This window comes from Colossoma macropomum, unplaced genomic scaffold, assembly GCF_904425465.1.
Source record: "Colossoma macropomum unplaced genomic scaffold, Colossoma_macropomum, whole genome shotgun sequence".
NCBI lineage: Eukaryota > Metazoa > Chordata > Actinopteri > Characiformes > Serrasalmidae > Colossoma > Colossoma macropomum.
Window position 1 is genome coordinate 39,993,693 of NW_023494795.1, and position 72,089 is coordinate 40,065,781.

Below are 72,089 nucleotides of genomic sequence, written 5' to 3' on the forward strand. Positions count from 1 at the left end.
TATTCAGAGGGCGCTGTGTCAATAAAATATCTGTGAGACGGGTCGTGTGCAACATAGTGCGGAAGCCCTGTTTCTCAACGACTGAGAATTGGCGTGCAGACTGCAGGTCACCTAGCAACGAGGTTTCGCCTGGCTAGTAGCGAATGAAAAAGGAAAAGAGAAAGACAGACGAACATTTGGAGACAAACAGACTTATTCACATTCACAAGCAACGTAGTTGGTTTCCTGATACGTTAAATCTGCAATGAGAGACTGTCAAACACTAAAAAGTTGCGAAGATGAAGTCGCTTCTCTTTCTAATTTTCCCGTTCCACCTTAAATGGTGCTGCATTTACCTTCGGCGCCTCAGTCAGAATTTAAGGTGGAATGGGAAAGTTCAGCAAGAAGCTGGCGAATGAGAAGCGACCTCAGCCTCGTAAAACAGCCGAAAGCTGAAAGACATTTTACAAGAAACTGATCAACTTTTGAGGAAAGGTTTTCTGGCGGAGATGGAGGAAAAGTGGTTATAGCTAAAGCTTAAAGCAGAGCAAAGTAAATCTGCGTTTTCATTTATATTCTTTAGTCTATACTAGGACATTATCACACACTGAGACATACTGGACATTAAATGTTGCAGCTCCCAAGGTGGTTTGATTTTTGTTGAAAGGTCAAAATGGCTCTTCTTAACATTTGGGTTGTGACTCCTGACCTGACCTGGCTTTAATGCAGAGGGAGCCAGTCGGATTTCTCACTCATCCAGCAGTGTTTTTTTTTTTATGTGCCGCCACAGACTGTCCGGGCGCTGCACTTCCCCACTTCCAAGTTCCCACTACAACATTACGTTATAAATTAAATATTTAGAAAATCGATTTCTGACGTTGAACGAATCAATTCATAATCGTGCACGTCCGCATCGCGATGCATCTAAGAATCGATTTTTTCCCGCATCCCCTATTGTGATCGTGTTTTGGCTCATTGGTGTGTATGTATATGCTTGTCTGTGTGTGCATGTAAGTGAATAGCTTGTACTTTACCTTTATTACAGCTTCCATTTTTTTCAGGAGACAGCCTGCAGGGATATGAATACATTTTTGAAAAGAAATATAACTTTTGCAGTCAGAGACAAGGCGTCTTTTCAAGGTGGTTTAATAGAACAACAACATATTAATACAAAATAAATATTTTACAGTCCGAGTGAAGCACAACTCTGCAGGACAAACTAGCAGGCAGTTGCTCTATTGTACATTAGGCCTTTAAAATAAGACACATTTACTTGTTCACTAGCTAGATCTACTGTATATTCACCGTTCAGCATAACGTTTTATTAAGAGTAGACCACAGAGGAGTTCATTTTAGTTTGCTCATGTATGAAGGCATCGGGGAGAACCTTTTGAAACTGCTTCTTTAGAGGAATCTGAGCTTTCATGACCTCACACTTATAACCTTTCCAGCAGAAACCACACTGTTCAAGTTTATCAGTCCAACTAATCGCAAAATTTGGTTCAAATTGATGGATGTTTTGTATATGGTTCTATATAGCACCAAAAAGGGTTCTTGTATTGTTATAGGCTTGACATCATGACAACAGAAGAACACTTTTCAGTGCTATATGGAACCACTTTCAAAAAGGTATAGAACCATCTGCAACACATTCTCCATTAATCTAAAGAATTTAAGCATGCAAATGTTTTTTTTGCTGTTTATGGTCTTGTATAGAACCATTGTCTTTACTAAAGTACCCTTGAAAAACCATGTTTTGTAGAAACATGTTTGTGTATACACTGACTGGCCACTTTATTAAAGCCACCTCCTTGGTTCTACACTCATGGTCAGGACCCCCACAGGAGCCCCACAGAGCAGGTATTATTTAGGTGGTGGGTCATTCTCAGCACTGCAGTAACACTGATGTGGTGGTGGTGGTGTGTTAGTGTGTGTTGCTCTGGTGCAAGAGGATCAGACACAGCAGAGCTGCTGGAGTTTTTAAACACCTCAGTGTCACTACTGGACTGAGAATAGTCCACCAACCAAAAATATCCACCCAACAGCGTCCTGTGACCACTGATGAAGAACTAGAGGATGACCGACACAAACTGTGCAGCAGCAGATGAGCTATCGTCTCTGACTTTACATCTACAAGGTGGACTGACAAGGTAGGAGTGTCTAATAGAGTGGACAGTGAGTGGACACAGTTTTTAAAAAACTCCAGCAGCACTGCTGTGTCTGATCCACTCACACCAGTGCAACACATACTAACACACCACCACCACCAGAATACTGCAACCACTTACATAAAACATCTTAAATACTTCAGTTAAATACTAAAGAGCTGTTCTTAGTTAACCCTCTATGGCACAATGTTACCTCAGGGCAACAAACTCATCATACATATTTAAAGACATTGATAGGGTTAACCATAAAGGGAAGAGTTTGATCTCTTGGGCACATTTAAACCTCTTTTTAACATTCAGCATCAATTTTTTTGTCATGAGAATTTGCAGAAATATGTTGGTTGCCTAGAAGCAACATTGCGTGACAGCGGAATGGATTTAGCCAGTCACAAGCCAAGTCTCACCAGTTTAGGGAACACGGCTCTATATCATTTCTTCCCATTGTCGCACAATGTTGCCTTAAGAGAACATACTACAATGCACACATTGCGTTTTTTAAATGGTTTTGAATTTAATAATCGGGTCTGGAAAAATAAATCAAGGACCATTTTGTGCAAGAAGTGAATTTTTTTTTTTAAATCGCTCGCATAATGCAGTACATGATTATACTTACACTACTGTTCAAAAGCTTGGAATCACTTCTTTTGATAACATACCCAAGTTTGTTGTAGGTAAAGTGATTATAACATGATGCTAGTACTCCACAGGTTTCAGATAACTAGTATTACTTAAAAAATGGTGATCAAATCTCAGGCAGGCAGTGTACCGGCTCTTCATCTCAAATTAATAAAGATAATATTAGATGTATGTGGTGTCAGTGATAAATTAGATCCACATAGTTACAATTCACCCCAAAGGTGTTCAGTGGGGTTGAGGTCAGGGCTCTGTGCAGGCCACTGGAGTTCCTCCACACCAAACTCATCAAAGCATGTCTTTACGGAGCTCACTTTGTGCACAGGGGCTCAGACATGCTGGGACAGGAAAGAGTCTTCCCCAAACTGCTGACACAAAGCTGAAAGCATATAATTGTGTAAAATGTCTTTGGATGCTGTAGCATTAACATCACCCTTCACTGGAACTGAGGGGCCAAAACCCTGAAAAACAGCCCCAGCCCATTATCCCTCCTCCACCAAACTTTACTGTTAGCACTGTGAATTCCGGTAGGTAAATTCTCCTGGCTTCCACCAAATTCAGATTCGTCCATCAGACTGACAGATAGACAAGCTTGATTTATCACTCTAAAGAACACATTTCCGCTGCTCCAGAGTCCAGTGACGGCATGCATAGTGATCTTAGGCTTGTGTGTAGCTGCTAAGCCATGGAGACCCATTTCATGAAGCTCCTGATGCAAAGTTCTTGTGCTGATGTTGCTTCCAGAGGCAGTTTGGGGCTCTGTAGTGAGTGATGTAACACGCAATTTTTATGTGCTATGAGCTTTAGCACTTGGTGGCCTCTCTCTGTGAGTTACTGCTTCATGGCTGAACTCTTGTGTTTTGCTCCATTTCACAATAATAGCATTTACAGGTGACTGGCACAGATCTAGCAGGGCAGAGATTGCACAAACTGACTTGAGGCAAAGGTTGCATCATGTTTAAAGTCACTGAGCTTTTGGTACAACCCATTCTACTGCCAGTGTTTGTGTATGGAGATCGTATGGCCTAAATCTCTGCTTTGATGAGGTTAAAGAAAATATACAATGATCTTTTCTTACCTGTTTGGAGGAGAGTGAGATGTTGTTTCTGCAACATTTCATAAAAATATAATTCCTGCATAAACTCCTTATCTAATTATATCAAAACTTGTTTGGATTGTCAGCTTTACAAGACAGCTTTCCAGTCGCAGATAGGTCAGCCGAGATATAAAGGTCATAGAAATTGCTGCTGTGTCAAGTTGTTGTGTGTAGTTCTGTGTTTTCCTCTATCTCAAGTTCAAACCTAAAGAGCTGTATTGTGGTTTTAGGGTCTACTGTCACCCCAAAAATCATTCATTATTCATCGGATTTAAAAGAGACTTGAGAATCTGAAGAACTGGTGCTGGCAATTTCAATATGCTAGTGAGTGTTCGGAATCTGCTATGGCAACAATCTCCACTGTTGTCCACCAGTGACATCACATGGCATATTTCTTGAATTTCCCAGAGAGATATCAAGCTTTTGCGTCAAATGTAAGTAATTTGTCAGTTTTAAAACCAAACAAGTGTAATTTTTTAAATTCATGTTTATATCCCATAAGTAGCAAAAAACAAGATCTGAAATCTTCAGGGAGGACCATGTGCTGTTGCTTTGACTTTGAGCTTTTGGAGTTCCCAAAAAAACCTTGAAATATTGAATAAAACCTAAATCCCTCCTGGTATGTAGTTTATGCAAAGGAAGCAAACAAATGTATCCATGTCTAAAAGAAGCCTGAGCTCTCACTCACAAGCCGAGATGACTAAACCTAATTTTGGACACATTCTGAGCAGAACCGATTCACTGGTGAAGTCCATTATGCTGGGAACAGTTGAAGGTAAAAAAGGATGAGCAGCTACAAGATGGATGGATCTCGATTATAGTATTTCAGTCTACACTGTATAAGTTATTACTGAACAAAAATATTCAGACTTTATAATGATAAGTGATTCCCAACTTTTGTACAGTAGCACAAGTGTTTTCCAGCACTGTCATAAAAAAAAAAAATCCTTTTGGTTACCATAGCAACAGACCTAAACATACGATGTCAACATAGCTTTGTGCAGGCTTCTGCTAATTAAAAGTCATTTTGTTAATATCACTGAATTTCTGCAGCTCATTTGAGAGATGTGCAAAAATTCACTTAAGATGTTTTTACACAAGCAGCCACTGACGCATCATTACTGAACATGTGGATTTCTAACTGCTGATTGCCACAAATGTGTGAACTCTTCTAAATTCTGCAAAGACACAGAAATATAATGTGTTCTTGCACTCTATAAATCAGTGCAGTATTTAAAACTGGAGTCTTTTCGCTGAATTCTGTGGCTCACTAGTCTCGGAACAGGAGATGGATGATCAGCTCAGTCTGCTAACAGTGCTGCTCCTGCATGCTGCTGTAAATAATGTCCAGGGAGAGCAGCAGCGTCGGAGTGGGTGTTTCACTGTCACGGGCCCAGCACATGCTGGCCAAAATATCAGAAACTACGACATCCCTGATGTAAAGCAGAGTATTAAGCTGCTGTGCAAAGGGCTGTAACTACAACAACAGTGAAACCAAGAAAAACAGCATCATAGTTCTGTTGATTTCCTGCCAAATGTTACTGCGGTTTTAACACTCTTTCAAACAGAGCACAGAGAAACCCAGAACTCTTGCCAAAACACTGCCTGACCCACACTACATGATTTATACAATCCTGACTGATGTTAAAAATGCGAGAGATCCACAAATAATGACTAAACATATAACTGTTTTATGCATTTTTTTGTTTGTCATCAGATTTGCAGCAAAAATAAAAACATTAAACAAATAAATGCTACATGTTCACGGGGCGCTCTGATAATCCTGAGCAACTAAGCATGGGCCCACAAATCATGAGAAACAATCATGTATAGCCTGAAATGGCTCTGAGTAGGACATCTGGCTGACAGTCTAGAGGCCAAATCAGCCTCAAAATTGGCCACGTCATCCTGTAGAGTCAGATGTTAGTGAGACAGCTCAGTTTGGACCGACATGGCAGTTACAGTATTTTTGTCTTTGTACAGCAGCATAATATACCGTGAGAGAGAGAGAGAGAGAGAGAGAGAGAGAGAGAGAGATTGACATGGTCCATTAACCTCTGAGCTCTGGAGATTTTTCTCTTTCATGATCATCTTAAAGAGCCTCAGTACACCAGCAGCACCGAAGAGGCTGAGGACACTCATGGACGGTCAGAGATATGACATAGAAATGTCAGAGAGAAAACATGGTCATAAAATGGTTGAGCGAGTATCAATGTGAACACTCTCTCTAAAAGCCAAGCTGACAGTAACACCACACTGGGTGCAAATTCGTCCACATAGCTGGGTCACAGTTCAGATCTCGGACAGTAAGACGAGAAGCAAATTCACTGCCATTCAAAAGCCCTGTATTTCCAAAATGATGATAATACAACAATACTTTTTTCAGATTTTTACCCAATTTTCCCCTATTTAGCCAGTTCTCCCTATTAGCTAGGTCTCCCTTTAAAACGCGATGCTACCAAGCAAGTATCTTAAACATGTGTGAAGCTCCACTGCATCTTTTCAAACTACTGCAAACACAATGACATTGGAGCTCAACACGCTTGGAGGAGAATGCTAACTGCTAATTCCGTTATGTCATTTAACACACATCCCTGTTTGCTAGCATTGTGCTAAGTGATTAGGGAGGGGGGAGTCCATCTTACCCACCCAGGTTGAAAGAGGACAATGATGATCTCCTGGACTCCTGGACAATGATGGGTAAAAAATACTTTTGATGTATATTAATGTAACAAGATTTATTTTTATTATGTAATGGTCTAAATGGCATTTTGAAATGGTGTACAAAAAAAAACAAGAGTTGATATTTGACAAAGACAATATTAGCATTACATTTAGCATATTTTTCTGACTTTTCTGAAATGATAAAGGGAAGTCTAAATGTTTGGACATAACTAATCATATTATTTTTTCAAAATAAAGTATTTGGAATCAAAAAAAGGTTAAATGAATCAAACTGTTTTATTTTAGATTCTTCAAAGAAGCTCCCCTTTGCCTTGATGCAGCTTTGCACACTCTTTAAGACATTATGAGCTGCAGGTTTTTGTGTTAATGTTCAAAATTAGTTTCTGAGACAAACATAAACATTGAAGTTTCACGCTTATTTATGAATATTTATATAGTTCCACAAAAAACAACGTAAACAAAAACAAATTCTTGGCCAGCATGGTGTGATCAAGTGTCCTTCAGTTCTGCTGAGAAAGTATCTCTTTTCATGGCTCTTCATGAAAGTGCTTGAGAGATCGATCAAGAGTGTGTAAATGTAAGCCTTCAAATTATGAATATTTAAGATTTTGACAATGTAGTGGGAAATGAGAGTCTAATGATTTCTAGAAACTACAACAAAATCTCCTTGTAAATTCTTATTTCATTGTTAAGTTTTGATTGGAAACAAAAGAGATAGCATTAATGGAAAATTATCCATTCAGGATTGATTTCTCTGTGGTATCTAGGTACATACAGCCAATCAAGTTCACCCATTGGTTAGGACTTCAGGAGCTGAACTGAAGGCTTCACATATTAGATTAACTACCATCATAATTAGGAAGTGACAGAGGAATCAACCAATCACGCTTTGGTTTGGGACCAATTTTGTGAGTAAAAAGGTAGCTCTAGTACTTCTGGTTGTGGACGTATCTAAGTTCTAGATACATCATTCACTGTGAATGTGAGCCATAGTTAATAGCGTTTGCAAGCTTCAAATGTCTGAACAACCAGAAACTGTTCATGTTAGCCACCGTCAGCATAGTGCTAACATGCCATCAGAAATGCAATAGGGGTGCTAGAATTTAGCATTATTGTAGAGATGTTTTTACTCATTTATGGCCCAAACTGAAGTCCTTACTGTAAGACTAATAGATCACCACTGTGACCATTCGGTCTCAGGTGAGCCCAAACCTTTGACTGGTCCTGCAGTTGCTTTTGAAGCGTAAGTTCTTAGAGGTCTTTGCAAAGGTCGAGTGTGTGAGTGCTTGTCACCGGAATGAGAGCCACTGCCACTACTTCACATGAGACAGAGGAGTTGCCATGGCAACCCACGCCTCCTCTCCAGAACTCATTAAAAGCAAAGCTTATTGTGTCCCTGGCAAACGGCGCAAACACTGGTGGGAACAAAGCGACACCCTGCAGATCAGGACACGGGAGTGTGAATAAAAAACAAGCCTAAAGCACTGGAATTAAGCATGAAGCAGTTGAGGTGAAACAGCGATGTCTTGTGCATGCTGAGTGTGGACGGATTGTCTGTTGTGGCCCGAGGAACATGATTGTATAGCATGTTTAAAAGGAATAAACAGAGGGTGGGCTAGATAGGTGTAGATAACAGGAAGGGCCAGGTTGAAATAAAGATTAGGAATGCTCAGTTGGGCTGAACTTTTAAGGTCTATCAAGTATCAACATTGGCAGATTGTCCACTTAACAGTGCAGGAAAGGAAACTGTCTTTACCAAACCAGAAGGTGCACGTCAATTTAATGTTTCTGATAACAGCGTTGGAATTTTTGCTACCTCAAACAGAGACGATGCCTACAGGAATCTCAAACATTTTTGAGTCCTCTATACGTTTAAAGCTTCAAACTGCATACATTGATACTAAAGGCAAAGATTTATACAAAATATTCATCGATACCAAACGTCCATTTTCCGCTATGCCACACTGTCCATCATTCATCAGCTTATAGAAAGCAAACAGATGGACTGATGCATCAAAAATACTCTGGAAACATTGTTTTATGTAGAAAACGGAAGGAAAAAATTAAGCACGTCTACGTATGCTACATGAAAGACGACCCTGTTGTAGGATTTTGGGCTCACTTCTAGCCCATCTGATCTCTCAGCTCCTGTCCAGAGTTCGTCCGGTTCAGAACGTGAAGGCATAGACCACGCCAACCACCACAATGTTGCCGATGGTGGCGGTGATAGCAATCCACAGCCAGATGGCGTCACGGGACATGGCCTGCTGCTCCTCCTGCTGGTGGTGGGCCGCCATTGCAGCGGTGTGGACGCTGGCGGAGGAGTTAAAGAGTGAGTGGTCGGTGCTGTAGTCATCGTTAGGGGAGGAGTCCATGAAGGCCCCTGTCATGACCGGGATCTAAGAAAGCAAAAACAGGAAAGGAAGAAGTTCTATCAGAAACGTGGAGCAATGGAGAGCCAGTGGGACTGGCGTTATTATTTTTTGGACAGTCACCCATAAGATTCTAGTAATAAAACTGAGATGTATCATGGAGCCTTTAGCACAGACTGCATGTCTTTGGACTGTGGGAGGAAACCAGAGCACCCGGAGAAGGAAACCCACCCAGACACGGGGAGAACTTGCAAACTCCACACAGAAAGGCACTTCTTGCTGTGAGGCTCCAGCACGACTAAATGCACCACCGTGCTGCCTTTATCTATACTAGCAATAATAAAAATAATAAAAATAGAAAAAAAAAACATTAATTCTAATAATTTGTGCCTGCATGGCAATCCAGCACAAAAGCGAATGTTCTTATCTTTCATGCACATTGACGTAAACAAATATTCCATGTTCCATTGAAATACATACTACACTGTGGTCAGGTGTTTTGTTTATTTTACATTTTAATCTTTCCAGGAGTCGTAATTCTAACACTAACTTTAACACAACATTTGGTCAACGCATTTTCTGATGAACCACTGAATGCTACCATTTTATTTGCTCCCTACTGAAACATCTGCATGAATTAGGGCATGCTTTGTGTATATGATATATAAATGAGGTACTCTTTGGCCACTGCTTGATTTCATGCACTGAGGCTGATTCATCACTTGCACTCAAATCTCTGCTTCTTTCCACATTTTAGAAAAGTTTCGTAAATGGGACGCAGAACAGTTCGTACGTCATTAAACGTCATCAAATCTGTGCTCTTTTTTGATGATCAAGGGCTATTGCATGTCATCATGAGATTGCTGTAAGAATTTTATAACTTTACATGAATATGGGTATTGAAATGTAGTCATTTTGATGGAGCTGCAGTGAGTCAGACTGGACAGTAGTGAGTCTGATGGGGCAGTAGTGAGTAATGGGGAAGTAATAAGTAATGGGGAAGTAATGAGTCTGACAAAGCTGCAGTGAGTCTAACTGGACAGTAGTGAGTCTGATGGAGTTGTAGTGAGTCTGACTGGACCGAAGTGAGTCTGGTGGGGCAGTAGTGAGACTGACTGGACCTTAATGAGTCTGGTGGGGCAGTAGTAAGTCTGATGGGGCAGTTGTGAGTCTGATTGGACAATAGTGAGTTTGATAGGGCAGTAGTGAGTCTGATGGGGCAGTAGTGAGTCTCACAAGACAGCAGTGAGTCTAATGGGGCAGAGTTGAGTCTAGCTGTGCAGTAGTGAGTCTGATGGGGGCTGTAGTGAGTCTGATGGAGCTGCAATGAGTCTGACTGGACAATAGTGAGTCTGATGGGACAGTAGTGAGTAACGAGGCAGTAGTGAGTCTGATGGAGCTGTAGTGAGTCTGACTGGACAGTAGTGAGTCTGATGAAGCAGTGGTAAGTAATAGGACAGCAGTGAGTAATGAGGCAGTAATGAGTCTGATGGATCTATAGTGAGTTTGACTGGACTGTAGTGAGTCTGGTGGGGCAGTAGTGAGACTGACTGGACCTTAATGAGTCTGGTGGGGCAGTAGTAAGTCTGATGGGGCAGTTGTGAGTCTGATTGGACAATAGTGAGTTTGATAGGGCAGTAGTGAGTCTGATGGGGCAGTAGTGAGTCTCACAGGACAGCAGTGAGTCTAATGGGGCAGAGTTGAGTCTAGCTGTGCAGTAGTGAGTCTGATGGGGGCTGTAGTGAGTCTGATGGAGCTGCAATGAGTCTGACTGGACAATAGTGAGTCTGATGGGACAGTAGTGAGTAACGAGGCAGTAGTGAGTCTGATGGAGCTGTAGTGAGTCTGACTGGACAGTAGTGAGTCTGATGAAGCAGTGGTAAGTAATAGGACAGCAGTGAGTAATGAGGCAGTAATGAGTCTGATGGATCTATAGTGAGTTTGACTGGACTGTAGTGAGTCTGGTGGGGCAGTAGTGAGTCTGATGGGGCAGTAGTGAGTCTGGCTGGACAATAGTGATTCTGACTGGACAATAGTGAGTCTGATGGAGCTGTAGTGAGTCTAACTGGACAATAGTGAGTTTGACGGGGAGTAGTTAGTCTGATGGGGCTGTAGTGAGTCTGACTGGACAATAGTGACTGATGGGGCAGTAGTCAGTCTGACTGCACAATAGTAAGTCTAACGGTGCAGCAGTGAGTCTGATGGGGCAAAGTTGAGTCTGGCTACACAGTAGTGAATCTGATGGGGCTGTTCTGAGTCTGGCTGCATAGTAGTGAGTCTAATGGAGCTGTAGTGAGTCTGATTGGGCAGTAGTGAGTTTGGCTGCACAGTAGTGAGTCTGGCTGTGCAGTAGTGAGTCTGATGGGGCTGTAGTGAGTCTGGCTACACAGTAATGAATCTGATGGACCTTTAGTAAGTCTGATGGGGCAGTAGTGAGTCTGATGGAGCTGTAGTCAGTCTGATTGGGCAGTAGTGAGTCTGATGAGGCTGTGGTAAGTCTGACTGTGCAGTAGTAAGTCATATTTAATAAAAATCTGCCACACTTCTGTTCTTTTGTCTGTATTTATTTTGCTACACATCCTCTCACACACTCACAGCGCTTGTGGCTCAAATCTCTTGCTTCTTACATGCACACACATGCATGCAATTGCTATGGCAACCAGTGGCAGAGCTCAGCGAAAATCGAGGTGGTGGGATAGGGGACAGTTTTAATGAGAGCAGGCAGCTATCTGTGAACTGACCAGTTAAATATCACACATAGACAGATAAAGCAAGAGGATAAAGAGGATTCATGTTTATATATTGGGTTTCCTTACAAACAAGAAAAGCCCTGCATGTCTCCAACTCATAACCTTCTCATAACCTTGTTTTTTTACTTTAAAAATAGAAATATTGTTGAAATACTGCAATTCATTTAATTGACATTAAATAATCACTTATACGTAGTAGCAAAACAAAATAATTAATTACATATAGTACTGTGCAAAAGTCGGAGACCACCTTTCTTTTCATTTCCTGTCATCATAAAGTCATTTATTTTCCAAGACAATCCACTTGCATAATGACGGGGAAAGTAAAAAGAAAATATGTGAAAAAACAACAGGGCAGCCTGGATTATGAAGTTTCCACTTTGACTTTTTATGCTTTGTTATGCAGAAAAGGACCATTATAAATTGAAATGAAATGAAATGAAGGTAATACAATGGTTATTGTAATTTTGATGAATAAAATATTCACAATTTTATTTGTATGTTTATTTGGTCTCTTGCACAGCCATCTTGCTGATTTTTCTTTTTTCTCATAACCCTCTGTTCAGAGTGTGCCTCTGAAAAACCTCAGTTTAGAGGGTCATGTAGCCCTAACACTTCACCCTACCCCTCTATCTCAACAAGAATCGGGACACCCCTTAGACATGAACATGCAAAACGGAGGGTTAGGGCTGAGTGGTAGGGGCGAGGCGTGAAATGGTATTGGACCTTATGCAAAATCATACAATGAAGTAGAAGACAAATAAAGATTTATCTGTAATAACATCTGTAATAACGGTAAAGAGTGGACACACTAAACCTACACTCAGATTCCATCACACCTGCTAATGAGTAAATTCAGCTGTGTTAAGTTCACCCCATTGACATGCAAAGGGTTCTTTGAAAATTAAAAAGGAACTCTTCTAAAACCAGCATTTATATAAGCCACCATTTTATATATATATATATATATATATATATATTATATATATATATATATATATATATAATGTATATAAACAAAATTTATGGGAAAAGAGAGGGGCTTCCAAAGACCATAATGGTCTATGGCAAAATCATGACGGGTTACTGATAGCTCCTATTTCATTACTTTCTTTGCTTGTTTTAGAGGCCCATGGGCCAGCCTATGCGGAAAGGGGAGAGGTAATAAGAATCATAACACGTGAATGGAAGTTTTGGGCTCCAAATTTGCAAAATCATGTAGACTAAGTACTAAATAGATGTGAAATATGCCTCCAGAGTACGTTAAGAAAGGGAGTAAGAACACCTGTGGGACAAATAACTGTGCTTGAGGGACCATTCCAACATTTAACAACGGATTTTTGTGGATATGATTAAGCCTGTAAACTCGGTACTACATTGTCACTGGGGTGGGACCCTCAAGGGTACATCTCAGTACCTTTAGCCAGGGAACATAACTGTACCATAATCCACTAAAATTATATTTTTTCTAAGTTGTATTACTTCCACACACCCCATCTCATTTCCAGGCTTTTTATTTTATTGTTCTGTTTTAAAAGATTAGGTTATAAAAAGGTACAAATATGTACTTTTCACCTGGACAAAACGTATTTTAGGTTCACAGTTGGAACCTTAAAAACACTGCTGTACCTTTGAGGGAACATGTACATTGTTTGTACCTTGATCAACGAAAAATGGACCTTTATTTGTAACAGTGCAGAGAGGGGAAAAGATACATGTTGGTGATTGAAGGTAGATGTCTAGATTTGGTACCCCCTCTAGAATTAGTTCATCCTCTGCAGACAATATTCTTCATCTGTTTATGAAAATAAAGGAATTAAAGCAGTAAAAGAAACTTCTCTGTTTTATTTGACTTAAGTTAAAGTGCTTTGCCACCACAAAAACACTGACCAACAGAATGGAATGCTCTGGAGCAGCCGCGCGTGACCCTAGAGTGGGCTGGAGGGCTATAAGACCTCCCAGCATTGAGCTGTGAAGCAATGGAACTGCGCTGTCTGGAGTGGTGGAGCTCCATCCAATACCTTTGGGATGAGCTTTAAAGTCTGACTATTTTCTGGCCTAAAGACTCCAGACTGCACTCACAAAAAAGGAAATCAAAGTATTAAAGCTGGTGTTTTTATCATCCTGATAAAAATGAGAGTGTCTGTGAATAGAGGCTGATCCCACTGAGCTGATCACACTCCTTCAGCGCTACGCTTCATCACTTCTCCTCCCTTCACACGGACGCTTTGTGTTGATTCATCACGGCTGAGTTTGAAAGTCAGAGTAAAGGTGTAAGAGATAAACGCTTCAGGCTGCATTAGAACTCACTGATCCACTTAACCCCTTTTCACAGCAGCCATGAATGCAATTTTCTGCCTGTTTTGGAGATTCCTCAGAGAAACTATGCATTTTTCTTCTTCAGTAACATTGATGGAATATATACTGAAATGTGTTTGATTTATAAAAGTGTAACTGAACTGGATTTTGTCTTCATAGGCCAGTGAGCCTACTTTTGTAAAAGTGTATATAAACTGAGAAAATGTCCCTACAAGACGAGGTGTTCAAAAAGTTTGGCATGCAGAGTTTGTCTAAATGAAGACAGTGCAGTTTAGAGAGTGTTGTTTGAGTGGGAGCTGCTGTAAATCCCAGCTGTCTGATCACATCAGCACAAACACTTTCAGCTTTGCTGTTTTTCTTTCTTAGAGACTTCAGAGCTACAGAGTGTTACAGCTCAGTTTATAGAGAACCCTGAACTGAAGCTTCTCTCTATCCGCTTACAATGTTCTCTTCACAAAAAATCAAATTGTTTTGGTAACACTTTCTTCTACGAACCAGGTGAGTGTGAGGTACAAACTCCAAAGTACTAGATAATCATTTTGGTTAACATAATGGTGGGTTGCCAGACAGTCTAAGTGAATTACTTAGTCTAAGAAGGCATCCCGAGAGACAGCCCCGGTGTTTTGGTGTCTCGTATGTTTGTTTATTTTACTCGTTACTCACAGATTGTGTACTGTCTTTATTAGGAACACCTGTATAGCTACTGATTCATACAATTTTCTAATCAGTCAATCATGCGGCAGCAGTGCAGCACATCAAATCAGGCAGATTCAGACAGCAGCTTCAGGTAATTTTCACATCAACCAGCAGCATAAAGAAAAATGTGATCTCAGTGATTCTGAGCGTGGCATAATTGTTGGTGCCAGATACGCTGGTTTGAGTATTTCTATAACTACTCATCTGCTGGGATTTTCACATACAGCGTCTCTAGAGTTACTCAGAACAGAGTGCTAAAAAAAAAACATCCAGTTAGCAGCAGTTCTGCGGACGGAAAGGCTTTGCTGATGAGACAGGTCAGTGGAGAATGGCCACACTGGTTTGAGCTGACAGAAAGGCTACAGTAACTCAGATAACCACTCTGTACAAATGTGCTGAGCAGAAAAGCATCTGAGAATGCACAACAAGCGGATGGGCTACAACAGCACACTTTGCACTCGTTAATACCCATTAACCATTGCTTGAGTCGCCACAGTCTGTTTGAGTGTCATTGCTGTCCATGTGCATCTCTTCACAGCCACAGTTGACCGTCTATTAAAGGCTACTTTCAGCATGACGATGCACCATGTCAAAGCAAAAAGTCTCCAACTGGTTTCATGAACATGACAGTGAGTTCAGTGTTCTATTCTATTTATTGAATTTTATGTTAACACCTGCACCAAAAGAAACTGTCTGTACATCTGTTAGTTGATTACTGATTCTGATTAAATTACAGTGATGCCTACAGGTTTTAGATATCAACTGGGTAAGTGTGAATTATAAACTCTAAAGTGCTGTGTAATTATTTGGGGGTAAAATGATAGTAATGAGACATTGAAATGTCACAAATTTAAGCAGGAACTTTCCTATCAGAAATATGTACATATACCATCAGTTCTTAGGGGTGAAAAAACAATACAAAGGCATTTGAAGACATGAAAGTCTTATATAGTATGAATCTGTCTGATACCTAGAACATTAAACGGGCTGTACAAGAAAGCATTGATTCTTACTGTAGTTTTACTGTGTTTTTACCACTAACTTAGAGATTCTTCTCATTTATTTTCTTAAATTACAATATCTGAGTTGTTTTCCATTCTGCCACTATTGTGAGATTGTTTTGCACTTCCTAACATGTAACTACATGATCTCTTTTCTTGCGGAGGAGAATTCAGCGCATGGTTGTTTTTCTGGCCTACAGTCACCCAGAGCATCCGCTCAGCTTTTAATGATCAGCTCAGCTGGAGCTGGAGATGGAGCTCCAGTCAGATCACCATTAATCCAGGATGGCCTGTGGCTACACTCGCTCACACGCACACGGACGAGAAACATGACAACCACACATACAAAACATAAATAACCACCTCACTTACAGAAAACTGTAAACATGCACAAACAGCAGCCTGCTCTCAGGAGCCTACAGCATCCATAAGCCTTCACATTTACCAGGTTTAAACAGTTATATGGCAATCACTGATCATTGATTTCATTTTTCAGCTCTGCATTCCAGACTATGGCACAACATTTCCAAGGATGAGAGCAGGCATATGTCACTTCCCTGTCGTCCAAATGACCATGCCAGACAAACTAGTCAGAGTGCTTAGCGTGTTGTTGAGTTAATGCCAAACACCAGCGGGCATCCACGAGTGAGTCCTCAATGAATGGAAGCAAATGGAGCTAAACAGCTAATAATGATAAGTTAAAATAGTTTCCAATCACTTGCCCAAAACTTCCCTTTAATTTGAGAAAGTAGAAGGACGTATTTTACTAAAAGAGCAAAGAAAACTCACCTGTACGTTTCCTTTTTTCTACACCAAACGGGTTTTGGGCAGAGGAATGCTAACATTACTGCTACTAAGAGCTGATTAGTTAGCATTACTGCTACTAAGTGCTGATTGATTGGCGAGCTTAGCAACTCATTGACTGATTGCGCCCATTGATGTCATAAATGTGTATGAGGCACTGTTTTAAACTCCTGTAACTCAAGTTCAAGGTGTCCAGGAAATGAATGCATTCTTTTATATCAAAAATATTTAAGAACCTATTAACTATGATTTCCCTCAACACTTTAATTTTGGACTTGCTTGGGAGTGCCCTCTAGCATCTGAGAAATCCAGAAGATAGTACAGAGTGGTACTTCTCTTCTCTACAAGTTCTCTGGTGCCAGCGGAAAATGTGAGATACTTATGGCACCATGCCTAAAAGCTGCTGCATTGCATTTTGCGTGTCTAACAATGTAAAAAAAAAAACAGTTTATGATTTTCTTTACTGCCCCAAAGAGCGAAGAAGAGATCTGTGTCTTCAGGCCGTCTGAGGATAGGATGAAAATAGTAAACTGTGGGACTCAGCCAGTCAATATGTGCACTTTTGTGGCAAACACTTCATCACAGGTAAGTTAGTTATGTTAAAGTCAACCCTTATAATGTGAAAAGTCAAAGTAGTGAATGTTGATGCCGTAATAAAAGGGCAGCACATACACAGAACGCAGTGAAAAGCCAAGAAAATCCTGTTTCAATGTTAGGCTGTAACAGAACAGATTCTGATTCTGATTCTGAACTAACAGCTAGCTTGCTAGCACTGGCTGCAGCTGGCTTTTCCCCTGGTTTGTTGAAACAGCATCACCTGCCTTTATGTCATGATTATCATCATAATCCAAATTCAAAATGTTTTCTAAATGCTAAATTAACGCCGTGACAATAAAACTACAGGAAATTGAATCATACATATGACGCCTCCAGACAATGGGCAGGGTCGTTCATCTACTTTCATGGACACAGACTCGAAGGACACTAATCAGCCCGTTTCTTTCATTTTTTCTATATAACAACATGGATCGTTGATTGACAGTGACATGACGTAATTGTTTGTCCGACTGGCTGCAGGATTTGGGCGCTAATAGCTATAAATCAGTAGCGTATTCTTATTTTATGCTATTAAATTGTCAAAGATCTCAGAGGAGCTGCTTTCACCCAAAAAGGGTTCTATATAGAACTTATGGTTCTAAATAGAACCATTGAATTTACTAAAGAACCCTTGAAGAACCATTTTTTAAAGAGTGTAGTTTAACAGCAATACAGAAAAAATAAAGTTGAGTGATCTTCTTTTGTTATACTGTATGATAAGTATAAGAAATATATTAAAAAAGTTATGAATATAACTTAAATCACACATGCTTTAACATATCACATTAAAAAGGTTAAATACAAACAGAGTGGAAGAATTTTAATTAAATGTCATACACTTTAAAATGCTTCTTAAAAGTGTATACCTGGAAGCTTATCCCCCACCAATTAGCATAATAGCATACTGGCATAATAAGCATAATTAGCATAACATATTGTTATCTACAAAGATATAGTCTTTCAGGTGGTTGATATTGTTGAGTGATGTATTTTAGTCTATGTTTATAGACATCAGTGAGTCATACAGTGTCAGAAACCACATAATCAAGACTATTTGAGATACTGAACAGCTCCACACAGTGAGGGGAGTAAATTAAAAACAATGCTAATTGGTGGGATATGCGCTTTAATTACTTGTTATGTACAATGTGTAGCTCCGGTGCTAAAGCTAAAGAAGAAAACTTCAGACACCAAATGTCTAGGCTTGGGGTAAGAAGGGGAAACTGGAGAAATTTGATTTTACTTTTAATTCTTCCTTGAAGTCTCTCTTTGTTTTTGCAGTGGTAAGCTTGTTTATCAGTGTAGCTGCATTGACCCTCTGTTCATCAGATTTGTCCCTGCGTCTCGTCAGCCTGCGCTGGGCTGACGGATGGTCGCTGATGCAGACAGAGCTTCGTTCCTCTGCTGCATTCAGACCCAGTCTTATCTCTATGCTGAAGACAAAGCACCATCACGCTGCTATGTCTGCTCTCCTTCCACTAAATCCTTCATTCACTGACACAAAGCCTCATTTTCCTCCCACTCCACATACATTTACTCTTCTCAGGTCTCTCTGAATGGCCTGGAAATTTGCAGCTGATCTATAAATGTGTCTGTATCTTTGTGATAATCCAGCACAGAAATATAGTTCAAACATTTCCTGAATCTGATGAGTCGGCCTTTCCTTTCCATCTTATCACGAGGTCATACGTGACTCACATCCGGAGTTATGAGCCTATGAAGAGGGGCTGAGATACACGTCATCTGCCTCTCATCGTGTGGAACTGGTGGATTCCTGTGTTTGTCTACATTATGTGTGAAACTGAGACTCTGAGAAAATGAGACCCTTCATTCTTCAATCAGTCCACATCGGAGACACGTGTGAAATGGTGTGCAGAGAGTTTACAGCTGCTGAAGTTGCTGCAGCGGTTTTGGAAAGCAGTGATGAAGATAACAGAATATTTTGATATGAAACATGAGTATCATTTTATATGAAGAGCCCTTAAAGGAGAATTATTGGTCACACTTTATTTTGGATGGTCCCCTATAGATGCTCTACAGCTACTTAAATCATTAACAAACTTTCTGGCAATCCTCAGTTGATCATCAACAACATTATGGTTAGGGTTAGGAGTAGATGTAGGTTTTGCCTTGAGGTTAAGGTGAGGGTTAGGGATAGATTTAATAAACTCTTTCACAATGAACTTCAAGTTCAGTTGAATTTAATGGATATTTAGTTTAATGTTATTGAAAGACAGACTGAGCATTTACACAGCATCTATAGTGAACCATCTAAGTAACATTCAACTTCAAGTTCAGTGGCATTTAATGACTATTCAGTAGAATGTTACTTTAATATATACTGAACATTTACAAAGAATCTACAGTGGACCATCTGTAGGGTAGGCAAACGGGCAAACACCAGGGCAGAAAAGCATATACAGAGTACTGAACATGCGGGGAAGGTCACCGCCAGCCACAGGCTTCATCCTGACAATGAACAACCCTACAGCACAAAACACTAACAGCCCACATCCACCAACACAGAACACAATAAACACACACCACATGCTTTTAAGTAATGATCAACAACATAAACAATATCTAAGTTTGGAGGGCGTGCACCTTCCATCTTTTCAGAGGGCATGCACCTCCATCATCCTTCTGGTCTCACGAGCATCTAGAGGCCAGCACCAGCCAGTAGTGGGTCACTACAATATCAATAACTATGGCTGATATCACTGATGTTATATATAAGGGGATACTTGGCTATAGCCTTACATGAGACGTCTATTTATCCATCTCTACAGGGCTTTTCTCTGATAACAATGCTTCTTCTTCTCTACTCTGCACCACCTCCACCACCCTCAGCCCTCAGCACATAAATCATAATGAAAATAGAGGCTCTAATTCATCTTCACTATGGCAAAGGGCCATAAGCTAAATGCTGTTTAGCATGGGAGTGGACAAGCTGTTTACAAGGCAGGCGCGGTCAGCACCGAGCCAAGCCAAAGCCTGGGGAGAGCAGCACCACCAACCTCAGCCTTTCTTCTCTCAGAATAATAATTACGGCTCTGGAAAAGAGCAATAACCAGATTCATCTGTCGGGGGAGCTCTCTGACATTAGCACACATGCTAAGCAGCTCAGGGTGACAGGTTTAACATTTACTAATGCATTCTGTCTGAGACAGAGCAAAAGGAAGCCATTCAGATCATGCAAATGATTCAAATGTTCCGGATGAAAAGAGACAGTCTGGCCGCCGGACTTGGGATCAGGCCAGCAGGGAAAGGAGCAAAGATGGAGATCAGGGCTGCAACGATGAGACAACAAAGCTGATGACGACAATTATGAAAAAAATGGTTTGCTTTTTTAAAAAGCACTCTATATGGCGCAACCGTCTAAGCGTTGGCCCTGTCATCAGGAGATCGCGAGTTCGATCCCTGGTGATGCTACAGCCATCCGTAGCCGGGAGTCCGAGAGAGCACAATTGGCCTCGCTCTCTCTGGGTGGGTAGGATGGCCCCTCCTTCTCCCCCCATCACTCAGCGCGATGCTAGTCAGCGCAGGCGTCTGTTAGCTGACGTAACAGATCTGGCGGTTGGCGCTTTCCTCCGAGCGCGTTCGGCTGTCCAGTGACGTTGCGTGAGCGGCAGCTCGAAAAGAAGCGGTGGCTGCTTCACAGGTCTCGGAGGAAGCCTGTGCTGCCTTCGCCCTCCTAGCGTTGATAGCATCGTGTAACTGGGGGAGTCCTAACTAGCGGGTGGAACTGGAGACGACTAAATTGGGGAGAAAATCGGGTAAAAATTAAAACATCTATAACGTTCATATGATCCACACAGTCATACTGACAGACTGTAATACACTACAGGAAGTGTAGGGGGCGATATGGCTTCTATTGTTTCATTTAAAAAGTGCTCTATAATGTTCATATGATCCACACCGTCACTCTGACAGACTGTAATAAATATGGCAATATGGCTTCTATTGTTTCATTTAAAAAGAGCTCTATAATGCTCTATAATGTTCATATGACCCACTGATATGATCCATGAAATAATAATTAATAGATTAACTGATTAAAGAAATTAAGAAATCACAAGACACCACCACTGTGAAAGAGGTAATACCCTTGCTCATTGGTGATTAAGTAATTAGAGAGTTTGTCTGGAGGACATACAGCACTGCTTGCACTGACAGGCCTGTGTTCCCGTTGTGTGGGAGTGAAGTGTTTTCAGTGCAGCGTTTGTGCAGGTGTCTGATCACTTATCACTGCGCAGCTAACCTGCGCAGTGATAAGAGCTTTGGCTGGGGCTGTATATTACAACAGGAGCAATAAAAGGATGACATCTAAAGGGGACGGCACTGTGATTTATACCTAATACCTCTCTGACTGCAGAGTGGAGAGGGGCTACACACCCGAGCTAATGCTAAACAAAAGGAAAGACAACAAAACACCCTTTCTACGCGCTACACTTTAAAACACAGCCGCTTAACACCTAACCCTTTCAGATCTACATTAAAGCATTTGTGCATTGCATGACAATGCTGTCATATTTCAACCTAACATCAAATATTATCAACTTCACCCACAATAAATGCTACACATGAAATGGAGATACCGGTCAACCTCAATAAACAACCATATACACAACAATAGCAGATATTAGTCCATAAACCACCTCAATAAATAGTCACATACACTAGAACAGAATATATTAGTCCATAAACTACCTCAATAAACAGCCCTATACACTAGAACAGGAGATATTAGTTCATAAACAACGTCAATAAACAGCCCTATACACTAGAACAGGAGATATTAGTTCATAAACAACGTCAATAAACAGCCCTATACACTAGGACAGGAGATATTAGTTCATAAACAACGTCAATAAACAGCCCTATACACTAGGACAGGAGATATTAGTTCATAAACAACGTCAATAAACAGCCCTATACACTAGAACAGGAGATATTAGTTCATAAACAACGTCAATAAACAGCCCTATACACTAGAACAGGAGATATTAGTTCATAAACAACGTCAATAAACAGCCCTATACACTAGGACAGGAGATATTAGTTCATAAACAATGTCAATTAACAGCCCAATACACTAGAACAGGAGATATTAGTTCATAAACAACCTCATTAAACAGCCCTTTACACTAGAACAGGAGATATTAGTTCATAAACAACGTCAATAAACAGCCCTATACACTAGGACAGGAGATATTAGTTCATAAACAATGTCAATTAACAGCCCAATACACTAGAACAGGAGATATTAGTTCATAAACAACCTCATTAAACAGCCCTTTACACTAGAACAGGAGATATTAGTTCATAAACAACCTCAATAAATGGTCCTTTACACTAGAACAGGAGATATTACTTAATAAATAACCTCAATAAACAGTCCTATACAGTAGAACAGGAGATATTAGTTCATAAACAGCCTAAATAAATACTCCAGTATGCTACAACAGGAGATACTAGACCATAAACAACCTCCATCAGCTGGTATGATTGGTTTAAAATCGTGTTGGTCAAAATGATCTTTAAAAACAAGCAGACTTGTTTTGGTCTGAGACTGGAGGCGCTGGAGAGATTTAAAGAGTGCACAGTACAGAAAGAGCCACAGGCCAGTAACAGCATGCTTTTGGAAAGGTCAGTGAAGTGCTTAATTTTGGTAATTGTGGCTCTGAATAATAATGTGATATCTGATGTCGACCCACTCATGTTAACAAAGCAGAGTTATGCAACGCATGCACACAAACTCCTCCAGACGCAGACGCTCACATGCCTTGGCACTTAGCATGATGTGACATAATCAAGGACACAGCAGCATCGTTTTATGCTGACATTGCTTGGCATGAAGTGCCCAGTGTGACCTGAGCACACAACTTTAGAGCCAGTTATTCATCCAACCTAATGAGACACTGTAGAACAGACATATGCAGAACAGATATAATATCACTTTTGTGATATAAACTGAGTCTGTTCTACAGTTTCTCATTAGGTTGAATGAATAACTGACTCTAAATGTAGGTATTGTGATATAAACTGAGTCTGTTCTACAGTTTCTCATCAGGTTGAATGAATAACTGACTCTAAATGTAGGTATTGTGATATAAACTGAGTCTGTTCTACAGTTTCTCATAAGGTTGAATGAATAACCGACTCTAAATGTAGGTATTGTGATATAAACTGAGTCTGTTCTACAGTTTCTCATAAGGTTGAATGAATAACTGCCTCTAAATGTAGGTATTGTGATATAAACTGAGTCTGTTCTACAGTTTCTCATAAGGTTGAATGAATAACTGACTCTAAATGTAGGTATTGTGATATAAACTGAGTCTGTTCTACAGTTTCTCATTAGGTTGAATGAATAACTGACTCTAAATGTAGGTATTGTGACATAAACTCAGTCTGTTCTACAGTTTCTCATTGAGTTTAATGGGATTTTTACCAGTGACTGACATGCTTGTGCTAAAAGCTTTAATGAGAAGAACTTGTGACCAAACTTGTGGCCAAGATGTGCCATTAGCTACTCCATGTTCACTATGGCTACAAATATGAGGCAATATATACTTTACATTCTCCTTAAATTAATACATTTTTCAATAGATTCAATACATAATTTAAAATATACATTAAAAACTCTAATTTAAATAATGCAAGCACAGAGTCATTCATTACCACATTCCCAGTTAATTTGAGTTTGATTGCGAAAAGCATTTGCACTTTCTTTCATCATAAGAAAACACTTAAACAAGCAAATTTTAATTTACATTCTAATGAGGGGAGAGTGAACATGATTTGCATATTAAATTAAATCAGCTTTGGAATATATAAACAGCCTTAATCAGAGCGCAAATCAAACAGGCAAGATAAGCCGAAGAGAATAAGCACCTTTAATTCCTACATTGCACTCTTTACCTCAGTGGCTGATTGTTGTAAACTCTTAAAAAACATGGTTCTTCAAGAGTTCTTTGGTAAAAACAGTGGTTCTATATATATATATATATATATATATATATATATAACCATGAACACCCAAAGAACCATTAGCATGCTTAAATGGTTCTATACAGCACCAAATATCAATATCAAGGTTATAACTATAGACGAACACTTTTAGGTGCTATATAGAACCATATACATCACATTCTCCATCAATCTTAAGAACAAATGGTTCTTTGAGTGTTCATGTTTCTACATGGAACCACTGTCTTTTCTAAAGAACACTTTAAGAACCATTTTTAAGAGTGTAGTTACTTGCCATTTTTCAGCAGCTACTCCTTGTTCAAAGATGTGAATGTGACATATTTAGCAGGTGCTACTAGTTACAGAAAGAAAGGACACGAAAAAATGAACCAAACATCAAAGCTCGGGTCTTAGGGGGAGAACATTAGCCATTAGCTTTTTCCACTTGACTCAGCGTGCAGTGAACTTCATGCCCCTTACGACAACGAGCCGTCATTTCCACTCAGAGTGAGCCTGCGCTATCAGCTAATGTGCTTGTGTCCACCTCCTCACAGCTGCTTAGTCATTACGACATAAAATAAACATGAAAAGTCCTCAACTCTTTCTCTTCTGCACTTTTACGGAAAAAGATTCCAAAAAAGTTATTGGACTGGGTGTATGGTTCTAAAAAATTCTTTAAATGATGAAGAAGTTTTACATCATGTGGAGGTTCTTAAAATGTTAAAAGCGTTCTTCACACATAAGCAGTTTAATAGGTTATTGCTATAACAAACCCTTATTGTTCTGTTTTTGTTATTATTACATACTAAATACAATCACAATGCTGTGCAAAATCTAAATAAAAACAAAATGCAATGATGTGTAAATCATTTAAACCCTATATTTAATTGAAAAGAGTATAATGACAACATATCAAATGTTGAAACTGAGAAATTTGATTATGTTATGAAAAATATATGGCAAGTTCCAAAAAAGTTGGGATGGGGCAACGAAACGCTGGTAAAAACACCTGGTGGTTGATTGGCAACAGGTCAGTAACATGGTTAGGTATAAAAACAGCATCTAAGAGAGGCTGAGTCTTTCAGAAGTAAAGATGGTAAAAGACCACATGGGCAAATAGTGCAACAATTCAATAATAACTCTCAACATTAAAATAGCAAAGAACTTTTGCTTTTCATCATCTGTGGTACAAAATAACACTAAAAGATTCAGAGAATCTGGAGAAATCTCTGTATGGAAGGGACAAGGCCAAAAACCAGCATTTGCTGGCCGTGATCTTTGGGCTCTCAGGTGGCACAGCATTAAAAACAGATATGATTCTGCAGTGGAAATCACTCCATTGGCTCAGGAACACTTCTGAAAACCACTGTCTGTGAAAACGGTTTGTCGCTGCATCCACAAATGCAAGTTAAAACTCTAAAATGCAAAGAAGAAACCATATATAAGCAGGATCCAGAAACGCTGCCACCTTCTCTGGGCCTGAGCTCATTTAAAATGGACTGAGGGGAAGTGGAAAAGTGTACTGTGGTCCAACAAGTTAACATTTGAAAGTCTTTTTGGAAATCATGAACACTGCAGACTGGGGTTCAATCCCTGCCTGGGTAAGCAATCTACACTATACCAATAAAGTCCTTTGGCAAGACTATTAACACTACCTTTGCCTACCCATGTAAAATGATCAAATTGTAAATCACTCTGGATAAGAGTGTCTGCCAAATACCGTAAAAGTAAATGTTAATGAAGTGCACATGGCATGGTTGACATGCACATCTGTGAAGGCACCATTAATGCTGAACGGTATATACATGTTTCGTCAACAAATGCTGCCATCCAGGTGATGCCTTTTTCAGGGACGGCCTTGATTATTTCAGCAAGACGATGCCAAACTACATTCTGCATGTATTACAGCAGCATTGCTCCGTATTAAAAGAGTCTGGGTGCTAAACTGGCCTGCTTGCAGTCCAGACGTGTCACCCACTGAAAACATTTGGCACATTATGAATTCAAAAATACAACAAAAGAGATCCAGAACTGTTGAGCAGCTGAAATCCTGTATCAAACAAGAATGAGAAAACATTTCACTTTCAAAACTACAGCAGTTCCCAAACGCTTACAGAGTGTTGTTAAAAGAAGAGGTGATGAAACACAGTGGTAAACAGGCCCCCGTCCCAACTTTTTTGGAATGTGTTGTCGGCATCAAATTCAAAATGGGCATATATTTTTCAAACAACAATAAAATTTCTCAGTTTCAACATTTAATATATTGTCTTTGTATTATTTCCTCTAAAAATATGGTTTACATGATTTGCATATCATTGCAATCTATTTTTATTTACATTCTGCACAGCGTCCCAGCTTTTTTTGGAAATGGGGTTGTATTATCATTTTATTGGTTGCTCTCATTCAAAAGTGCAGTCTGGGCTGTAACACTCCTTATAACTTCAGCATGAAGTGGGTGGGGCTAAACTGTTGTAGGCTGAATGGGTGGGGCTAAACTGCTGTAGGCTGAAAGGGTGGAGCTAAACTGCTGTAGGCTGAATGGGCAGGGCTAAACTGCTATAGGCTGAATGGATGGAGCTAAACTGCTGTAGGCTGAATAGGTGGGGCTAAAAGGCTGTAGGCTGAATGGGTGGGGCTAAACTGCTGTAGGCTGAATGGGTGGGGCTAAACTGTTGTAGGCTGTATGGGCGGGGCTAAACTGTTGTAGGCTGAATAGGTGGGGCTAAACTGTTGTAGCTGTATGGCCGGGGCTAAACTGTTGTAGGATAAGTGGGCGGGGCTAAACTGCTGTAGGTCGAATGTTTTGTTGTTTTAACATCACAAAAACAATGATGTATAAACAGGCTGCTTTTGCAGTTTTCCATATATGTATGGAGTGAGTGGTATGTTTTGAAATTTTAAATTTACAAACTCTTTTACTCATTCTTTACACATTTCTTTTATTTAAAAATATGAGTAAAATGTGCTTTTCCATGATTTGGGAGCTTTATTAAGATTTCTGGATTTTGGTTCACCACAACATTGGTATTCTTTTCAAACTATGGCAGATGTTGTCAGGTGACTTCTACAATGAATGTCTGCATTCAGTGCAGTTTGTGAAATTGAGTAGAATCAAGCTGATCTGTGCATTTACTTCCAGGACAGAAGAAATAAGGCAGCACACTGTTATTTACTAGAGGGTGATTTATTCGCTTTGAGAAATAAATGGTTCTTTTTGCAAACACGCTGCCCTTTCTCAAACAGGAGGGCTGATTTTATAACTCTCCCTGTTGCTCTAAGCAGTATTTTTTCTTGGAAATAGGTGCTGAGAGACTTTTTGGCCACAGAGGCCAATTACACATCCCATAATGCTCTCTAATATTAAGTTCTATCCTTTAACCCAGCAGACAGGGAACACTGCTACCAGGAAAGGGGCTGAGTTTTACCAACCACAGAAAGTTTTACTTCACAGTAGCTTCTGGAAGACACTGAGGGGCTTTAACTCTCTCAGGTTGGTGATGTCATACGCAATATCAAAGGATGTCATACATACTCTGATTGGTTGACAAGTCAGGAAAACAGGCTCTGACTGGTCAACAAGTGAGAAACACAACCTCTGATTGGTCAACACTCAACCCCAGGTGTCAGTAGATGGCTAACAGCCATGTTAACAACAACAACAATTCTTTTCAAGACAGAAAAACAGAATATTAATCATAGACTACATTCAGTGTTGGATTTGTCATTATGGATTTATTTTACAAAGTCAACAAAAAAACAGGGCAGCTCAAGGCTGGATTACAAAACTTCTGAAAGAGATAAGACCACACTGGAGCCCCTTACTGGAATGACACAATGCTACCCCTCTGGGAAGAAGAAAAGTAAATCTCTAGTATGCAGCATTCCCAAAATGTATTCATTTATGTACGATGCCATTTAATTAATGTACAGCAGCAGACAGATGTTTGAATATAACTGACTGTATGCATGGTTTTCATAATTTTAAAGATATGCCTAAATGACTACCAACTCATAGCATTTTGAGCAGTTGGTAATGAAACACATTCACTCTGGATCCATTTTAGCTTGCTTTTGGCCCTAACCGGTACACAGGGGACATCATATCCTCTGCCATTCACCTCTCACTGACCCACCTGGACAGAAGAGACAATTATGTGAGAATGCTGTTCATAGACATTAGTTCAGCATTGAACACAATCATATTACAGCAACTGAGCTCGCTGGACCTGAACACCTCCCTCTGCAACTGGATCCTGGACTTCCTGAATCAGAGACCTCAGTGTATCAGGATGAGCTAGTCCACCTCCAGCACCACTACACTGAAAAATGATGCTCTCTAGGGTTGTCAGTCCCCTGCTATTCACACCACTAGCTCAAGACTGTCCTGCAAAGCAGAGTGCAAATCACATCCTCTAGTTTGCTGATGGGTCTTATGACAAGTCAGCACACAGGGAGGAGGTGGAGTGGCTTGCAAGTTGGTGCAGAGACAACAATCTTTCTCTTAATGTTGATAAGACAAAAAAAGATTCTTAATTTCAGGAGGACTTTATCACTTTCCACTACACATCAATGGTTCAACTATGGAATGAGTCAAAAGCTCTAAGTTCTTTGGTGTGCATATCACCGACAACCTCACCTGGACCCTTAACGCCAACTTCCCAGCTAAGAAAGCCCAGTTGCAACTTTGGAGGATGAAGATAGCAAACCTTCCCCCATCCATCCTCACTACATTCTTCAGGGGGCAGCAGAGAGCATTCTGACCAGCTGTCTCCCTGTTGGGTAATTGAAATGCACTGTTTTGAACTGCAGGACCCTACAGCAAGGGGTAGGGACAGCTGATAAAGTCATCAGGGTGTCTTTACCCACCATGGACACCTCTCCAACATCCACTTGGACTAATCTAGACCCTCTCAAACATCCACTTGAACTAACTGGACTAATCTAGACCCTTTCCAACATCCACCTAGACTAATCTAGACTCTCTCCAACATCCACCTGGACTAATCTAGACCCTCTCCAACATCCACTTCGACTACTTGGACTAATCTAGACCCTCTCCAACATCCACCTGGACTAATCTAGACTCTCTCCAACATCCACCTGGACTAATCTAGACCCTCTCCAACATCCACTTAGACTAACTGGATTAATCTAGACCCTCTCCAACATCCATGTGGACTAATCTAGACCCTCTTCAACATCCACCTGGACTAATCTAGGCCCTCTCCAACATCCACATGAACTAATCTAGACCCTCTCCAACACCCACATGGACTAATCTAGACCCTCTCAAACATCCACTTTGACTAACTGGACTAATCTAGACCCTCTCCAACACCCACATGGACTAATCTAGACCCTCTACAACATCCACTTGGACTAATCTAGACTCTCTCCGACATCCACTTTGACTAATTGGACTAATCTAGACCCTCGCCAACACCCACATGGACTAATCTAGACCCTCTCTAACATCTACCTGTACTAATCTAGACCCTCTCTAACATCTACCTGTACTAATCTAGACCCTCTCTAACATCCACCTGGACTTATCTAGACCCTCTCCAACATCCACCTGGACTTATCTAGACCCTCTCCAACATCCACCTGGACTAATCACACCCCTCTTTACCATCAGTGCACACCTGCTTTTTAAATTTCTTTAACTATTTAAATCTGTACAGTTTACGGTTGACAATGTTTCACAAGTTCTTCTTCTTCACTAACGTGCTGCTTTATCCATGCATGCATATCGTGGTGCCAGTTAGAAGAAGAGTCAGGTGAGGCCATATAATTCCATTAAAAATGTTCTTTACTAAAGGAACAAGGCAGAAAAGCTACTTGAAAATCAACTGAAAATAGAGGCAGGTCACACCTTCCATTACGGTTATCAAACTAAAACACACCATTCCCTAAACCTTGCACAGAATAACCAATAAACACACAAACACACTTTAACTGAAGAACAGCAGCACAGAACACTAAACAGCAGCGTAAACAGCCTCTTTTCAAAGAGAGTGCACATCTCCTGTGAGCCTCATCTTATGGCCCTTTTTTGCATGCCATGCTTGCATGCTCCAGTGCAGGGCAGCCAGTGGAGGAACACCACAATATGTTTGTGTGTATAAAATGACCATTTATATGGACTGTTTTGTTGACCTCTTTAGTATTCATTTTATATTCTGCTCTCATTTCACTCAATACATCTGTTTCCATGGTTACACTACACCCATTTCTGTAGATACACTACACCAGTTTCTATGGATACAATACATCTGTTTCCATGGCAATGCTACACCCAATCCCATGGATATGTTACACCTGTTTCTGTGGATACACTACATGCTGTTGGTACTAATTTTTAACAGGTACCAAAAACCATAAAACTGGAACCTTCGGTACTGGACTGATGGCCAAAGGAAAAAGCACAGGTACAGTGTTCTGTGCTGGTATTTTCTGTGTAGAACTTTGTTGCTCCAATGGTAAGTTAACTGCTGTGTCTAAAGTTACGGACCTAAAGTTCGCTCTAAATTCACACTGTCCCCACCACGTCACCTCTGCAGGCTCAGAGTGGACGTGACAGGTGGTGTGACCAGCATGTCTGTGGAGACGGCGCACAAAATGAGATCACACAAGCTTAACAAAACCCTTCAGGGCATTAGGAGATGAGGAGAGAAACTCTCTCTCTCTCTCTCTCTTTCTCTCTCACTCTCTCTCTCACTCTCTCTCGCTCTCTCCTCAGCTCCAATGTTTTCAGGCTCTCTTATGCTCAGCTGTGTCCCCGAGAGCCAAAACACTACACACTCCTTTTGTTTTAAAGCTCTTGTATCCCCCCCACACCCTCTTCCTCCCACCCACCACCACACAGCCAGCAGGCTCACAGCCAAGCAGCATAAACAGACCAGCAGCTGTAAACAAAGTGATAAAGTGAAGATGAAACCTCCAGCGGCGTTTAGTAAACCTCAGGATGAGTGTGAAATAGATGAGGAGGCCTGAGGCAGGGTCAGAGGCTTTTACGGCCTATTATTCAGTAAATACTACAAATTATTCAGCAACTGCTACAAATTTTCAGAAAGAATACTATGAAGTATTCATAACTACAATGAATTATTCAGTATCTACTACGATTTATTCAGTACCTACTATGAATGATTCGGTATGTACTATGAATTAATCAGTATCTACTATGAAATATTCAGTATTTACTATGGTTAATTCAGTATCTATTACAAATTATTCAGTATCCACTATGAAATATTAACTACTATGTGTCATTCAGTAACTTCTATGAACCTAATTTGCTTCTGCAGTCTTTAGTTTTGAAAGTGAGGAATTGTGGGAAGAGTTTAAGGGGTTAAACAAATCTATTCTCCAATTCAAATCCATTGTATTGATCTTTTCTAATAGACCAGCTTTCTAGAAATCCAGGTCTTTAATGAACGTCACTGAGAAAGCCAGTTTCTGGGAGTTTCTCCTTTTGAGTCTTGGTTCCTCTCAGTGGTTCGTCCTCATGCTCTTACAGGGTTTCTCCTTACACTCTCTCCATGGTGACACTTATTACTGGGACCAGCTGTATTTCTGGGAAGCTGCTTTGGGCCAGTGTCTGTTGGAGAAAGAACCACACAAAAAAACTGAACTAAAACTCGCTGAATGGCACATGAATGTGGCTCCAAAGTACTCACATTTTTATTTTGTGAGCACGTGTTTATGTCCACGTGAAAACTCCATTTTCTCTGACCTTTCCGACCCCAAGCTATGGCAGCCATAAGGAAGCAGGAGAAACTCTGTTTGCATTTTCCTCTGCTTGGTTGGGTGGGCATGGTCTGGACTTGGTTTTTAGTTTTTAGCCTGAAGGTAAGTACTGTGTGGCCACTCTAAAGACTCAACGAAAGCAGCTAAGAAAATATGGCTAAACAAACCCACTCAGAGGAAAGACTTCTGATTTCACTGAACAAGAAACATAAACTGAGCAGAGCAACCACCACCAATGCTGCTTCATTTTATTATTACACCAGTAAAAAGAGTCGAGAGTAGGTTTTTTTTGCCTAAATTATTAAAGCATTTGACCATTAACTGACATGCCAACCTGCCCCTATAAACAATTAAAAATACTGTTGTCAGTGTGTGTAAAATATTTTGCATTATAAACAAATAGTTACAGTCCTATGATCTGATTAGTTGAGCTGCGTTCGAAGCTGTTGTAAAAACCAGAATATGCACACACCTATGACTGCCTCACAACAACTGAACTGTGCATCACTGCACCATGGCACGAAAAAAAAACCCTTGTGCTGTTAAAGGAATAATCTTTGACTCTCATGCTGCTTGCATGGACCACCGAGTATACTAATTAAGTAAGTTGTTTAAATTAAATTGCTGGCAACTTATGTTCTTAACTAGAACTAGGCTAGTCAGCTAACTAACAGGCTACAAGATAGCAAACATGCTAAACAGCTCCATCATTAATATCACAAGCTTGAATTAAATTACTTATGATATGATTCACTGTAAAACTGCAATATAAAAGAATGTCACTTGAATGTCTTACACGCTTTTAATGTCTGTGTTTCAGTCAGAAGTCACGTAAAACCCAGGCTGAGTCTCAAACGGCTCCGTACTCCCTAAATAGTGTGCTAGAGAAGTTTTGAAATTCTAACCTCTACAGCCAGATCATGCATGAGATTCAGCCCCAGTATGAGAAGAGGGGCACCGCTGGTTTTGTGCTAAATAAGACTCACGGTGGTAATTTGGTGACCCAAAATAATTTAAAAGCCAAAGTGTTTGCATTAAACAGTGCTGTGTTATTATATGTTCATTATTATATGACAAAAAGTTAAAACCGTCATGAAATGACTGCAATATTCAGCGATGGGCAACCGAAAGTTCTCCTCATTTAGTGTCCATAGTTGCTTGGCAACTATACCATACTCTAAAGGAACTACATTTCTAGGTGGATTACTTATGTCAATTACTATTAATAATAAGGTAAATTATTTTCTGAAAAATTGCATATTTTATCAAATTTTATGTTGGCCACCGTTTTCTAAAAGCTATATAAAAAGATTCTCCGCTTCGTGTCATGTCTAAGAACACCCTTCCCTGTGATAAAATCACAGTAATGCACAGCCTCTCATGGCTTATTGCTTTAATAATTTTTCCACATTTGACTTTTTTTGCGCTCCTGGAATCTCTTCATGCAGTTCTACAGGAACAGTGGATTAAGCCTAATCTTGGACTTAATTTTAGTGTCAATGGAGAATTACAATTGGAAGTTCCTTTTAGTCTAGAGTTAGGCTTAATCAAGGATGGGAAACTAGCCCATAACTGGTTTCTGTTCATTGGTTCAAGGCTGCTTCACAAAACAACAAACAAAAGATCTTATAATGAAGCTTTATTTATAAAGAGATGAAATAAATGAGCTCAGAGAATCTGCACAGATTACAGCTCATATGAGATGACAAAAGTGCTGAATTTTGGTTTGGGTTTAAACAGGGGTGTAATTGTACACATATTTTCAGGTTTGATCATTTGTTTTGATTGATGTTTGATATTTTATCTCTTGCTTGCATCAATTCTTATTAAATAATTATATTCAACACAGATTGGTAAATAATAAATAAAACGTTCTCGTTGTTTTCTATACATGCTCGTTTTTAAAATTTGGTAACATGCTCCAAAGTGCTAGGTAATTTTTTTGCTATCAAGATGTATCAATACTTTTAATTACCTAAATTACACTGATAAGTACCAAGATGACTAAATTACACTGAAGGTTCTAGATACTCTCAACACAGAGTCATAACATTTCAGAGAGTCCTAGTTCACCTGATAACAGAGTTACGGGGATTTTATTTAACTATATTAATTAAAAATATTGGCTTTAATTAGGGCCTACAGAAAGAGGATGGTAAAGGACACAAGTAAAATATCTTATAATTGGATAATTATCTAGACTCACAGGGTGGTAAATACAAACAAACACACTCAATTTCATTGAAATGTCATATTTATGTACGGAAGTAAATCAGAACAATCTAAAAGTCTCTGAAAGTCAGTCTAAAATTTAAAATTAAAACCACAGGAAGGAGCAGCGCTTTCAATTACAGCCCAGATTCAGTTTTGGTCCTAGATAATATATGAGTAGAAACTGAATAAGTGTGTTTGTAGAGCCTTCTTACCCAAAATAACTACCTGCTACTTTGAGATTGTTGTATTTACTTTGCTGCTTAAATGTGAATATCACAGTGACATTTAGTGCAAGTTTATTTGTATTTACTGCCCTATTACTCCCAGTAATTCTTCACTTATCATATATTTTACCTAGAACTTAGGGGACTAAAAGAACATTTGGGAGCCAGGAACTCTGCTAGACATGCTGCCACACCAGGCAAAGCTTTGAAAAATTTAAGCACAGGTTTATTTTGAATAAATACCATGTTTAATTATAATTTAGACTTTAGCAATTCTTATTGTGTTTGGAATGATTATATTCTGTTCTGCAGTCCATGATGGTTTCAATATAATCTGTAATCACAGAGGAACTTTAAATGCCATAATATCAGCATTTACATTTTTGAAAGGAGAAAAAATGCAATTATGTAAATATATTAGTTTTGAAAAGCTGCTCTAAATCCAGCCAGACTCCAGTCACATGAAGATGGCAACTGGCCTTCAGTTAATTCAATTCAGATTAATTCAGTTCATGCCAAAGGTCCAAAGCATTAGCAATTTTAATGCAATTTGATCCTTGTTGCTATCCATGGATCAAAGCAGAATTAAGAGGAAATATAAGCGGTGCATTGATTGGCTTCATGAATTGTTACACTCTCTAATAAACAGGTCCTGTGATTGTCACATTCTTATGCAAAGGACTGCTCCAGTGATGGAGGGTGACATGAACTGTCCCGTTGTTCTGTTTTTGCTGCGGCTGTTATTACCATCACATTTTTCAACATACAAAATCTGACAGATTGTAATGGTATGTCCAAATGGGATCATTTGCAGAGATGAGATTTTGTAAGAATAGAAGTAAAACAGATTTAGCTCACTTCAAGGCCGTCAGTCTGAACAGAGCTGTATGGAACGCAGTCCTGTCTGTATGTAGGGCAGGATGATGCATGGTGTCAGATCATGATGGACATGAGAGCGAATGGACTGAATCACTTTCTCTGCGGGCTATGGTCATGGTGACTGTGAAAAACATTTTTTTATACTTAAAAAGTTTGTAACATGGCTTACTTACAATTGTGAGCTCAGTAACGCTCTAATAGTAAGTTACCAGGACAATAATCTGTATCTGACATTCTGTTAATTTGTTATTTGAGGTTTAATGAACTTATTTCTTTAGGTTGGAACAACAGATTATTATTCGCAGTGTAAACACAGTGATGAACAGTGCTGTGCTAAAGTCTTAGGCCACCTAAAAAAGTGAAAACACTATGTAACATCACAATCAGTGGTGGATAGAGTGCAAAAGTACTTGCTTTTAAATACTAAAGTATCAAAAGCAAAATCAACTCAAGACATTTTTTTACTAAAAAAATAAATAAAACGTAAAGTTTTCACCATAACTCTGTTAGCAGATGAACTTCGACATTATGTAAAATGTTGTGACTCTCTGTTGAGCTGCTGTTGAGCAATGAGGGGTGAGAGGGGAGGGGTGAGAATCCCCTGCTGTGAAAAACAACTCACACCCCTCCACAAAGACAGCCATGCCAAGATAAAACAGACAACTGCAGCTTTATACACATAAACCAATCCCAGCCAAGAAATTGCATTTCATGGCTACTGTAAAAAAAAGGAGACCTGTGCAACTACAGTAATAAACAGCTAACTCAGTAGTGCTGTAATATAATATCTTGGTAATATTAAATATAGTCAACATATTTAATATTTCTCATCATGAGACTGTGGTAACAATATTATAAAGTCATTTAACTTATATACATAGTTTTACTGGTTTTATGTAATTGTAGCTATTAAAATAAACATTATATCATAATAATGTAGTTTGCTTTAAGGCATTATTTCTTGAAACAAGTAAAATTATCAAATTATCTGCCAATGGATTATTATAATTTCACTTGAAAAATGTACTTTAAACAAGTAAAAAAAAATGTTTAGAAATAAGTTAAATAATCTTCTAATATTCGTACCACAATTTCATAATGAGATATCTTGGATATATTGACTACATCATTTGCCAGTATATGATTTTTGCAGTGCTGTGAAAAGTACAGAATACTTAAGTATACTTACTTATACTTGATGTTTGTGAGCAAACTTTAAGTTGGCTTAACAAAGTCATTGCTATGGAATCCCAGGTGGTTATTAAGGCGTTGCTATGGAATCCCAGGTGGTTGCTAAAGTGTTGCTATGGAATCCCAGTTGGTTGCTAAAGTGTTGCTATGGAATCCCAGGTGATTGCTAAAGTGTTGCTACGGAATCCCAGGTGGTTGCTAAAATGTTGCAATGGGATCCCAAATGGTTGCCATGATGTTGCAAAGGGATCCCAAGTGGTTGCTAGGGTGTTGCTAGGCCATTGCTGTGTTATCTCTGGTGGTTGCTAAGGTCCCAATAGGAAAAAAAAAATATGTTTGAACAGTGTGTGATCAGTTCCAAAAGCACAAATGCACTAGTCCTGTATGGACTGTACAATCGTGCAGAGTTTTGTGGTTCATATATAATAATAACGAAGAACAGTCCTGACCAATCACAGCTCCAGATCATTTTTGAAGAGTGATTTGATGACCTGAGATATTCATGTAATCCAACAAATAATCAAATTGATACAGGAGCATCTTTATCCCTGTTAGATCGAGGTGTTTAAATATATTGCAAGTCATATCGCAACTGCAATATACAGCAATATAATCACAATATCATATTCTGTCCATATCGTTCAGCGCTGATATGCACTTATTCCGAGATGTAGCCACTTTGTTGTGTCTCCATTCATAAAAGTTATGAAAAACTTCTCCGTTCTGCACCAGTTGAGCGAAACGGAGAAATTCAATTAAAGATAGAGAGGACGCTACGCTATGTGCGGTGGGAGATAAACGGGGCAGCTCAGGCCAGACGTAATGGAAATCTCTCCAACAATCAAGGCCATTATGAGAAAGCATAACCACGGCCATCCTTCAGCATCTGTCAGATCGAGCCAAACCAAAGCTTCATTCACTTCAGGAGCGAAGGAATGAGGGATGAGTTCAGGGTGAGGAAAAATCATTTAAAATCATTTAATGATGAAGAGGAGCTCATTATGATCCAACTCAGCCATAACGCTCGCAGGCCAAGGATGTCAAACTGCAAACTAATCACGGTTCAACCGAGCATTCAGCTGAAGGTCCTGACCAATGGAAGGCCTGAGGGAGGAACATTACGCCAAAGCACAAACAGCTAATATACTCAGAGCAAAGAGGAATAAAGACCTGTTAGAGGGCATGGCATGCTTAAATAATGGACTTAATGAATACAGCAGCAGTCAAAAGTAGATTAAATGTATCTTTTTCATAATCATTAAGACATGCTCACCTAAAGAATTATGCTTAAATGGGACTGTTTAAAAAATTCTGCATAATTAAATGATTAAGATGTCATTCAGACAAGAGTCATTCAGAGTGGTTTGGTGTGAAACGCTTCATTCTAGAAAAACTGTTCACAATGGTGGTGATAGGAACCAGACGTCCACCTCTAAAAGCTCCCTCACAGAAAGTTATTACATGAAAGTGTTATGGATGCACTGCCTGATGACTGAGACACTGTTTTACTATGGTTTTGAGAACTTGAAATCCATTCATGGTGGAGGGATACATAATATGCAGGGTGCTGTGAGGCAAAATAGTCCCCAAAGAAAACATGTTATTTCAGATTTTCCACTATTTTTCCATCATCAACATTCCGTATAAAACTCAGAAGACACGTGTAGGTTCACTGGTGGTTTTGGATAATAAATAAAATGTTTATATTTGTGTTGTAGTCATGGCGACCCCTGGTTCCTATCACTACCACTGTAAAGAAATCTGAACCATTTCACACCAAACCACTCTGAATCACTCTGGTTATATCTCACACAATCAATTATGGAGGAATTTTGGAAAATGGGTGGATTTCCCCTTTACTTGTCCAGAAGCCATTAGGGGGTCCAGACTCTCACTCCTTTAACTTAAGAATTACTCAGTGAGTTTACTTTGTTTTCCATGTAATTACTGAACAATAAGCCACAGGATGTAAAAAAAACCTGGGAATTTCAGGGGTTATGTACATAAAAACTATGAAGGCTGTCCAAATATTTTTAGACATACAGGGTAGCTCTACAATCATCCTATATGCAATATGCAAGTTGTCGCCTCTCTGCAAAGTGAATTTTGAATCATTATGCCATTTTGGCAGTTCACAATCTTTTATTCAGTCATTTCATAAAAATATTTTCATGAGTCAATTTGAACTAAAATCTTCAACTAGATCAACTTTTAAATGATTGAAATTTGTTTACAATAATTTAATAATGGTTTAACACTTTTGGTTTGGTCAGTGCATAAATGACCTATCCATGCTTTGACCACAAACGTAGCTACTGTAGAACACATTTTATATCATATTATATGTTATATATCTACAAGAGTAATGTTCTACAGTTTCTCATTAGGCTGAATGAATAACTGACTCTAAATGTAGGTATTGTGATATAAACTGAGTCTGTTCTACAGTTTCTCATTAGGCTGAATGAATAACTGACTCTAAATGTAGGTATTGTGATATAAACTGAGTCTGTTCTACAGTTTCTCATTAGGCTGAATGAATAACTGACTCTAAATGTAGGTATTGTGATATAAACTGAGTCTGTTCTACAGTTTCTCATAGGCTGAACGAATAACAGACTCTAAATGTAGGTATTGTGATATAAACTGAGTCTGTTCTACAGTTTCTCATCAGGTTAAATGAATAACTGGCTCTAAATGTAAGTATTGTGATATAAACGCATCGGTGTCACGCATTCGGTCAACTATCTGGAAAACACGGACTTCATCTCCCAGAATCCTCTGGGAGATCACATGACTGAACATCCGCATTCGGAATCCAGCTCCGGAGAGAACTCCATTGCCCAGAATTCAATGGGGTCTCATGTGACTTCGGACTCTCACCGGCGAACCTATCAGCGCTCTCAATCCCCTGAGTACTAACTATGTTCACCTGTGCATATCATCATATGACAGATAGTTAGCAGTATTTAAGCCCGGGCTGTAGTCGGAACCTTTGCGAGGTATTGTTTCCTAGAAACCTACTGAGCGTTATTTGCCTGTTTGCTTGTGCTCCGTGTTTGGACCTTTGCTTCATTTGTTCTGTTTTTGACTTTTTGCCTCTTCCCTTGGTGCTTTCGCTGTTCTGACGGATCTGTGCTTTGACTTTTGGCCTGTGTTTTTGACTTCGATTTGAGCTGTGCCCTTTTTGCTTACGGTTGGTTTGTTGTTAATAAACCACCTTCGTTTTTACATCCGCGAGCGTGTGATTTTCTGTCACAACGTCACACTGAGTCTGTACTACAGTTTCTCATCAGGCTGAATGAATAACTGACTATAAATGTAGGTGTTGTGATATAAACTGAGTCTGTACTACAGTTTCTCATCAGGCTGAATGAATAACTGACTCTAAATGTAGGTGTTGTGATATAAACTCAGTCTGTACTACAGTTTCTCATCAGGCTGAACGAATAACTGACTCTAAATCCAGGTATTGTGATATAAACCGAGTCTGTTCTACAGATTCTCATCAGGCTGAACGAATAACTGACTCTAAATCCAGGTATTGTGATATAAACCGAGTCTGTACTACAGTTTCTCATCAGGCTGAACGAATAACTGGCTCTGAATGTAGGTATTGTGATATAAACCGAGTCTGTTCTACAGTTTCTCATCAGGCTGAACGAATAACTGACTCTAAATGTAGGTATTGTGATATAAACCGAGTCTGTACTACAGTTTCTCATCAGGCTGAACGAATAACTGACTCTAAATCCAGGTATTGTGATATAAACTCAGTCTGTACTACAGTTTCTCATCAGGCTGAACGAATAACTGACTCTAAATCCAGGTATTGTGATATAAACTGAGTCTGTTCTACAGATTCTCATCAGGCTGAACGAATAACTGGCTCTAAATCCAGGTATTGTGATATAAACTGAGTCTGTTCTACAGTTTCTCATCAGGTTGAACGAATAACTGACTCTAAATGTAGGTATTGTGATATAAACCGAGTCTGTTCTACAGTTTCTCATCAGGTTGAACGAATAAACTGACTCTAAATGTAGGTATTGTGATATAAACCGAGTCTGTTTTACAGTTTCTCATCAGGTTGAACGAATAACTGACTCTAAATGTAGGTATTGTGATATAAACCGAGTCTGTTTTACAGTTTCTCATCAGGTTGAACGAATAACTGACTCTAAATGTAGGTATTGTGATATAAATGGAGTCTGTTTTACAGTTTCTGAGTAGGATTTTACCTAGTGTTTATTAAAACTTCACAATGATAGCTATTAAAGAACACGGTGAGTTCAACTCCATAAGAGTTTTCTTTTGGTTTTGTCTTAACTTTTGGTCTAAAATGAGGAAATTATTAAAATGCTATGAGTAGATGTGTCTGGTACTGTATATGGGTCTTTTGTAAGTAGCTTAGCTGAACTGCATGGCTGGTTCACATCTTTAGAGCTGAAGTGACTTTGTGAGAGCAGCACCTATTCCACGTGCCATTATTCTGTTATGGAGTTAATATTAAAGAGGTTGCTGCCTGTCTCTGCCTGGAGACACGACACAAAAGGAAGATGGTATTCCAGAGTCTAACGGAGGTATGAGACACATACATGTGCATTCTGCTGCCTGTACCAGGAAAGAACATCTACACTAACACTCAGAGGTATGGAAATACTTACCATATTAACATTTCATGTTAAACAAAGGAGAATTTTAAAATTCATCTGAACCATCAGGACACTGAAGCTGCACAGAAAATTTCCTCAGACACTGTCACACTGGGAAATGCCCAGCAGAGACAAAGGGAAAATTGCTCTACCATAATGGCTTATTAATGCCCTGTAACAGACCTCTGAAGCCATGCGTCATTCTGTAGCTGATGTCCTGCCTATGTTAGGTTGTCCAGGTCTAAGCAGATTTTCTCAGATGTGAAAAATGAACAAACAAATTCTTACCCTGCAGTAATTCAAATGTTCCAAACCCAATACATTTTGTCTTACCTACATTACTCCCACCGAACGTCACTGCTGGATCCTCTGAATGATCATTTATTACTATAATTATTGCTACATCCATGTTACAAGCAAGCTGACAATCCTTATAATAATTATTAAGTTTACTCTTAACCTTACTGTTAGATCACAGTTTCTCAGGAACTTTGTAGTAAACACAGACAGCTCATGGACTGATGAAAACATGGTTTATTTGCAAATATTTTGCCCAGCCGAGGAACCGAACCAGGCCCACATGTACATATATACATACGTATAATAAATATGTCTCGACAGAGACAGAGAGGCTATATTGACAATGTTGAAGCAGGAGAATTTGAAAAAGGGAGCGAGAAATATTATGCCTTCATAGAAAAATCAGTTTTTGTCAGTTGATTTTGAACTATCCATTAGGGCTGCGCAATATGACCATATATAAATTGTTATCGTGATAAAACACAATACAAACACAATACAATATGCTTTTCTGATCATATCATATTTATTGTATAGACACTGACCAACTGCATGTTTCATTATAGAGAGAACAAATTGTCTATTTAACTGGATTTAGTGCCAAATACTGAAAAAAAATTGTGTTCACAGTTTTTGATAGTATGAGAGTACTTTTTCTCTGTTCCAACTGATCAGATGTCTGAAAAAATAAATATTGTGACGTATCGTGTATCATGAAAACTTCTAGACGTTTTGCAATATTATGTTTTTGCCGTATCGCCCACCTCTGCCATCCACACAGGAGGTGTTTGGCACAGTTTGTACTCTGCCCCAACAAAGCAGACAAAATCAGAGCACTGCCATTTATAGAAACCAGTCAGTAAATTATTCTGAAAGATTTCTCTGTTTATTCATTAGTAGCTTTAAATAATAATACAGAAACCTTTGTCTACTCGGGGAAGGTTAGGGAACAATTTAATGTTTAACCCTGAGTCCTCTTTAGTTCAGTTCTCTTCTCCAACACAGCAGCTAATGCAATGAAGCATCATCATCAGCTTATTTGTGAACCATCACTGATCTCTGATTACATCACTCAGGCCTTAACAGCACAAATATACACACTCTAAATACATCACCCTCAGTACAGCAGGTAATATAGGCTTAATGCACGTTTTTCTCCAGCTATGTAGTTGAAGACCTTCCCCGGCAATATACTCTCAGGAAATTCCCACATTTCCCATGTGAAATTGTTTAAATTTGCATATAAATTTGTTGTATGAATGTTTATGTGGAGCAATAAAGTGCAAGACCAAAGCTGCCACAGCAAACAGCATGTTCTTCACACATGAAGAAAAACTACACATGCACAACATCCCTGAACACCATAGAACAATCACAAGCTCATAAATGTCTCTGTATGGAGCAGAACTCATTACTGTGGCCGTTATTCGCTATTATGATCTAATTGTCCAATCGTGCACATATATTATGTTACTCTCAAGGTTCTTAGCTTAATGACTATCGATCATCTCAGCCCGTTCAATATGCTTATAGATCTTTACCCAGCAACAACTTCATCTCCTTTAACTGCTGTAATAACGATACTTAATAAAAAAAAAGACCTCACAGTTTCAGAGAGAAGACAGTCACTGCTGCAGTGAGACTACAAGCTGAATCAAGACGTAATAATCTCATTATAGCTGAGAAAAACTTGTCTAAGGCTGCAGATTCAGAGTAAAAGGATTTCTGACAGTTGGAGATTTCAGCATGAACCGTTATACAGTAGGGAATGATTATATATATATATATATATATATATATATATATATATATGTGTGTGTGTGTGTGTGTGTGTGTGTGTGTGTATGTGTGTGTATATATATACATATATATATATATATATATACGTATATGATAGCCATTCAGGATGCTCAAGGATTCAACAAACACACCGTTATCTTTGCTCTTCTTTGTCCAGAGATTACCTAACAGGCTCACAGAAAATGAAATAATCATAATAAAAATAAATTAATGTTGCTGTAGTGACTCGTGTCTCACACATCTCAGTCACTTTCCACTGTGACTTTACAGCCCAGCTTCAATGATTCCTCAGATTGATCATGAGCACAGTTTGCACCAGGGACGGAGAAATACGTCCTTTTTAAAACCCACATTTTGTTTGAAACTGATTGAGAGTCTGGGTGCGAAATGTGTAAACAGTGCATAAGATGATAGAAACTGGATTATAACCTGGGCTAATAAATAAAAATCCAGCTGAAGTGCAATTACACCACTGATTTATGGATCAGTGGTAAACAGCTGTTTCCGTGGTTACATTACTTCTGTTTCCATGGCTACACTACATGCGTCTCAATGGTTTGCTACACCCTTTTCCAAAGTTATGGTACATCAGTTTCCATGGTCACACTGCACTAATTTACATGGTCATACCACACTCACTACTATGGTTATACTACACCTATTTGCAAGGTTATGCATGCCTATTTAAATGGTGACACTACACTCATTTCCATGGTTACACCACACCAGAATTAATAACCCAAATGTTAAGAAGAGCCATTGGGAGCCACAACATTTTCTGTCCCTTTACCATCTTGGCTGTAAATATGTTTCAGTATGTGCTTATGTACTAGTATAGACTAAAAAATATAATTTAAATTAAAGCGCAGACTTACCTTGCTCTGCTTTAAGCTTTAGCTCAGCTATAGCCACTTTTCTTACATCTCTAGCAGGAAACTTTTCCTCAAAAGTACAATAGTTTCTTGTGAAATATCTCTCAGTGACTTTTTACGAGGCTGAAGTCAGCTTCTCATTCTCCAGCTTCTGCGTTGAATTTTCCCGTTCCACCTTAAATGGTGCCTGAAGTGTCAAAATGTAACTGCTACACCATTTAAGGTGGAACAGGACAATTCAAACAAGACGTTTCAGCTTTGCGGCTTTTTAGTGTTTGACAGTTTCTTGTTGAAGATTAAACATATCAGGAAACCAGCTGGAGTGATTATAAATGCAAACATGTCCATTCGTCTCCAAATTATCAATGTTCGTCTTAATTTTTCTCTTTGCTGTTTTGTTAGCTACTAGCTAGGCTGTTGTCTGCGTGGCAATGGTGACCAGCAATCTGCACACCAATCTTCAGGGTTAAAGGGTGAATTAGTAGTTATACATTAACTCCAGCGTTTAAGACCATTTAGTGTTAAAACTGTGTTTGAACGATCAGCAGAGCTTTATTTTACTGCAAAGGAGGTTTATTTTATTTTTACCTAAAGATTCTGCTGTGGAGCCGCAAAAGGGCACAAAAAGAGAGTTATATGGCTCCAGAGCCGCATGTTACTGACTCCTGCACTACACCCACGTTCATTCATACCTGACACCAATTTCTATGGTTACATTTCTTCCATTTCCATTGCCATACCCAGGGATGCAAGATATATAATAATAATTATGGAACGTTCTGGACTTTATAATAATTTGAGTGATGTTAAGACCTATATGTGCTGTTTTAGAGAGTTTCTATTTTTATATTTACAAAATCTGCAGTAGCTGCACTGTTTAAGTGAACACCGTATTCATTACAGTGAGCCGAAAACTGCTGGCCATTTTGGAGCTGTGTCACACACCCTGGTTGAGATGCAAAAAGAGAAAGTCTGATTGGTCACCACTCAGCTCATCTGCATGAAGTTCGTCAAGAATGAGAGAGCAGAGAGAGGATGTGAGTCAGTGGTCTGATGTGTCAGTTATATGTGTATATTGTCTCATTATAGCATTGCAGGACACGTTCTGTTTGATGTAAATTAGAAAAAAATCAACTAAAAAAGGAAAATAATTTTTTCATGACGTCATTGGTCACACAAAATGCTTACATTTTTAGCACCCCCAATTTAAAAGATGTTCCCACGTCCCTGGTTATGCCACATTAATTTCCAAATTCCATGGTTACGCTACACCCATTTCCATGGTTACGCTACACCCATTTCCATGTTTACGCTACACCCATTTCCATTGCTATACCACATTGGTTTCCATAGTCACGCTACATTAATTTCCATTGTTACACGACATCAGTTTCCATGGTTATGCTACACTCGTTTCCATAGTTACACTACACCTATTTCCATGGTTAGTCAAGATTCTGCAGTATTCATATTAAGCAATTTGTGAAACTGACCATGTTATGGTCTTTGTATAAAAAGGTCAGATTTGTTTCCAGTTTTATTCCTTCCATTGAGGCATGTGTTCAGACTCTCAGATGGATTTGCTCTGCTCATCAGAAGCTTTTGTGCAGACTTGTGGGGTCCATTCAGCCATCATTAAAGCAAAACAGGCACATACTGCCAGTGTGTGAAATCCCCCCTAGTATTCAGGGGGTCTATGTTCCTCTGTTCTATTTTGGTAATGCGCTCTTCCTCACATTAACTGAGATCTGACACATCCATAATTTCCACGAACCTCTAGAGAAAATTGGGCAAGTTTTCATATTTACAGGTATGCTTCAGTATATTTCCTTGAATTTAGTCATCTATGTTTCCATAACAGACAACATAACATCATAGCAAGCTTACTCTCACTCTTACTCTTACTCTTAGATTTTGAGACATTCAGGGGTCCAAGTGGTAAATTAGGAGACCCCCCTGGACCCCTATATTTCGCACTTGCTTACCATCAAACACTAAGATATTCTGAAATTCAGGTCAGTATTACAAAATTTTTTATGCTGCTAAAGAATCTGAAATGAAATGAGTTGTACTAAATTAGAAAATAATGCAAAATTTCATACTAGGATTAGTACTGTTCACCTACATAAGAATCCCTGAGAAAATTCATTTGTTTTCATTTGTTTTGTCAACAAAACTAATCAGAGATATTTTCCTCTGACTGTTGTATATCAGTAATAATGAGATTAATGGGTAACATGTCATTTGAAGGCTGCCTTCATAGGGATTTCATAACACATGCACACAAACACTGAATAACATTTTTAAACAGCAATATTTGTGTATTTATGAACAGCTTATGTCTGTAACACATAATTTAATTGAATTAATTTTAATTGATATTGTAAACAAAAGCATTTTACCTCATTTTATTTTGTTCATTTTATTTTTTTCTCCTCCTACTTTTGCTTTTGTTGTGTCATTATCATTTCATTTTACTTATCAATTGTAAAGCACTTTGACCTGCTTTGTGTTTGAGTGGTGCTCTATAAATCAAATGTATTATTATATTATAAGGAGATCGGCATGTGTTTCAGTCATAGCACTGTCATGAAGCATCTTTCCCAAGTAACCAATTATCAATACAATGTTAATGACATCTTACAGATACTGACAGAGACTACCCATAAACACATTCTCCAAGCTTAAGCATGTTATGAAATCACTATGTAGGTAGCAAGGCTGAAAATATATATTGTAATTTTTCTGACTAATATTGCTACTGTGATTATGTATTTTATTTTCTTGTGGATGTGATGTCACAACACATGGGGGTTTGTAGGCAGTTCCCAAGCTCTGTGTTATTAGGTTAAAACTTTTTGAAAATGTGGGCTATAATTAAAAAATGCAGCTCTTGCGATTTGGAAATTGTAATGTGTTTAATTTCAATTTCAATATAAAATCAATTAATCTTTCAGCCTTAGTTAGTAGCCTTCAAATGCAGTGTTATATCTTTATTTCGATTATAGTTTTGTTTCTCTCAAACTGGAGGGTCGTTCTTTGTGGAGTTCCATTATTATAGCAATTAAATGACGTAGTTGGACGGGTGAAGACCTGTCAGCAGTTAAAATAGCCTAAGATGTCTATCACTCATCATCAAGTTGAAAACTTTAATGTATAAATGTAATGTAATGTATACGCATGAGTCAGAGTAAATCTGATTGGACAGCTAGCTCAACGACAAAGTACACACAAACTGCTCTGCAGTGGACATTATTGAATGATGTTCCCCACTGAAGGATAGTAGTTAGAATGGTCTCCAGGTTACTGCTACCACGCCCACTTCGCCAAACCTCCCACCAAACAACGGACGTTTCGTCCTCTCCGGCTGTCTATTCGATTGCTCCGTTCCACCTTAAATGGTGCAGCAGCTGCATTCTGGCGCCTCAGACGCCTATAACTGCTGCACCATTTAAGGTGGAACTGGAAATTCGAATAAGACTCATAAAAAAGACACCAACTTCAGCCTCGTGAGACGGAAAGCAGCAGTTATGGACCATCTGGTCAAAAGCAGCATAACTATTGCTAATCACACACCTTTATAAGCCATTAAAGTCCTAAAGCCCAGCAGACGATGTCGTAGATGAGTCAGTATGAAGTTTAGTGTCCTATTTGTGGCCACCTTAAACCGGTTTGCTACGAAGCTTCGTTTAGGGTCAAAAAGCCAGAACAACAAAGCAAAACGAACTTATAGAATCCATAAGGTAAGGCAATGTTGTTTATCCTGCAGCCTACAGGTGGGTTTAGGTCTATTTCTAACCAAATCCACCTCGGAGGAGCGATTAGGGTCCAGACTCTAAAGTTCAGAAAACAGACACGCGAACGAAACTCGAGCTGAAATGAAAGTTTCGAGATGAAAACGAATCGAGTGAACGCGAAGCAAAGAACACGAGCGCGAAGTGTGCGCGTGAAGCGGGGAAGCGGTCCTACCTGCGCGGCCATGAACGACAGATCCATGACGATGTTCTTTATCAGGACAAACAGGAGAGGAGAAGAAGAAGCAGAAGAGCCCGCTGAGGAAAGATGGAGAACCAGTTCAGGTCAGATTAACCGGAGGAACCTGCGGAGAACATCCAGAGCGCATAGCTGACAGAGTCCCGGTCAGTGTGCTGGACATTACAGAGCCATCACCAAACAAGCGGAGTGGAATGGGAGAGAGAGAGAGACAGAGAAAGAGAGGGGGGGTAGAGAGGGAGGCTGAGGGAGAGAGACAGAGAGAGAGAGGGGGGATAGAGAGGGGAGAAAGGAAAAGAGAGAGAAGAGGGAATGAAGGAGGGACCCAGGCTGAGAGGGGGGGGGGCGTTCTCCTAGTGCTATTGAGATTGCTGTAATAATAATAATAATAATAATAATAATAAAAATGTTTATTATTAACTGTGCAGAATGTAAATAAAAATAGAATGCAATGATATGCAAATCATGTGAATCATATTTTTAAAGGAAAATATTACAAAGACAACATATATATATATATATATATATATATATGCCCATTTTGAATTTGATACCAACAACACATTCCAAAAAAAGTTGGGATGGGGGCATATTTAGGCATATTTACCACTGTGTTTCATCACCTTTTCTTCTAACAACACTCTGTAAGCCTTTGGGAACTAAGGAGACACTGCTGTAGTTTTAAAAGTGAAATGTTTTCCCATTCTTGTTGATATAGGATTTCAGCTGATCAACAGTTTGGGGGCTTATTTGTCGTATTTCTCATTTCATAAATGTTTTCATTGGGTGACAGATCTGGACTGCAGGCAGGTCAGTTTAGTACCCAGACTCTTTTAATATGGAGCAATGCTGTTGTAATACATGCAGAATGTGGTTTGACATTATCTTGCTGAAATAATCAAGGCCTTCCCTGAAAACGACGCCATCTGGATGGCAGCATATGTTGCCAAAACCTGTATTTATCATTCAGCATTAATGGTGCCTGCACATCACCCATGCCATGTGTACTAATGGCCCCCCATACCATCATGAATACTGGCTTTAGAACTGTGCACGATAACAAGCTGAGGGGTCTTTAGCCCAGAGGACACAGTGTCCATGATTTCCAAAAAGAATTTTTAAATTTTGATTTGTCGGATCATTGAGAAATGTTATTTTTTAATTGTTTTACTATTTGAAACAATTGGTGAACCCCTCCTCATTTTTACTTCTGAAAGACTCGCGATGCTTGGGATGCTTTTTTTTATACCCAATCACATTACTCACCTGTTGCCAACACCAGGTGTTTTTTTTTTAGCATTACACAACTTTACCAGCCTTTTGTTGCCCTGTCCCAACTTTTTTGGAACATGTTGTTGGCATCAAATTCAAAATGGGCAAATATTTCTCAAAAAACAATAAAATTTCTCAGTTTCAACATTTGATATTCTGTATTTGTACTATTTTCAATGAAATATAGGGTTTAAATAATGATTTGCACATCATTGCATTTTGTTTTTATTTACATTTTGCACAGCGTCCCAACTTTTTTGCAAATGGAGTTTTTTATATATATATATATATATATATATATATATATATATATATATATATATATACAATAGGAAGAAAATACAATAGGAACAAAAACATTAAGAGGTTAATTAATTAACACTAGGAATAGACAACAAGATATCGTACAAAATATAATAACTTTAAGACTGTAAGATTATTCAACCTAGTTCTAGACATTTACTTATATATGTGATCATATCAGGTAAAATGATCTTAACACACTGACAGATCTTAGTAAAATGTATAAGAATAGGTTAACTATAACTTCACATGGTTACATTCTGCAACATCACTGTTTTGCACCCTACCTGTTGTATTTGAGGAAGCAGTTCATTCTCTGCCTCAATGAGACTCATGTTATCCTCTCATCATAAGAGTGTTAAGTTCAAAATCATGTTGGTTTGCAATATTTAATGCCTTCTTTTAACGTGGATGGATTATGAGGCCAATAGGCTGACTGTGTTAACTGCGGAAGTCTTTAAGATTAATGCTATCTAATAGAAGTGGTCCATATTTAATGTAAGTGCGTGTTCTTCAGGGCCAAAGTGGCACTGCCACACTCTTGAGTGCACTCTAGACCTAATTATAAAGGGCAGAAGCTGCACTACAGGTCCACAACTTTGAAGGCATCTGCTGTTTCATTGTTTCTTCTAAATTGTGAAAAGAAAATTCCATCAATTTTCAAAATTCTTGCATAATTGATTGTGTGAGATGTAAACACAGTGATTAATAGTGGTTTGGTGTGAAATGGTTCAGATTTCTTTACAGTGGTGGTGATAGGAACCAGGGGTCACCATGACTACAACACAAATATAGACATTTTATTTACTATCCAAAACCACCAGTGAACCTACACATGTCTTCTGAGTTTTATATGGAATGTTGATGATGGGAAAATAGTGGAAAATCTGAAATAATATGTTTTCTTTGGGGACTATTTTGCCCCACAACACCCTGAATATTATGTATCCCTCCACCATGAATGGATTTTAAGTTCTCAAAACTATCATAAAACAGTGTCTCAGTCATCAGGCAGTGAATTCGTAACCATTCAATGTAGTAACTTTCTGTGAGGGAGATTTTAGAGGTGGACATCTGGTTCCCATCACCACCACTGTGAACAATCCAGACTCAGTAGGTTTCTCTAGAACGGAGCATTTCACACCAAACCACTCTGAATTGCATTAATGAGGTGAGGTACTGATGTTGGATGGTCAGTTCTGGATCACTCCAACTCATCCCTGTGACGATGCTCCGCCGAACCCCGTGAGGAGATACGAAGTCACCGGGTAGATTGTGACTGAATGGGTAAGTGGGATACAGTTGCAGGCTGAAGATGTGATGACTCTGAATAATTCTTTGTAATTGGTGTGATTTATTTACAAGATGAAAACACTCAAAAGAAAAACTGTACAAATACAAAGTAAATGGAGGTTAAAATGTTGACCCGACTCAATCAGTACAGGTAAGTATAAGGAGTCTTAGGCCGCAGGGCCATAGGACTATACTCTGTAGCTTGGCTCTTACTCCCTTCTCAGACTCCTCGCAATCTGCGGTGAGTATCCTTGAGCTAGCCTCCTACTAAACCCTTTCCCCTGCCTCTTATAGGGTTAGCCCCACCCCTGCATCACCTGAGCTGAACCATTCCACTCTGCAGGGGTGTTGCTGTCCTATAAGAGTGGATTAAAAACAAGGGTAAATAAAATCACAATTGCATATCACAAGGCCTTAATATGTAGCATTACTGGTAGGATATTTCATACAGTGCGCACATTTACTAGCCTGTCTCACTCTGCTTTCTGTGACCTAGGTTAGAGACATCACCCCTCTCATGAGCTAGCCGTGGGCCCTCCGGCACACTCATGAGTGAGCTCCGTCTGATCTGCCTCCCTTTTGCTGCTGGTGTTAGGAAACAGACAACAGGTGAGTATTAGGTGTTCAGGTAAGTATTACACACACACACATACACACACAGTCCTCTGGTGATGGGCAACACGTTTGCCTCATCACAATCCCAAAGGTATTGAATGGAGCTGAGTCCAGAGAACACAACCCAATGCTGGGGGACATGGTGACCTTAGGCTTGCGCAGCTGCTCCAGAGAGTCCCATTCTATTTGTCAGTGCTTTTCTAAGATGATTGTACAAGCTGTGTCAGCAATGGGTGACCTAAAGTAGATGAATTTAATAATTAGATGGCATCCTACTCTGTGCCCACCCCCACCACTCATATTATTTTGTACGCAAGAATGACAATTAGTCCATTGGTAAACACCATAAAACAATAATTAACTATTTACAGTGGAATAGCTTCTATAAATAGGAAAAACAAAACAATGTACAATGAAGAAAATAAATGCAAATAACAAAAGTTGCAATGTGTTATTAAGTGGAGTGTGCATTGCTTTGAAAGTCATTATTGATGTCTTCATAAGACATTTCCACCAGTATCATGACTGACAGATGTGATATTTAGAAAATAAATACATATAATAAATCCTTGCAGGGTTCCCCTGGTGGCTAAAAAAAACTACACAACTGTTTATACAGTTTAGAGCAGGAGACAGCCCTGGCAGACAGTTCTGACAGACAGTTCATTACTCTGCTATTGCTGCAGAGCTTTCTTTCTCCAGGTGGGGGATTTAAGAACCCGACAGTCTCTGAGAATTTGATGCTGGAATGAACTCAGTGTGAACTCTGTATGAACTCAGGTTGAACTTATCAGTCTGTTTCCTACTTGGCTGTATTTCCAAGATCATTTTAGCAGACTTGTTACCTCGCATAAACCCTTTGCAGCTTTTCTGAATTAATTTCCTGTCTTCTTAAAGTGGAGCTGCTAAAGACTGCAGAGGTTTGCTAATGATTAGGCCTGCAAGAGTTAGTCAAAGTCAATTATGACAAAAAAAAACATGCCACCTAAATAAAAGCAAAAGTGTTCTGCAGCACTGTATGATGTTGAAACAATCTGTAGGGGCCACAGAACATTTTTTGGATCATGTCTGGATTCAAGCCTTAGAGTCCCCGCAACCTGTTTGTCATATCACTGTTGATAGTATTCTGATGATGTCACGTTGACTGTCACCATTTTGGTAGCAACTTCAAGTTTATTCATCAGTTCTGTGGCTGTTTTATAATGAGATGAAGCAAAAATTGATCCATCAAAGACAGTAAAACACTTTTTAAATCACATTTGTAAAGTGTATTAACTGATATATTTGAGTGTTCTGACTTGATTTTATTTGATTTGTTGCTGTAGTGGTAATGATAAAATCTACAGGGCTGAGATTTCCTGCTGTGTTATTATTTCTGTGTCCTAACCACAAACTAGCTCACTAAATAGTGTGTAAAAATAGTGCATATCCCATTAGCAGTGCACTCATTAGTGCAATAGGAGAAGTACAGAAGTGTGTGGTTTGGTTTGGTTAGATCAGCCACTGAAATGCTTTCAACAGCTGCTCTGCTGTGCTGTCCATTAGCTGCTCAATAAACACTTCCAAGAGAAGGTTTGAGGGATGTGTTGATTAAGGAGCATTTATTGGGGTAAATTAATGCATTTATTGGGGTATATTACAACCCCAATTGTAAAAAGTAATTAAATGTGCATAAAAAACAGAATGCAATGATTTGCTTATCTCGTAGACCCATCTTTTATTCACAATATAACATAGAACACATAGCAGAAAACAGCTGGAGTAGCAATTTGCAACTAACTCACATGGGCATAAAAAGAGCATTTTAGAGAGGCAGAGTCTCACACAAACAAAGATGGACTAATGGTCTAGATTTGTGAAACAATTTCAATTTCATCAAAAGATTCAGAGAATCTGGAGAAATATCTGAATGCAAGGGAGAAGGCCAACGGTCAATATTGGATGCTCATGATCTTCGGTGGCACTGCATTAAAAACAGGCAGGATTCTGTGCTGGAAATCACTGCATGGGCTCAGGAACACTTCATTGCCTGTGAAAACAGTCCACCGTGCAATCCACAAATGCAAGTTAAAGCTGTATCATGCAATGAAGAAGCCATATGTCAACACAATCCAGAAACGCCACCGTCTTCTCTGGGCCAAAGCTCATTTAAAATGGACTGAGGCAAAATGGAAAACTGTTCTGTGGTCAGATGAATTAAAATTTTAAATTCTTTTTGGAAACCACAGATGCTGTGTCCTGCAGACTCAAGAAGAGAGGAACCATCCAGCTTGTTATCTGTGCACAGTTCAAACACCTGCATCTCTGATGGTATGGGGTTGCATTAGTGCCTATGGCGTGGGCTGCTTACACATCTTTTTTACATTTGCAAGATATTTTTCAAGAAATGGTAAAATGTCACACTTTCAACATCTGATATGTGTTCTATGTTCTATTGTGAATAAAATATGGGTCTATGAGATTTGCAAATAATGCATTCTGTTTTTATTTACATTTATTTACATTTTGCATAGCATCACAACCTTTTTGGAATTGGGGTTATATTACATTTATTGAGGTAAAATAATGTATTTTTGAGGTAAATTAATTAATTTATTCAGGTTAAATTACTGCATTTATTGAGGTAAGCCGATGCTGGCTTTGTATTCGCCAATTTTTGTAATTCATTCTATGTTCAAGGCACCTCAGTGTAACTGCAGTACCCTTTAAACTGGAATGCAAAATTCAAATGAGAAGCTGGTGAATAAGACGCTAACTTCAGCTTCATATCTGTGTATGAGTTTATTATTTAAGAGCTTTGGCAATTTTGGTAGCCACTTGAATTAGTTTTTTGTAAAATCTCACACACTGGAATGTTCTGAACTCTGGAGATGAGCAGGTTACATGGATCCACTAATCTAGCTAATCTTCTCCTCCTAGAGTTTTCTGGAAACGCTTCTAAAGTGTCCACATATCTTTTCATGTGTTTCATGGTCATTCTGTTTTGTTGGTCTTTATCCACCTGCAGGGCTGTATCTGCAGTAAGAGTGAAGAGACGAGCTCTAACAGAGCACAGTCAGAGTTACAGCTCTCCTACAAACACCAATGTGTGGTCTCCTTAATGATGCAGTCCAATACTATGAATCCAGCCTGGCCACAATGCGACCTCTGGTACCAGACCTTGACAAGACTTTTTCAACTTCCCTACATGCTTTATGGCCCAGAGGGACAAGGAGGTCATGGGAGCCTAGCCGAGGGCAAGGCCAGATTTTCTCTGAATGTAACACTGCCCAAACTTGTCAGATGCCCGAGGATAAAAAGAAATGAGATGGCTTTAATCACAGGAGGGTTCGGCAGAAATGTGATACAAAAACAAGTCAAGGTCAAAACCAGAAGAGCAAATACAGTACAAGGCGCTGCGCAAAAGCATAAAAAAAACAAACGGAGAATCCAAAAATCAGCAATCAAAACCAAAAGGAATCATCCAAAGGCAGAGTAGGAAAAACAAAGCAAGTCAAAAACGCAGGAAACACAGAGATGAGAAACGCTCGGTGTGCTCTGAAGACGAGAGCAACTCTTCACAAAGACTGTGAAACAAACAAGTATTTATAATGAGACAGAAGTTGGTTGCAGGTGTAAACAGTCACTGCTCATGTGACGTGGAGCGAGCGGCTTGTGATGGGCAGGGGTACATTCTTAAAACAGACAGTTCTTCAAGCATTTTTTATTAAGTCTATATAGAACCATGAACACTCAAAGAACCCTTTGCCCGGTGAAATTGTTCTTTGCATGGTGAAATCGTTCTTCAGATTGATAGAGAATGTGCTGTACATGGTTCTGTATTGAATTGACTTGAATTGACTTGATTTTGATTTTTCCCGCAACCCAGAAGGATAAGTGGCTTAGAAAATGTGCGTGTATGTATTTTGATTTTTGAAAATGGTTCTACACTGCACCAAAGAGGTTTCTGCTATAGCTACAATGTCAAGCTTGAAAAAATGCTGCATGACTGTCTTTGTGGAGAGGTGTGAATTATTTTTAACAACAGAGGATTCTCACCCCCCCCTTTCACCCCTAATTGCTCACTAGCAGCTCAACACTGTCACAACATTTCACACAGAACGACATCAGAGTCCTTTTTCATCTGATAAAAGAGTTATGAGGTGGCATGGTGGTGCAGTGGGTAGGAGCAAAATGGGCCTGGGTCCGATTCTCTGGAGGAGTGTCTTTCTGCTGTTCTCCCCGTGTCTATGTGGGTTTCCTCCAGGTGCTCCAGTTTTCGCCCACAGTCCAAAGACATGCAGTCAGGCCAATTGGAGATGCTAAGTTGGTGTGTGTGATTGTATATGTCTGTGTGTTTGTCCTGTTATTGACTGGTGACCTGTCCAGGTTATTTCCTGCCTTCCGCCCAATGAGTGCTAGGATAGGCTCCAGCACCCCCATGACCCAGGGGGATAAGAGAAAAATTCTGGTTCCACTGACTTACATTAAAAGTAAAGTATGTTGTTTCTTTCTCCGTTCTTCTACATATATATCCATTTTCTTTAACGAAGAACCCTTTTTAAGGCTCTTGCATGCTGATTAATGGCAAAAAGTTAAAAAGTTTTAGTCAGTAAAAATACCATTTCACAAAGAAATTGTGCATATTTGTTCTACCTGTAAAAGAGCAAACTGTAACCCAACAGTTATATCACTGTAATATCACTGATGAGTAAAATTTGGGTGTTATTAGGCCTTATTAACCAACCATACTTAGGAGGAAATTTCTTCTTAAAAGCCACTTATAAAGTTTTGATGAAGATTATGACATTCACCAATGTTTTCTGGGATTTGTTCTTAGATAAGAACAGGATCTACACAGAATCAAGGAGTAAGGACACACTTAAGAACAAACTGAGGTAGATATTGTAGAATGAGGCCCATTGTTGTTATTGTTGACGAAATAAGTATGACTCACTTGTTCAGAGCTCTCTGCTCTTGCTTAGCTTCATCTTGGCTTCAGCCTGAATCAACCTGCCATTTAATCTCCTGTTTCTGGTGTAGTTTGTCCAGCAAAATATCGTAATAACAGGCATCTATAAATAACAACATAGCATCTTAATCTATGCTGTCTAACAGCTGGTTAATGATACTTAATAATTAAATAATTGTTACATATGCATTAAAAAGTGACACAATTTGAATTATTAACCAATTACCTAATGACACAAATAATTCAAAGCACTTTTTGTAAATTTTTACCCTATATCTGCAATAAGAAATATGATATATGCTTATAAATACATCATAAAGTTCAGATGCAACTTTAAAATAGTGGTCCAATTAATGAATATTATTTACTTAGTAATGATTAACAAAGCATTAAGGAAAAAAATATGCATTGCAAAATAAGAATAATTACAATAATAAACAGCTATTAATCATTTGAAACAGAATGTGGGCAATTACTAAGTAGTGAATAATAAAGATTATTGATTTTAAGCAAGTAAGTAAATGTTAATAACTATATTAACAAACTGCAAGGATTTCTACAATTCATAATAATGACTGATTATTTGCATGTCACTAAGTAAATGATCTATACTAGATATATATTAGATATTCTGTATTACATATACAGTTGCTGTTTAGTATATGTTGCTGTTTGTTCTTATTTGAACCCATACTTTTCTGAGTCTGATCCTCTTTTTGTTTACTGTTTATTTCCACCTTTGTACTATTCCCGTTATCTTGTTTGAGAGTAGTTTTATAAAAGCTCCTCTGATTTTCTTATCTCTGTTTTTTCCCTACTGCTTCAGAGCTGCCTCTGGCCTCTGTTGATGATTGTGCATTCTAGAAGAAACACAATAAAAAGGCTCTGCTCTTACATCCAGACTATAAGTCTGAAGTGTTGCACCAGCAGCCTGGGAGCATCACAGTGTCTGCTCTAACGGCTTTAGCAGCTTTCACCATCTGGGCTCTGTTTCTGCTCTGTATATTTAAACAAATAGTCTCTCTGGCCATGTAGGACGTTCATGATTATAAAACCAGCGTCCTATGCCGCAGGGTAGAGTAGCTGTTGCTGCGTGTGGTGGCTTTAATAAAAACACATTCCATCCTGTTGGTGTGGTCTGCAGTCTGGCCAGCTTCATTGTCTCAGGGTAATTATGGCGCTTCACCTGATCAGGCAGAATTGATAGTGTTCCGATTACATTACAATTGTGCTGCCACCATTTTGGTAGCGACATCCAGTTCATTCAGCAGTGCTGTGGCTGTTTGTAATGAGATAAAGCCATAACTGATCCAGCAAAGGGAGTAAAACACGTATTAGCTGATATATTTGAGTGTACTGACTTGATTTTATATGATTTGTTGCTGTAGTGATAACAAATGAGATTTTCCGCTACGTTACTAATGCCCTGTCCCAAACCACAAACTAGCTCACTAAATAGTTTGTAAAAAAAGTGCATATCCCATTAGAAATGCACGAATTAGTGTAGTAGGTGAAGGACAGAAGTGTGTAGTTTGGGATGCGGCATTAGATCAGCCAGTGAGACACGTTTCAACAGCTGCTCTGCTGGCTCGTTAGCTGCTCATTAAACACCTACAAGAGAAGGTTTGAGGGGTTTGTTGGCTAATGAGCATTTATCGAGGTAAATTACTGCACATATTGAAGTAAGCTAATGTTGCTTCTGTTCACCATATTCGTTCTCCATTCAAGGTGCCTCAGTGTAACTGCAGCACCATTTAAGGTGGAGCGGAAAATTCAAATGAGAAGCTGGTAAATAAGAAGCTGACCTCAGCTTTATATCTGTATACGGGTTCCTAATTTAAGAGCTTTGGCAGTTTTGGTAGCCACTTTTATTCATTTTTATAAAATCCCACACACTGGAATGTTCTGAACTCTAGAGATGTGCTATTTGTATGGATCCACCAATCTAGCTAATCTCCTTGTAGTGTTTTCTGAAGACTGTATCTAAATGAATCTTTTTAATGATCATTCTGGTCTGTTTTGTTGGTGTTTATCCACCTGCAGGGCTGTATCTACAGTAACGATGATGAGACGAGCTCTGTCAGAACACAGAGTTACATCTTGCCTACCAATATGGAGGCGAGGTCTTCTTAATGACACAGTCCAATAATATTAGTGGAACTGTTCCGGTCTGTAAAGATTTAAAGGTCAGACCACCTTTCGTTTAGTTAATTTCCAGTAAAATCAGCTATTAAGTACAAGTTATTCACAGAATAACAAAGAAGCCTCAACAAATACATTTAATATAAAATCTGCAGTCACACCTCCAAAGTTCAGTCTTTGAAGTTGGTTGATCATTTTTCTGAAGTAATCCAAACACATTCGGTGGTGTTGAGGTCTGGACTCAGTCCATTGTTCAACGTCTTTGTTTGATGTGTCAGCTACACATCCTTTCAGACCCATAATGCTGAGTCGTCTTCTCACAGTGGAAGGATGGACAGAAACACCTGTGGATGTTTTCAGATCTGATCTTGATTTTCTCCTCTCTCTCAAAGATGAAAGCTTTAAGTGCTGTTTATCTGATGGGGGCAGTTTTGGTGTCTACCAGGTCTTCCAGGTGGTTGTTAGGACTTCTTATTAATAACCCAAACAGACTAGTAAGACACTGTTAGTCCATAAAAACAGGCTTACTTGAGCATCTAAAATGGTTTAATTTGAAAAAAAAATTGTAGCGTCTTGCTACTGACTTGTGCTGGCGTGGAAGCGCAGGAGGCATGGGCATTCAAATCAGCTGTGTGCACAGGCTCTTGGGAGGTGCCATGTTTGTGGTTGGAGAGATTTATTGTAAATAAGTTGTTGTTCTTAGTTTCAGGATGTGCACGTGTTATTGGCAATCTTCTGTGCTGGGTTGTGGGGTAGTCGGTGCAGTGTCAGTGCCTATGGCCAGGAGAGTTGTATGGCTAGAAGTGTTCTGCCTTTCTGCCTGTTCAATAAAAGTGCATTCACCTTCCTCCATGGTATTCTACGCTAATGTCACACTGGTGTCAGAAGTGGTATAACACCCCACAGAGGCCTGAAGAGGAGCGGTGCTTCCAAGAGCACCGAGCCCAGCCAAAGACTGCAGAAGAAGAAGAGAAGAAGTAGTAGTAGTTTGCAGTAGGAGAGACGTTTATTGTAAATAATTTGTTAGCTTAATGATGTGCAAATGTGATGTATGTGCAATTCTATGCTGGTCTGTGGGGCAGTTGGTGGAATGGAAAATTACTGTGAGATGAAAGTGAATGGCTAGAAGTGACTTGCTATCTCGGTCATTTCAGCAGCACTGAGCAGCAGTTCTCACTTGCTGCCTGTTTAATAATAATAATGCATATTTACAAACACAGTGATATATACTGAGACCATCATTATTTGGCCATATTGTCCACTACTACAGTTTAGTTCTTAGGCTAACCCAAAGCTTTAGTGAGTGTCTCACTGAGCTTGAGTTAGCTTAGCATCTGTGTGACTGTGCAAGCGTCCAACCTAATAGAAACGTCCAGAGAAAGAGAAAAATGACACTGTGCTCTTCGTGCTCCTGTTGGACCAAAGACTGCAGATGTTGAGATGTTGCCACAGGCCACGTTCATACTTGTGCTGTGTTGTTGTTTGTAGTCAGTTATGATCAGTATGCAGTTTCCGCTGGTCCATAATGCCTGCAGGTGCAGCTCCGCTTCTGACAGAGTGAATTAAGGTGTCTACACTAGAGTCTGAATTTGTTTATTTGCTTCTTTCTACACCTATGCAATGTGAGCTACTGCCAGGATAAATTCCTTGATATCTTACTCAGGCAATAAAACTGAGCCAGATTCTGGCTTTTATTGTGAATGAACAGAATTAGTAAATAATAATTATATTAAACACTTATGCTGCAAAAAAAGATATCTTGGCATCTTACATCTAGACAACCTACTGAATATTTCTCTTTATGAGATTCATTTCTCTTTATATCTCATCATAAGAATACTATAATATTATTCATCCGATTTTCATATACTTTTACTTGTTTTATCTTGTGAAACTGTCTTATTCCAACTACAAGTAATTCCATTTAAAGTATTATTTCTACTACTTGACAACCACATGGATATCTTTCACAAAACAAGAATAAATATATTAAAAATTAGATGTAAATGCTTAAATTAGGCAAAAAAATGTCAGTGGGCTCATCAAAATATGCTTGTTCTGCAGTTTCTCATTAGGCTGAATGAATAACTGCCTCTAAATGTAGGTATTGTGATATAAACTGAGTCTGTTCTACAGTTTCTCATTAGGCTGAATGAATAACCGCCTCTAAATGTAGGTATTGTGATATAAACTGAGTCTGTACTACAGTTTCTCATTAGGTTCAATGGGATTTTTGCCAGCGTTCCGTAAAGCTTGTCCAATCTTACAACAATGGCTATGAAAGCACACATTTGTGGGTGGAGCCTGGAGAGAGATCTGTGTGTTTTTATAATCCATGCAGGTGTTCAGTGTCGAAGTACTAATTGTACCCATCATATGCTCAGGAAAGCATATTGTGATGTAATTTATAATGTTACCAATGTTGTCATTGCCAAACCCAGCTCAGCTCCATACCTGACATCATTTATGGGACTTCATACAAACATCATAGACTACTGTCCTTTGCAGGGGTGTGGTCTACTCTGAAGTAGCAGGTATACTGTGACCAGCTGATCTGAGATCTGTCTCACAATGCAGGATTCCTTGTTAAGTCAGCTAACTTGGCCTGGATTTTCTGTCTCACGATGGTGGACTGCTTTTTACTGCTATGGCAATTTACACTGCATGTCTAACCTGCTCCAGGGCCGGCTGCATTCAGAATTTAGGATCATGCAAGTGAACTGATTTTAAGTCCAGTCAATATATGTAGTGTTTCTTATTTTGATTGCTAGCTTGCACATAGAAACACTACTTAAACACTTAGCTAGCTATAAAATTGGCTATAAACATAGTAATATTATATTCTTGGCATAATTACACTTCAAAAATATGCTTTTTTTTCTTTTGTATGACCAACATTAAGGATTTCTCCTTAATTTTGTATTATCATTATTGGGCCAATTTAATTATTTTAATTAGAAGGCTGATTAGTATAGCAATTGCTAGCGTTAACTAGGCAAAGCAGGAATTATTGTTTTTCTGTAATTTTGAAGACAAGGTGATTGCAGTGGCAAAACATTTGTAAAACTTTTGTTAAGTAGCACTTCTACCAGTTATTAACCCATTCTGGGCTTTTCTGAACTCACCCATGTGTCAAAGTCAATGTTTCTATCTCTGTTCCTGTATCTTTATGATAATCCAGCACAGAAATCCAGTTCAAACATTTCCTGAGTCTGTAGTCACCCTTTCCATTGCATCTTATTATGAGATCATACATGACTCACATCCGGAGTTATGAGGCTATGAAGAGGGGCTGAGATACACGTCATCTGCCTCTCACCGTGTGGAACTGGTGGATTTGTGTGTCCGTCTACATTTTGTGTGAAACTGACCAATGGACACTCAGGAAATCACTAAGGACTGACCATCACGCCAGAAACCCTTCATTCTTCATTCAGTCCACATCAGAGACACATGTGAAATGGTGTGCAGAGAGTTTACAGCTGCTGAAGTTGCTGCAGTGGTTTTGGAAAGTAGTGATGAAGATAACGGAGCGTTTTGATATGAAACATATGAGTATCATGTTATATGAAGAGCCTTTAAAGGAGGATTTAAAGAATATATGTACAAATCAAGAAAAAGCACTCAGATATACTTTGTAATACTCGTCTGACTGTGTAGAGCAGTTTAAGGTTTTGTTTTGATGAGTTTGATGAGAAATTGTGTTATTTCTGAACTTAGAAGTGGGACTGTCATATACATGAATCTAGTATGTGTCCCTGTGCATTTTAAAGTGATTATACGCAAATCATAGTGACTTTTGAGCAGGTATACCTGCATATTTTGTAGACTACACCTCTAATCTCTTCACCTTTTCTAGTTCCACTGACTGCCTTCTTAAAGACTGAAGTGGAGCTGTTTATTGGGAGGATTTCTGAGCACTGATGAGTAAAGCTGGTAATGATGATCATTTGTACCTGGATGGCAGGATTCAGTGTCTGAGCTTTGTCTGTCTGAGTTTTGGACTAGGTCCAGGACAGAAATTGGACTTTACGAGGGTCTATTACAGTCGCGAGACTAATCATGATTAACTTTCCCAAGGGGCACTTCAGCACCTCTCCACGTCTGTGAATCAATAGTGAAAAAGGAGGGAAAGACGTTCTTGTTTCTGCCATAATAATGCATTTCCTGTCACATTCTCTATTATGTGCATGAATTAGAAGAAGAAAAATGCTGATGGAATACCACAAGAGAGAAATCACTGCATCAATAATCGTTACTCACACACTGCCAGCGCTGAAATGCTGCTTTTTGTACAGAAATGGTTATTGTTGGACTTTGGAGAGAGTTCTGTTGTTTTTTCTCTGACTTTATGTTCTCAAACTTTATGGTAGGCTTTTAGCTGCTGTGCCTCTCATTTACATCAATGGTGCTCTTTCTTAACCTCTTCTAGACCACTATACCGCTACCAGAACACTTCAGTTTTTTATGCATAATTTTTATGCATCAAATCTTGAATTGAATTCAAAGCTTCAATTAAGATAATTACTTTATTATTTCAATTTCTATTTGTGATGTGTGGTGAGTAATGAGGCTGGATGTAAGCTTTAATGAATAAAACAAATTAGTAGAAACACAAAATACAAAATACAAAGTACAAAATAACAAACTATATGGTTTTAAACAAAGAAACACATTAAGTACAAAATACAGGGCAGGAACATAATGTAACAGTGATGTGCAGACTAGCCAACCATGGACTGAAACTAAGGGCTTAATATAGGCTACAAACAATAAACTCTCAAAAATGATGGTTCTTAAAGAGTTCTTTAGTAACAAAAATGATTCTATATGGAACCATAAACTCTCAAAGAACCGGTTGCATGATTAAACGGTTCAGATTGATGGAAAATGTGCTGTAGATGGTTCTATATAGCACAAACAAGGGTTCTTCTATTGTTACAATGAACCCTTTTTGGTGCTGTGTAGAACTTTTTTCAAAAAGGTTCTGTATAGAACCATATAAAACACATTCTTCATCAATCTGAAGAACACTTTAAATGGGCAAAGGGTTCTTTGAGTGTTCATGGTTCCATATAGAACCATTTTCTTTACTAAAGAACCCTTGAAGAATAATCTTTTTTAAGTGTGTATAGTATATATACAAATAGTTATATATAAATAGTTAGGTGCTATATAAAAAGTTATTATTATCATATTATTATTGTTATTATTATTGTTATTATTATTATTATTATTATTTAACTTCGCATTTAATTAAAATTGTAAATCTCTTTGGATTTTAGCTTTTTGATTTGATCTGTGTAAATGTCTTTTCTGATCTTAAATTAATATTCATAGTTTTTTTCTATTTCTGTTCAGATTCATCAGTTGTTTGTAAAGCACTTTGAGCTGCCATTGGTATGAGAATGCTCTACAAATAAAGATATTGTTATTGTTGTTATTACTCTAGTATGTTTTTAAACAGAATTTAACAGGACATTTCTTTTTAAATATGGACATTTTCCAGGTAATGAGACTGCCAGATTTTTTTACAATGTAGGGGACACCTGGGAGAGGGAGGAGACAGGGATTACAAACAGGTGGGAATCCTAATAAGGACGGTGGGGAAAAAGGGCAGAGCAAAGGAAACAAAACAAAAAACAAAAGCACATGGCTAAAAAGCACATGGCCGCAAGAGAAGGGAGGAAACAGGCACACTCAGGGAGACAATGAGGAAACTGTGACACTATTTCTGAATTTTTTACACAGGGTTAAAAATACAGCGCCATTCTTCATTCTATTCATAAACTCAGATGATATTCTAAAAATATCAGCCACATGGATGGATGATGAGTCCTCCAGCAGGTCCAGCAGGAGATCAGCAGCCTTTTGGTGCCGCTGTTAATTTTCAGGGACGACGCTGGCGGTGATGGCTCACAGTCTCGTTAGCACATCAATTTTTCATGTCCAGCTTTTTCAGCTCACACCTGCTGAGCCTCAGACGGAGCTGGAGGCCTGGAGGATGGAGGAGAAACACATCAGGAAAATGACAATGATGGATCCATCTCTCCAGTCACAAACAGCAGGAACATATGGCTGAGTCCCGAGTGGAGCAGGAGAGGATCAGGAACGCGTCCTGTTACCACCTGATGTTGCATAGCTGATGGATGAGGCTCTACACACAGCTGGATCGCTCTTTATAGCTATACTGCTATGATGTTGTACATCATGAACATCTTCAGTAATGGTGGGCTCGCTGCTGGGGTTCAGATTAAAGCGATAGTTTGGTGAAAAATTTAAATTTGCTAATTAGCCTAAATCTCAAACCATGCAGAGTTGTTAGGTAATCTATGATAGACTTGATTATGTCGTTTCTGAAGGGTGTGAACTCTGATATCAGAATCTGCAGATGTTTGCTTTAAAAATTTTGACAGATTAATTCAAACTGGTACTATTGCATGTATTGTACACTGCAAAATCTTAATCTTAGCAAGTTGATTTATTTAAATCTGGTCTAAATATCTAAAAATTTCTCATTCTTAGATGAATGTCATAAGATTATTAATTTATTTCTAGACATTCCATCCTAGTTTTGAGTAATCCCTCTTATTATTTTAAGGAATAGAATTAAAATGATGATATGTTCTCATTGTCCTGTACACATTTTGTGCACAACAGTATTCTTTAATTAATCAAAATTACCTGTGAGATTATTTTGCCTAATAAAATTACTTAAATTACTAGAAATCTGTTACATAATCTTATAATATTTGGAAGGGAAGAACTCTTTCATGATGCAACGGAAGCTTTTATTATGAAAAGGGTTCTTTAGGCGTTTATGTCTCTACACTTTCTTTACTAAAGAACCCTTGAAAAACCCTCTTTTTTAAAGGTGTATGAAAAAGAGGAAGGAGGCAGTATTGTAGCTGGTGGTGTCTGTGAAGCCATTAAATACTTTGTGACGAGTGGACGGAGAATTCTTTTCATTTATATTACCAATGAGAAAAATCAGTATTGTGTCTTGTGTGAACTATTAGCTACACTGCCCCCCCAGGCTTCCGGTGTCTGTTTCCATAAGATTTCAGAGAACGTGCACAAATACAGATGAAGCTAATGCAGAGTACAGACAGAGGGCTCCATCCGTATCTGTATCCATGTTTACTTTGAGCATTAATGAGCCTTTAGGGCAAAACTGTGTAAAAGAGATTTTTTTTGCTAAACTATTGCTTTAAATGCATGTTTCCTAGCAACGAGCCATGCTGAGCTTGTTCTTCTGGGCTCTTCTAGTCGTGTGGTCATTAGACTGTGGCAGCTGTGTGGGAGGCAGCAGTGAATAACATTATAGAGCACAAAAAACAAAATGAGGAAATGATTAGAGTGAAGAAATCATAAACAGTCTAAATCCTAACTCTGCAGCCACAGATCAGCACTCATTACAGCAGCGTTGTCTCTGACTCCTCTGTTTCAGATCTGTGACTAATCCTCCGTTTGTGTAAAAAGTGTCACATCGGCTCAGTCGTCAGCGCTGGTTCAGACAATGACTCACACTACTTGTTGATGCGCAGCAGATTTTACTAAAGCTGTGAATTTGCATATTCTACACACATACAGAGGTGGTGCTAACCTGAAGCCTGAAGCTTTTTGGGGATTAGAGCTCAGCATCTGTGCATGTTCTTCTGGAAAAGCTTCTCAAGTGTCTCCTCGAAGCTTAAGAAGGACCAATCCTGCACACAGTGGTCAATAAATCTTGCTGTGCTTCTAAACCTTGCATGTTAGGCTGCAGATACAGAGAAAATGGGCCTCCTAACAACCACCTTGAAGACCTGGTAGACAACAAAACTGCCCCCATCAGATAAACAGCATTTAAAGCTTTCATCTTTGAGAGAGAGGAGAAAATCAAGATCAGATCTGAAAACATCCACAGGTGTTTCTGTCCATCCTTCCACTGTGAGAAAACAACTCAGCGCTGTGGGTCTGAAAGGATGTGTAGCTGTCAAGCAGCCTCACTGAGAAAAGGAGACGGACACATCAAACGAAGAAGCTGAACAATGGACTGACCACCCCAGAGTCCAGACCTCAACACCACTGAATGTGTTTGATTACTTCAGAAAATGATCAACCAACTTTTAAGACTGAACTTTGGAGGTGTGTCTGCAGATTTGTTTGGGAAACTAAAAGTGAGTGGGGGTGAAATGCAAATATAATGCAAATATACTCCCACCCCTGGTGGGAATGTCCTCAAATAACTAAAAACAAATTTAACATTTACTATAACAGACTTTTAACTCATTACAGGAAGAAATGTAAATTATTATCATTGTGAGGTTTATATATATAGTGAACCCAGAGGATTTTACAAAGGTCATTTACTCTGCCCTTCAAACACAGATATGCTCTACTCTCTCCCACTCCACCTCTCTCTCTCTCTCTCTCTCTCTCTCTCTCTCTCTCTCTCTCTGAGGAGTTGATTTTCTGCTCCGGTTGTCTTTCTATCAGAAACATGGGATCATTTCGCTGCCACTTAATGTTTTCAGCTGCTCCAAACACACACACACAATACAATGTCAAAATATTCATATTTTCATCATCCTGTGCGCGCACACACATGCACACACACACACACACACACACACACACACACACAAATGATGGAGTTTAAATGATAGGCTCAGAGAAATGGAGCTGTTGTGGGTCAGAGAGTGTATCACACAGCTATACACCACTACACTATACACTGCTGCACCATACACCACTACAGTATAAATCACTACACCATACACTGCTACACCATACACTACTACACTATACACCACATCATACACCACTACAGTATAAATTACTACACCATACACCGCTACACCATACACCACTACATCATACACCACTACAGTATAAATCACTACACTATACACCACTACACCATACACTACTACACTATACACCACCAAACTACACACTGCTACATTATATACTGCTACACTACACGTCACTACACTATACACCACAAGACTGTACACCACTACACCATACACTGCTACATTATGCACCACTACACTATACACTGCTACACTATACACCACTACACCATACACTGCTACATTATGCACCACTACACTATACACTGCTACACTATACACCACTACACCATATACTGCTACATTATACACTTCTATGCTATACACCACTACACTATACACCACTACACTAAACATCACTACAATATACACTGCTACATTATATAGCACTACCCTGTACACCACTACACTATACACCATTACAAAATACACTGCTACACTATACACCACTACACTATACACTGCAACACTATACACCACTACACTATACACTGCTACACTACACACCACTACACTATACACTGCTACACTGTACACCAATACACCATACCCCACTGAACTATACGCTGGTACACTATACACCACTACACTATACACTGCTACACTATACATGACTACACTATACACTACTACATTATATACTGCCACACTATACACCACTGCACTATACACCACTACACTGCTATATCATACAATGCTAAATTCTATACAGGTCACCAGTCACTTTCAAAAATTTGAATGCAAAAGATCTTCACAGTGGAGGATCCCGAGGGTAACTGGAGCTCAACCAAGCTATTGCTTTTGTTAGTTTGTTGCTGGTTGATTTATCCAAAGTTCTCCTGTGAGCGTCTGTCCAGCATGGTCTGTTGAAGGAGCTGAAGGTTTCACTTTAAAAGACATTTAACAAACTGTATTTGAACAAGAGGGCAACAATCACAGATTCTTTGAGAGCGACATACAGCACTGCAGCTGGGCTTCAGCCTGCACTAGCACAGATGGGTTGAAGGACCTAGGAAAATGCATTGTTGTTAAAGGGGAACTTCACCGATTTTTCAAAACGTCTGCATAATTAATTGGTTACAGTGTCAATAAAGCCAGAATTGTTCACAGTGGTGGTAACAGGAACCAGACGTCCTCTACAAGCTCCCTTACAGAAAGTTATAACATAAAATGGTCATGAATATGCTGCCTGATGTCTGAGACACTGTTTTATAGTAGTTTTTGGTCTAAAACATATTTTATCAATTTATTTTAATCCATTCATGTTTTAGGGCCACACACAGCGCATTCTAAGGCAAACCAGTCCCCAAAGAAAACCTTTTTTTTTCAAGTTGACCATTATTTTACCATCATCAATGATAAACTCTCATATAAGAAAATATGTGTAGGTTCACTGGTGGTTTTGGATAGTAAATAAAATGGCTATATTTGCATTGTAGATATTGAGACTCTTGGTTTCTGCTACCACCACTGTAAAGAGATCTGAGATGGTAAGTTTCTCTGCAAATTAACCGTTTCACATCGAACCACTCTGAATGACGCTGTTTGCATCTTAACCATTAAATTTGGTAGATATTCTGAAAAATTGGTGGAGTTCCCCTTTAACTGTGACAGTGTGAATTTAAATGTAATGTATTTTAATGTTAAATGTTTAAAAATGCACCTACCCTCTTTGTTGACTGAGTAAAACTGATGTGATGGAAATGTGGAAGTCTTGGATTGCCTTCTTGTTTTTCATCCAGGGTAGTAAAAGGCTGTGAGGTGATGTTTCACAGTGACAGTTACTGGGCACCAGACCTGTTATAACATCTTCAGGATGAGGTTTCTCTGGAAAATGCTGTAGCCGTGTCCTTCAGGAGAGGAGATAATGACACTACTGCGGACAGTAACTCAGACTTTGCCAAATAATAACACCTAAAAGTACACTGCAGTGCTACTGTTTCAACCACTCACACATTCAGAGACAAACATTTTGGTCCAGTGAAGTGGGAGATGGTTTAAGTTGGGTTGCTGACATTTTAAGCAGCGTATATGTAGAATACACAGGTTTTTGTGTGGTTTTCATCAAATAGTGTGGGTCATCATGTGCCATACAGTTACAAGAAATAACAACATACACTGTAAAAAATATAGCAACTTTCTAGCAGCACAGTTGGAAGACAGTTACTATAATTAATATATAGAATACACAAACTGTATTACTTGTTTATTAATGTTTGTATAATTACATATTGCACCATATTTCTAAATGCAGGGCAAAACTTTATTTGTACAAGGCAACATATTGATATCATATATGTATATGCACACATATATTTGGAAATCAAAGAGTTAAAGCAGCAGTTTCAAAATGGCTGTTAAATTACATCATAAACACATTTTAAAAAGTCAACAATTCACACAAAATAACTGTTTCATTTCAGTTCATTCAAAATTATCTTTTTAAAGCTAACAGGCTGACAGGCTCCTCTAATAACAGCCATAGTTCAGCTTTAAGTTGTGTTAAGTGTTTACTGAAGGATTCACTATAAAACTGAAATATACGAAGTACAACCCCAATTCCAAAAAAAAATGGGTTGTTTGCAGGACACAGCATCCATGATTTCCAAAAAGAATTTCAGTTTTTGATTCATCTGACCACAGAAACGTTTTCCATTTTGCCTCAGTCCATTTTAAATTAGCTTTGGAGATGCCCAGAGAAGATGGCGGCGTTTCTGGATTGTATTGACATATGGCTTCTTCTTTGCATGATACAGCTTTAACTTACATTTGTGGATTGCATGGTGAACTGTGTTCACAGACAATGATTTCTGGAAGTGTTCCTGAGAATCATGCCTGTTTTTAATGCAGTGCCACCTGAGGACCCGAAGATCACGAGCATCAAATATTGACTGTCGGCCTTGTCCCTTGTGTACAGGGATTTCTCCAGATTCTCTTAATCTTTTGATGATATTATGTACTGTATAAGGTGGGATATCAAAAGTCTTCACAATTTTACGTTGAGGAACATTTTTTTTTAAATTGTTTCACAATTTTTAGACATTTTTTAGCAGATTGGTGAACCTCTCCCCATCTTTGCTTCTGGGAGACTCTGAATCTCTAAAATGCTCTGCACATGCAATCATGTGAGTACCACTTACTTTTCCAGCCTTTTGTTGCCCCTGTCCCAACTTTTTTGAGATGCGTTGCTGCCATCAAGTTCTAGATGAGTTAATGTTTTTTTATGAAATGGTACAATGTTTCACTTTTAACATCTGATATGTGTTCTATGTTCTATTGTGAATAAAATATGGGTCTATGAGATTTGCAAATCATTGCATTCTGTTTTATTTTACACAGCATGCCAACCTTTTCGGAATTAGGGTTGTAAAAATATTTTTCGTATATTCACAATAGATTGGCACCTTCTTACACAAAGCTGAAGTTGGCAGAAGTTGGTTGAATTTGACAGCTTCTTGTTCAAATTTTCCTGTTCCACCTTAAATGGTGCAGCAGTTACATTCTGGCTCCTGAGCCTGCACCATTTAAGGTGGAATGGGAAGAAGCTAGGTAAGCTAGCATGCTATTAGGTAGAAAGCTAGCATTAGTTAGTTAGACTAATGGTAATTAACTTTGCCAAAAGTACAAACTAACTAAAAAACTAAATTATCTGCAGTGAAGGCGATCTGTACGGAATGTTCCCTCCAGTTGAAATAAAGAGTGGAGTTTGATTTTCTTTCCCTCTCAAAGGTGAAAGCTTTATGTCTGATTAGGTAAAACCAAATTATGTCACTGAAGTCAGCGTTGCATTTGATGCTCAGGTCACGGCCTCTGCAAGCTGCACTTACCCATAAATCTCTTCTCATATATGTTTATGTGCATCTTCACAGGAGTATAAACCAGCCTTTAGTGGTTGTTGTTTGGTGAATGTTGACCTTGAAGGTTCATGTGAGTGTGTGTTCTGCTGTCTGAGTGTCAGTGAGATGGTTACGTTCACCCCCGAGGACCAATCAGCTCTAAACACTCCCCCTGACATGTTCATCAAGGTCACCCCCCTTGCTGAATGTAGATCAAACCGCTGCAGCTTCCACATCTCCACATGTCTACTGTGGCCTCTTATATAACACACAGGCGTGACCGTCTGGAGCTCTTCTGTGGGAATTACCTCAATGACAAACTGAGCGTTAACTCATTTCTGAAGCTTTGATCAGGAGACTCTTCCACAGCAAATACACTTTCAAACACTATGAGGACATTTAGCTTTCAGTCAGCATGCATAAAGCACCAAGTGCTGATACCAAAAATAATGTTTTTAAAAACTATGTATGAAAAAGCAATGAAGTATTCAGACCATAGATATTTATAAGGTTTATGTTCTGATCTATTTTAACCCAAAACATTAATAGAGACAATAATAAGCTAAATATGTACAACATCATCATTTATAGGGTACTTTCTATTGGGAGGAGTCTGTATCGAATATGCAGTTTTATTTCTGGTCAGCTCAGACAAAACAGATACATTCCAAATACTAAAATAGATTTCAGAATATATTTACATATTAACTAAATATATTTAAAACACATTTATTTAAAAATGTATGGGGAAATATTACACATAGAAATGTACCATAAGAGAATAAATGTGTGTAAATGTGTTTATCAAATACATTTAAAAATGTATGAAAATATCCAAAATCCTGTCTAATGCACTTCACTGTCTGATACCTTTAGAAATGTATTTGTTTT

General features: G+C 38.9%; 1 protein-coding gene across 1 annotated transcript; it reads right to left on the reverse strand.

The window, feature by feature from the left end:
• Positions 1-8,325: 8,325 nt before the first annotated feature.
• On the reverse strand, positions 8,326-48,218 carry LOC118815969 (uncharacterized protein C14orf132-like). Its single transcript, XM_036582428.1, has 2 exons — positions 47,926-48,218; positions 8,326-8,960 (listed from the first exon to the last, which is right to left on the reverse strand). Exons 1-2 carry the CDS (start codon positions 47,950-47,952, stop codon positions 8,730-8,732), a joined length of 258 nt encoding a protein of 85 aa, XP_036438321.1. The 5' UTR covers positions 47,953-48,218; the 3' UTR covers positions 8,326-8,729.
• Between the last annotated feature and the right edge of the window lie 23,871 nt (positions 48,219-72,089).

What these genes read in the sequence shown, in the direction of transcription:
- LOC118815969 (XM_036582428.1), bottom strand. Translation starts at nt 47,952, where the DNA reads ATGGATCTGTCGTTCATGGCCGCGCAG. An exon ending in TGTCGTTCATGGCCGCGCAG is followed by an intron (nt 8,961 to 47,925) that starts GTAGGACCGCTT and finishes TTGCTTTCTTAG; the next exon opens with ATCCCGGTCATGACAGGGGC.